Below are 72089 nucleotides of genomic sequence, written 5' to 3' on the forward strand. Positions count from 1 at the left end.
ATATTTTGCCGTGAAATTAGAAATATTCCTATAAGTGTGACTTTTAACATTTGCATAAACTATCATATGGGTATATCATGTAATGAACCTACCTGAAAGATTGGCTTTTTTGTTCTTTTCTTTTCCAGGTAAAATCTCTTTAAAAACATGTATGTCAGCCTAACCATTTGAGGGCAGGCAAAACTACCTCAGAGAAATTTCTAGCTTGAAGAGTTTGGCTATCCTCCCCACAGGTGATATGTAGACACGATGGACCCTGAGTTTCACATTCCCAGAGTGGCTTCCGTTAATTTGATGCTTTCTGCCTCTGAGGATGGGAGGATGTCTCATCTCAGCTTCGTTTCCGCATCTTGATTTGCACGACTTGGCTCTCTGACTGCACCAGAAGCCCTCTGCTTTTCTTCTCAGTCTGCTGAGGAGCAAAGGGAAGGCCTTGGACTTTTCCAGCATGGTGAGTAAAGCCCCTGAAGGGGGTTCACATTTACCAAAGAGAGAGATTCTTTGAGATTTTACAATGGCAACATGAAATCAATTTCTACAAGACTAACAAATTAGGAAAGCATGAGGAAGGATGTTCAGAGAAATGACCTCAGGTCATTGCCAGGTCCTTAAAGTGCCTTCTGAATCATCAAAGAAAGATTGCATTACCGCCAAGATGGTTATAATGTCAGGTTCAATTTATTATGTCTGGATGCCTTTAAAATTAATCATTTAAATATAAGAATTTTATTATTTATTTATGATCTGTACCCTTTTTACTTCAAACATGAATCAGAAATAGCATGATATATATATATATATATAATTTATTTATTTATGTTTTTTGTATTTTTGTTAAAGTAAAGTGTATATTGTTTGGGCAGTAATGGCAACAATCTCCTGCTCTACCACATTCAACTTCTGAATTTTTGCTCTTTAAAGACAACCAGTTTCAGCACTTTAAGGTGGTTTTTATTTTTTATTAATAAATCTTTATTAAGATCTATTTCATTTTCTGTGTACTTATATTAGTATTTTTAAATTTATTATTGCTGGGCATTATCCATTTTGACTGCTGGTGCACCTCTGGTTGATTACCATGTGTTACTGATTCTTGGAGGAGGAAATGGCTTTCCACTCCAGTATCCTTGCCTGGATAATCCCACAGACAGAGGAGCCTGGCAGGCTATAGTCCATGAGATGGCAAAGAGTTGGACACAACTGAACACGTACACATGCACTGATTCTAGATGGAGCATAAGATATTACACAAGCAGAAGTCAAGAAAAAAATATCCTTAACCTTCAGGTTGCATAACTTTACTCTAGTCACCTTACTTTACTTTTGTCACCTTGAGGATTTTAATCCTCTGTAACTACATCCTTCACGTCTTCTCTCTTATCCTCCCAATTTAATTACTTCACAATTTGTAGTTAAATCAATGGTTAGTGTTTACATTTTTACTGTGAAAACATTGTTCACTTACAAGACAAGTACTGTATTAAGAAAACTTTCCTTTTATAATATAATATTTTGGTTTCTTCTAGAGTTCATAATTCTTTACGTAGGACTTTGTACATATTCTTAACTTTTTTAATCTTTACGTTATATCAAGAGTTTTTTTGTTTGTTTTTTGCAAGGGCTTACATCATCAGTTGCATTTTCCCACCTGTAGAGCTCCTTCCCATGGTACTCTGTCTTCTGCTTCAGTCTGGATTGCTTTTTAAGTCTGATACACAGAGTGATCCTGGGACATAGTCGACTATGTGTTAAAATGTATTCACTATCCTTTCCTGGATGAGGATTCTATTTCTGACTCTCGTTGATATCAGGCTTGGTCTTGTAACTTGTTTTGGCCGATGAAAAGTGAGTAGAAGTGGCATGTGTATGTATCACTTCTGAGAAGAAATTTTAGAGCCAGAGTATGGTTTGCCATGATTTCTTTTGTCCTCTGCCATGATGGCTGTCAACATTTAAGATAAAAGATGTTCTATTGAGTTTAATCTGGAGTAAGGACAACATGGAACAGAGCCATAGCCAACCCACAGTAGATGTGTAGTAAGAAATAAACCCTTGTAAGTCCCAGCATGTAACCTAGCCTGTTTTGTCTGAGACATGTGACTTATCAGTACTGCCTTTCTCTGCTATTAAAAAGTCTAAAAACAATAAATGCTGGAGAGGGTATGGAGAAAAGGGAACCCTCTTACACTGTTGGTGGGAATGCAAACCAGTACAGCCACTATGGAGGACAGTGTGGAGATTTCTTAAAAAACTGGAAATAGAACTCCCATACGACCCAGCAATCCCACTGCTGAGCACACACACCAAGGAAACCAGAATTGAAAGAGACACGTGTACCCCAATGTTCATCGCAGCACTGTTTACAATAGCCAGGACATGGATGCAACCTAGATGTCCATCGCCAGATGAATGGATAAGAAAGCTGTGGTATTTATACACAATGCAATATTACTCAGCTATTGAAAAGAATGCATTTGAATCAGTTCTAATGAGGTGGATGAAATTGGAGCCTATTATACAGAGTGAAGTAAGTCAGAAACAAAAATACCATTACAGTATATTAATGCATATTTATGGAATTTAGAAAGATGGTAACGATGACCCTATATGTGAGACAGCAAAAGAGACACAGATGTAAAGAACTGACTTTTGGACTCTGTGGGATAAGGCGAGGGTGGGATGATTTGAGAGAATAGCATTGAAACATGTATATTACCATATATGAAATAGATTACCAGTCCAGGCTTGATGCATGAGACAGGGTGCTCAGGGCTAGTGCACTGGGATGACCTTGAGGGATGGAATGGGGAGGGAGGTGGGAGGGGGGTTCAGGATGGGGAACACATGTATACCCATGGGTGATTCATGTGAATGTATAGCAAAACCACTACAGTATTGTAAAGTAATTAGTCTCCAATTAAAATTAATTAATTAATTTAAAAAATACTGCCTTTCTGTTGTTCTTAATTTGCTTATTCCTTTGATCTATCTATTCATCTACCCACCCACTTTATATATCTATCTATCTACCTATCTCTAATCATTTAATCTCTCATTTTGATGGCAGATAATGCATGCTAGCTTCTTAAGAAATGGTGTATGAGGTGTCAGCTTTTTGAGTTCTTGCATAATTTTTTATTCTTTATTATATTTCTACATCATTTAGCTAGTTTGGCTGGGTATAAAGATTTATATGAACAGTCACCTTCTTCCTGAAATTGAAAGTACTGTCTCTTTGTTTTCTAATATTCTGTGTTACAATTGAAAAGTCTGATGACATTCCTTTGGATAGAATTTAAATTTTCTCCCCTGGAAGCTTTTAAATCTTTACTTGTCTCAGCATTTTGGAACTTTACCCTGATGGAACTTACTATGGATTTTTTTTTTTTCATTCTTTTTGTTTCTTTTTTAAATCCTGGAGCTCATGTCCTTTCCTCCTAGGATTTTTCTTTTTTTCTTTTTTTAGGAAATATTTCAAAAATCCCTTTAATAATTTTCTTCCCTCTCTTTTCTCTTTCTGAAAATAATGTTAGTTAGATGTTAAATATTCTGGATTGACCCTGATATTTCACCTTTTCTATTCAATTTTCCAACTATTTCCTATTAAAGAAAATTTAGAAGATTATTTGCATTTTCTAATCTTTTTATTGAATTTTCTATTTTTGCTAATTTAAAATTATTCAAAGGAATATTTTATGGGAGAATATAGAGAAGATGAATTTGGGGATCTAAATCTACAATATTTTTTCCTTCTATTTACAATGTTGTGTTAGTTTCTGATGTATAGCAAAGTGATTTATATATATATATATATATATTTCCAATTCTTTTCATTATAGCTTATTATAAGATTTGGAATATAGTTTTCTGTGCTATATAGTGGGACCTCATTTATCTGTTTTATATATAGTAGTGTGTATCTGTTAATCTCTTGCTCCTAATTTATCTTTCCCTCCAAACCCACTATACTTAGCTTTCAAATTTGTATGAATCCTGAAGTCACTGAGTTTAGTGTCTCCCATCACCAGTTCCACCTTCCATTCAACAGAGGAAGATGATGATTCCCAGAAAGGAAAAGGGCTTTTCCAAGGTAATGTAGCAGCATCACTTCTTACTTCCAGTCAGCAGCTTTTTCATCACCATATTCTGCCTCTTCCTCTGATCACAACTAAAAGCTTGTCTCAATTCTAACTCAAACTAAAGTATATTTTAAATTAGTTTCTGAATGGAAGTGAGCACTGAAGACGGGCTGGGGCAACATTAAAAACTAGGCACTTAATGTAATGGTAAGCAACCATCACTCAGGGACATGCAAGTTCCGTTTCTCTCCTGCCTCTTACTTACACTATGATTTTGGCAAGTCATTTTAATTCTCTAGACTTTGGAGTCTTCATCTGTAAACTGAAGACCTTGGGGTCATTCATTACTTTTCAAACTATATTCTTCTGGGCCCCAAGAGTTCTATAGGGTCTTGGGCCTCCGTGGCTTGGGGAGGGGGCTGAAACAGGGAAGGGGAAGCAGGATTCTGAGCCTTCCCTTTACTTTTTTATTTTTAATTTTTTGGCTGTGCTGAACAGCATGTGGGATCTTAGTTCCCTGACCAGGGATCGAACCTGTACCCTCTACATTGGAAGCATGGAGTCTTAACCTCTGGACTGCCAGGGAAATTCTTCCTCACTCTACTTCAGCCTGAGCAGTTGGACTTGGATTTGTTTTCTGCATTTGCTTTCACGTAAGCTTTTACTGCAAAAGCGAGATTCTGTGGCTAAATATTTGAGAACCACCAGGCCAAACTTCTCTGGGTTTTCTTGTGGCTTTTCTGTTTCTCTGATTAGAGACGTTCTCTCAGGGACTCCCTTAGACAGGCTCAAATTTATATGCTGTCAAGCTCACTGGAGTTCCTATAAATTAGGATACACATTGAGATAATTACCATTCTGGAATTCTAAGCACTTAAATACAAGTCAATCCTTATAACCCCCTTTTAAACCAATTGCCTCACTGCAGACATGGTCACTCAATATATATTATCGAATGCCAATAAAACAGGAAACTTGATCCTGCCATTTCCCCGATTAGATAGTACAGACGGGTTAAAGCCAGAATTGCTCAGCCGTCATTCTGTGATGGCAGGGTCTGGCTTCTCTTTGCGGAGTTGAACTCTGGTTATTGGGCTGGGAACAGAGGCGCCCAACTCCGTCCACCCCCTCGGCTCTGGAGGGTCACAGACTAGACCAGCTTTCAGTCCCTTTTGGGAAGGAAATATTTTCTGTTTTCTTCAACCATGTTCACTCATCATGAAAGGAAACAGTAGATCTAGGCCAAACACTGCTGTTAAATGGCAGAGCTGGGAGTGAACAGATCGGAGCCTGGGCTTAAGGAAGCCAAGGTCAGTGGTGGATCCCAGAGGGACAGAGAGATGGCTTCTCCAGGGCACACCTGCTCTGAAAAAGAGCCTGTTGACTTGGGGGACTGAGCCAGAGAATGGATTTAGGACTCTGGGAAATGAGAATGACCTTTCTAGAAAGCCCGTCAAGATTATGTATTGAGGGACTTCCCTGGCAGTCCAGTGGTTAAGACTTCACCTTCCAGTGCAGAGGGAGCAGGTTCAATCCCTGGTTGGGGAGCTATGGTCCCACATGCCTTGTGGCTGAAAAACCGAAACATGAAACAGAAGCAATATTGTAACAAATTCAACAAAGACTTTAAAGATGGTCCACATGGAAAAAATGTGATGGAAACTTCTCATTGGATACATGGCAAAATTAGAGCCCAGAAAAGGGGCACCCTTTATCCAGGGTCACCCACAAATCAGTACTTCATCTCTCCACGTCTGTGTGTGTGAGTCTTTGGGAATCTCTGAACGGTGATGAGGCACTTTATTCAGGTAACAGATGAGGAATGTGTTCTGGAGGGGTGACCTTGAGGAAGAATGATGAAGGGATGGGATTTTTCAAATGTGGATCGTTGCTCAATCCAGAGAGGCCAGCGTCCCAAACCCAGACTAAGGAAGCCAAACCCAGACTAAGTTCATCACTGGACCTTACCCAGGAAGGACCAGGGACTTCATAGAGTATGCAATGTATGTGGGATTTCTTCCCATCTCCCCTGGCTCTTAGCCCACCCCAGTCTATCCCTGTCATTGTTTATCTTGAGTTAAAAATACCATCACACCCCAAACACTTGGTCCTTGGGCCACCTCTGTTGTGTTTATTCCTGTTAGAGAGAGCATCCTGCCCTTTTTTGAGCCTGACTGTCTGTGGCACTTCTAATAAGGACAGGGAGCTCACATGTATCATTGTCTTCTGCAAATAGTCATTCAATTAACGATCATCCACTGAGAGAAGAAGGCTCATTTCCAGCCTCTGGCTGTAGGCTTTCAGTTTCAGGAAGATGCAGATGAAATAGAGCCATCACCAGCCCCTAGGACAGTCTCAAGAAGGGTAGCTGTCCTCTACAATTGCTGCTGGGGAGCAGTTTGCCCTGGAATCCAACATACCATTCCTAAATTGACAATTTCATTTCCCTCCCAGCCCACCTCCCTGCCCCAAAGATCTGCTGAAACCACGAGTTCCATCTGAGAAGGCAGCAGGATAATAGGTGAGTTCCATCCATCAGTCAGTGATAATAGTCACAGACACTCACGTCGCCTTTTGTCTGCTGGTTTCCCTGAGGATGCAGGCTGGGGACTTGGGGTATTTACACTGCCTTTGTGTGTGTGTGCTTTTAAATATCAGCCCTCTTGTTTACTTTCCGGCCTTCACCCGGGCTGTTTACTACCTTTGGAGGAGCACAGCAACTAAGTCAACAAGCATGAAGACCCAACATCAAAATGTCATAATAAGAATGAGCAGGATTCAGAAAGGCCAGGGACACAGGCTGCTCTTTGGGTCCTGTTTAGTCTGAGGGTAATGAAGAGCTCACAGATGACCTGATTTCATTAAACTAGGTCAGATTCCACTGAAAAGCGGCTATGATTCTCACCCAGTTATCCAGCGAGCCCTCTACCCCCACCCCCACCTCGGGGCTCGAATGCTTTCTGGGAATTAACGCTGAGTTTTGTCAATACAGTAGCTAAATCTCCATGGAATAACTGGACCTTTCCCTTTGGCTTCTGTTTGTGCCGTGGCGAGGCCGGGCCTGGGGTGGGGAGGGGTATGGAGGTCTGGGGAGCTTTAATGTTGCCTTTTGGAGGACGTTCCCTGCGGGATCCTGGACGTATGATTCAGCTGTAGCAGATTGCTCTCGAGCCAAACATTCTGAGTTCCAGCATCTTATCTGAGGGCTGTATTGACGGAAGCAGCTGAACCGACTCAAAGAGGAGTTACCATGCACACAAGGCTTTCAATGTGTGCAGTCTCCCCAGGAACAGCCTCAGAAATCTCGCGGTGGGGAGCAGGAAGGGGACTCATTCGAGGGTGGAGGCGGGTAGCAGGGATGTCTGCAGCCCCGTCCTCCTCCTCTGGACTCCGGAGGGAAACACTGGGTCAGTGGTGAGCACTCTGGGCTGGCAGAATTCAGCTCATCCACAGAGAAGAAGGCATTTCTAGGGATTAGAACGGAGCAGAGATGGACAGGCTGTCAGATGCGATCGCTTGTTAGACTCTATTAAGCATCCACTCTATTTCAGGCCTCTGTCGGGCACTTCATCTGCTGTTTCTCTGAGTTCCACAGCATCTCACTGGAAGAGGAGAGAGAAGAAAGCAGAGTGTTAGACATCGTATGAGACTTATTTGGGGAACCAAAGCGAACCCATGGCAGAATCAGGATTTGAACCCGGATCATTTTGTGCTCATGTGATTTCCACAGCCCTCACTGCCCCCGCTCCCCTCCACCATTCTCACCCCACACCCCTTGCCCCTTGAGAATTGCTGGGATCCTCCAGATGGGGTTCCTGTATGGAGGGTGAATCATGCATCCACGGAGGCTGGACTAGATGCTTCCTTCAGCAAACTTTCTCCAGGAGAATCGTGAGACTTGAAAAGTTCAGATAACTTGTTCCCAAAGAATCTGAGGGGAAGATTCTTGGAGACAGTTTCAGAGTTTCAGAGCACCCTCTTTCACCTCCTGCTTGTCGAAGTCTCATCCTTTCAGCTCCATCTCTTTCGGGCAGTTTTTCCTGCCATCTCAGGCCTGCAGAGTCTCTTGTCAGGAGCATCCACCAAACGGACCTGGCAAGTTTCTTCCTGGAGGACTGAGCTTGCTGGGACAGAGCACTCTGCTTCCTTGGCTGTGGGTCTGGTCTCCCTGAGGACTGGCCTGGATCCTGGACATCCAAGTCCTACCCAGCAACAGGTAAAGCTGTGAATGCTCAGTTGCTTTCTGAGGACAAACTAGGTATCACTTCTCACTTCCATAGAGCAGGAGGAAGAAATGTCTCCCGAACAGACCTTGGCATTTGGAGACACGGGATGGTTTAATCTCTGCTTCCGTGAACACTTGACGGTGTCACTTTCCTGGACCTCCGTATTTTCTTCTTTATGAAGGAGGTGATAACATACATCTTACAGAGTTATGGTTAGGCTCATATGAGATCACGCATGTAAACAGGCTCAGTGGACTGTAAAGTGCTGGGTAGATGTGAACAATTCCCCTAGGGCTGCAGAAACCAATTTGAGCTAACTTAAGCAAAATAGGGAAATTATTTTAAAGAGAGGGCTCAGGGATTTCTCTGGTGGTCCAGCAGTTAAAACTTCACCATCCTATGTAGGGGATGTGGTTGGGGAACTGAGATTCCACATGCCTTATGGCCAAAAAACCAAAACATGCAACAGAAGCAATACTGTGGCAAATTCAATAACAACTTTAAAAATGGTCCACATCAAACATATATTCAAAGAAAAAAAAAAGAGAGAGAGAAAGGGCAGGGGATGGGTGGTGGTCAGCCTCAGAGGTAGCACTCTTGAGCCACAGGAAGAACTGGAATCCAGGACTGCAAGACCTTGTGAAATCCAGGCAGGCTTCTGGGTCCTTTATACTTGCTCTTCCCTGTGTATCTGCTTCTTTCTCTTTCTCGGTTTGCCAGTCTCCACAGCATAGAAGCAAGCTGCCCCAAATCTGAATTTACGTGTCACAAGATCCAGTCACAGCAGGAGAGTCCATCTTTCTTTGTTTTTCTCTCTCAATTCCAAATTCCTGAGTTAGGATATGTGTGCATGCATGTGTGTGTGTGTATGTGCTCAGTCGCTCAGTCGTGTCAGACTCTTTGTGACCCTATGGACTAAACCCTCCAGGCTCCTCTGTCCATGGGATTTCCCTGGCAGGAATACTGAAGTGGGTTGCCATTTCCTTCTCCAGGGCATCTTCCCAACCCAGGGATCAATCCTGCATCTCTTGCATCTTCTGCATTGGCAACTGGATTCTTTATCACTGCCCACCTGGGAAACCCATGAGATGGGACAAGGGTTGGCCCAACCTGGTCAGGTTATCAGTCCTATTAGTATCTATGCCCCAAGGGATAGAGTTGCTTTGTATAGGGAAGATATGGGGAGGCCTTTGCCCTATGGTTATGCAGAGGGAGTTCTAGAGAAGTGGTGAGGAAGTTGGTAGTTCCTGGGCTGGATAGGCATTTCGTAAGTATCCATTGTACTTGTTCTGATTGTCTAAAGCTGCATAAAAAAATGCCCCATGACTCAGAGGTTTATAACAATCATTTATTATGCTCTCTGATTCTCCAGGTAAAGAATTCTAGCAGAGCACAGAGGGGATGACTTGTTTTTGCTCTGCTGTGTCTGGGGCCTTGGCTGCCTGACTCAAAGATTGGGGCTGAATCATCTTGAAGGCTTGTTTGGTCATGTAATGGGCAGTTGATGCTGGCTGTTGGCTGAAGGGGGGCGCTCAATTTCTCTTCATGGGGGTCCCCATGTGGACTCTCCTTCACAGCATGGTGGCTGCGTTCTATTTATTAAGTGGTTACATCCAACAACTTAATAAGTATTTATCTCCCCACAATTTAGTTGCCTTTTGAATAATCCCCATCAAGTGAAAGACAGATTCTATTTTAATTTCATTCTTAGCTAATGACAACAAAGGGGATGTGTGGGGTACTACACAACTTCTCAGGTCTTAGACTCTGATTAGACACCATCACCTTTACTTCCTGTTTCATGTTGATCTTCTCACTGTTTATTATCACTAAAGTGAAGTAGTGAAGTGAAAGTTGCTCAGTCGTGTCCGACTCTTTGAGACCCCATGGATTATACAGTCTGTGGAATTCTCTAGGTCAGAATACTGGAGTGGGTAGCCTTTCCCTTCTCCCGGGGATCTTCCCAACCCAGAGATCGAACCCAGGTCTCCTGCATTGCAGGCGGATTCTTTACCAGCTGAACCACAAGGGGTTGTTATCACTGAAACCACCCCAAACTCAGCTTTGCAAGGATCTGGTGTCTTAGAAAGGAAGGGAGAACAATATACTGCTGAATCACCGAACAACCTCAAGCTCATGTTTTGTGCTTTGACAAACAGATGTCAGGAACTGCTCCGAAAAGTAAAATGCTTTTCTGTGCTCCTAAGAATTTGTTGTGGGCCTCTGGGTACCTCGGTCCATGGTTTGGGAATCATGAGCTTCAACACTGTAGATCTAGAATTAGAACCTGATTAATATGCCAAAGGTATAGTTTCTTAGCAGATATTCAGCTTCCTGCAAGGGCATTCAGATTTAAAATTTGGGGGATACACTGATTCTGGGTAATTATGTTTTAGTTGATTTGTCCAAACTGATGAATTTTAGGGAACCACTTTGGCTTGCTTTCATACGTAACAGGTGAGAAATAGTCTCTTTCCCTTCTCTTAGGGGTGGTGAGCTATGAGTTACATATTGCTTTTAAGACATTGACAATTGCCCTGGAAAATATCATATATAGAGATTGAGGGAATGGCATAGAACAGGGGATGGGTGTATATCTATGTGACGAGACTCACCCAAGTGAGGCTGTGCTGGCGGAGAAGGCTCAGCATCACTTCATTCCAAGCTCAAAGTAGTGTTCTTTCCACCATCCTGTAGGACTGTCCAGGATAAGGTGAAATCTTACATGAACTGCAAAAAATTAAGGTGAACCCACCCCATTTCTAAACCAAAAGAGTTTCTGAGGCTCCTGAGGCCAAATGAACCTAAGACATTAACATATTTTCCAAGGCCACTTCTTATTTAGTTCAGAACTTTCTATATGACCCCAGTAAGGTCATTTTATAGCTCTCCCTTTCTCCTTAGCAATGAGGTGGTAAGAAGTCATTTTTTCTCTAAACTTACTTAATCAATTTCAAATGAAAGAGAAAATATGCATTCATTTAAAGGGTCCACCTACCTGATCTAGAAATACGGCCCAGTTTCTCCTTCTCTCTCTTGCTTTGCCTCTTGCTCTCTCTCAGCTTCTTATAATTCTCAGCCAAGACAATAGGAGTCATGTGATGTGACCGAGAAATTGGGCCAGTTAAAAATAGAAGGCGCACTCCACCAAGTTCATTAGAAACTTGAAGTTTCATTGTTGATTGCTGTTAATTTATCTCTGCCTGCCACACGGATGGGGGAGCGGGGCAACAGAAAATCGCCAATTCTGCGATCCAAAGCCACCAGCCCCATCCCCCACCCTCTGGTTCTATTTCCTCCCCTGGCTGAGGGTAATAGCTGACACCTGCTTACCTGGGCTCTGATAACCTCCCCTCCCGGTCCCCAGAAACTCTCTCCTCTGGGAGCAGTTGTAGCTGTGAAGAAGCTGGGTTGACTTCTCTGTTCCCTCAACATCAGCTTTTCTAAATGGAAAATAGGGGTCCCCTGTCTCGTAGATCTAACATTTCACTTGTACCCTGGCACCTGCTGAATTCTAAACACATCTTGGCCAGCCTTGTCAAGCAGATAAATATTACAGGTCACAGTGAGACCCACTGGTTCATTATGGAATCAAGTCCTCTCCGCACTTGGCCCTCAACAAATGCACGAGTCCCCATTGTCTATCCGGCAACGTATCTGCCCCGGCCTCCAGGGTTCACAGTGGAGGGTCCAAGGAAGGCCTGGCCAGGCCCAGTGCTCTCAGACCTAGCCCTTCCGAGGGTGGGAAATGAATTCTCCATGATACAGTTTGCAAGTTGTTTCATCAGATCTGCTATTTTCACCCTGGCTTTCTTGGATGAGCAGATTGAAGTGCTGACAGGGGAAGTTGTAAGGCTAAAGCTGGGACCATCCTTTTTTAGGTCGGATGATTGTCTGTTGTCTGTGTCCCCACTCCTGAAGTAGGAGCAGGGCGTGCATTCTAAGCCAGGGCTCTCCTCTTTGGAGAGAGTGCTAGAGTTTGGGGTGTGGGTGGGTAAATTTAGGCCTGGCCATTCTTACCAATGGGCTTCCCAGTTGGCACAGTGGTAAGGAATCCACCTATCAGTGCAGGAGATGCAGATTCGATCCCTTAGTTGGGAAGATCCCTTGGAGAAGGAAACGGCAACCCAATTCAGTATTCTTGCCTGGAAAATTCCATGGACAGAGAAGGCTGGCGGGCTACAGTCCATGGAGTCACAAAGAGTCAGACACAACTGAGTACACGTGCACACATTGTTCCCGGTGCTGAAATAGAAGCAGTGGTGTTGAGGGGTGCTGTCTGTACATCTGCGTCTCTCTGAGTTGGGGTTGATTGGGAAGCAGACACAGCGAGGACTGATGGAGTTTCAAACCCTGGCCTTCCTACCGATGAAGTCGGCCTGTGGAGCTCAGCCTGGCTGTAGCCTGGCCTCCTCACACCCCATCCCTGAGCTTATACCTCAGGACCCGGCTGACGACGAGGCGGGCCGCTGAGCTGGGACATTTTGCCCTATGTTGCGTCATCCCATCAAACCCACAGAAGAGCTGGAACTCCAGTTCTGGGTGTGGCAGGCCAGCCAGCCTGAGCGTTCAAGGTCACCTTCGGGAAGAGGGCAGATCACACCAGCTGGGCCGGCTGGCCCCGAGAAGGGCTGAAAGGAAATTGTCCTCCTTCTTCAGGGAGGTGAGGGCCCCAGAGTCTTCCCTGCTCATTCGTTCCTGTCAGGGAGGGTTCACGGCTTCCCTTTTTGGACAGCAAGGAGGGGCAGCCTCTTTAGCTTCAGCTTACCTGAAGCTGTGGGGTTGAATGTCACGTGGCTCTTGGCCCTGGCCTGGGCCAGGGGCACACGGGGTGCCCTAACGACTGTGTTGAACCCAGCAGTGGGGCTGAGGTGAGCATGTGGGCAGCCCCAACCATGAGTGACTCTGAGAAGATTCTCCTGATGGCGTTGAGGCTTCCGAAGGCTGGGCTTCAGGCCCTAAGCCAGGTGAGGTGGTTGTCAGGGGGCAGCTGGGCCCACCTGCTTTCCAGGTGAGTTTCAAGCTTCACATAACCACACGACTGAGTGTCAAGGGGACCCACCCACTTCCCCACCTCCCCCCACCAGAGTTCTTTGGGCAATTTCTCCGAGGGCAGCTGGGAAAGAGCGTTGAGAGGGAAGGCTGGGAAGTAGGTACTATCATCCCTCTCTTGCGAAATTTTGAGATACTGATGTCCACCACCACCTCCCTCATCTGCCCGGAAGTTGAGTGAGAGCCCTCACTGCTAGAGTGTCTGGGAAGGGGTGCTCTGAATTGCATGTTTTTCTTGCTGGAATTGAGAACAGAATATAGAGGGCTGTCGCTGAGGAGAGGTTCTTAGAGCTCTTCTCTGGTCTCCAGAGAGAAAAGAGACTTCTTGGACATTCTTGGTGTTTATCAACAGGTCCCAAACGAATTTGTTGAAATAGCATTTCTTCCTCTCTTTTCTTTTTAATATTTATTTGGCTGTGCCAGGTCTTAGTTGTAGCACACGAGATCTCGTTCTCCGACCAGGGATCGAACCTAGGTCCCCTGCATTGGGAGCACAGAGTCTTATCCACTGGACCACCAGGGAAGTCCCAGAAGTGGCATTAGCTATATAGTGAGAAAAGGCACTTTCTGAGCCATGTTCTCCGCATGTATAAGGTGGTACCCTCAGTGTGGTCCTAGCCAAGTTATGGTATCTGTGGCACTTACTCCATGGAGGTGGTGGGATGGTGCTTCACCTGTCAGATGGGACCTTTGCTTGTGTATGTCACAGGATCGTCCCCAGGGGTGGGTAAGCTATGTCCACTGGGCATCCTAAGTGTCACGCTCTCATTCCTACTGGGCAGCTGAGCGTGGTAGTCAGGATGTGGGTTCTGGAGCGGGATTTCCTGGGTTCCGACCCCAGCTCTGCAACTGACTAACTGTGTGACCTTGAGCAAGTTATTTCACCTCTCTGGGCCTCAGATGTCCTGTCCATAAAATGAAGAAAATAATTGTGCCATTTTATTGGGTTGATGTGAAGATAAAATGAGGCATTTAAGTGCTCAGTAAACACTGGCTGCTCTAATGAACACTGCTATTGGCAAACCATGATTGCTGCTGTTATTCCATTTTCTGGAATCTCAGGGCCCTCGGTGATGAGGAAGGCAGAGTCTACAGAAGGTTAGGGTGATTTCCATCGGCTTACCATCACTGTGGATGTCTGCAGAGATGTTGTATTTCAGGTGCTAAGTCATGTCCCACTCTCTGCAGCCCCATGGACTGGAGCATACCAGGTTCTCTGTCCTTCATTATCTCCTGGAGTTTGCTCAAACTCATGTCCATTGAGTTGGTGATGCTATCCAACCATCTCATCCTCTGTCGCCCCCTTCTCCTCCTGCCTTCAATCTTTCCCAGCATCAGGGACTTTTCCAGTGAGTCAGCTGTTCTCATCAGGTGGCCAAAGTATTGGAGCTTCAGCTTCAGTATCAGTCCTTCCAGTGAATATTCAGCGTCAATTTCCTTTAGGATCGACCGGTTTGATCTTGCTGTTCAAGGGACTCTCAGGAGTCTTCTCCAGCACTACAATTCAAAAGCATAAATTCTTTCGTGCTCAGCTTTCTTTCTCTCACGTCCTAATGTACATGACTACTGGAAAAAAAAACATAGCTTGTAGTCGATTTATATGTGTTAGTTTCTGGTGTATAGAAAAGCAATGTTGTGTTAATTTTTGGTGTATAGAAGAGTGATTTAGACACACACACACACATGCATATATATATGTATATATAGTTTTTTCCATTATGATTGATTACAGAAGTGTTTCCCCATTTTTGAAATGCAGATCGAATGTAGCAAACTTCATTTCCATCTTTGCCTCATCTTTCATAAATGTCGAGAAAAGGCCCAATATCTCCCTTACCATTACCCCCAACTAAAAAGAGATCAAGACCCCCACCTTGAAAAGATCTGGAGCCCCATAGCCTCTGCCCTACATGCATCATCGTGTCCGTTTCCACAACACAGTCAAGTCAGGTGTGGGTTTCAGTTTACCTGGGATCAGGTTGAAGGCTGAGTGCCCACCAATTATCTCTATAAAGGAAGGGCTGGGATGAGAGAATGGAAGCAGCCATCATGTCAAGCTTGTGTGATTACAGGTGAAAGGGGAGTTCAGGAGGGAGAATTGTGGGAAGGGGAGGACAAAGTGGAGCCTGAGGGATTACGTGACCTGTGAGTCCTGCCAGAGGCCCACGGATCCTGATGGCCCTGATCCAGCGACGGCAGGGGCTGTGCCTGGGGGGTAGAAAGAGCAGGGTGTTGGATGTCACTGAGACCTGGGCTGGAAGCAAGGTGGTGGCTCAGTCGGCTTTGAACATATCTCTTTTTAAGTCTCAGTTTCTTTACTGGTGAAATGAGGCTAATAGAAGGTACCTATTAGAAGGTACCTCTGAAGGTAATGCAGATTTAACAATTCAGTGAAAATAAGATGCTGGTCTAGGGTTGGCTACATAGCACACAGCAAGTGGTTAGCAGATTTTTTTCTTTTTAAATTGGAGTATAGTTGATTTACAGTGTTGTGTTACTTTCTGGAGAACAGCAAAGTGATTCAGTTATACATATTATGTATGTAATAACATAGGGTTTTACAAGATACTGAATTTAGTTCCCTGTGCTAGACAGTATGTCCTGTTGCTTATCTATTTCATATATAGTAGTTTATTTCCGTTAATCCCAAAGTCCTAATTTATTCCTCCCCTACCTTTCCCATTTGGTAACTATAAGATTTTCTTTTATGTCTGAATCTGTTTCTGTTTTGTAAATGAGTTCATTTGTATCGTTTTTTTTAAAATTCCACATATGAGTGATATAATACGATATTTGTCTGACTTACTTTGCTTAGTATGATGATCTCTAGGTCCATCCATGTTGCTGTAAATGGCATTATTTAATTCCTTTTAAAGGTTGAATAATATTCCATTCCACTCCACGGTATATATATATGCATACATATATCAGATCTTATTTATCCATTCATCTGTTGATGGACATTTAGGTTGCTTGGCTAGTGTAATAGTGCTACTATGGACATTGAGGTGTGTGTATCTTTTTGAATGATAGCTTTTGTCTTTTCTGGATATATGCCCAGGAATGGGATTGCTAGATCATATGGTAACCCTATTTTTAGTTTTTTAAGGAAATTTCATCCTACTCTCCATAGTGGCTGCATCAATTTACACTTATACTAACAGCATAGGAGAATTAGCAGATGTTAATATGCCAAACAACAGGTAGTTATTGAGCATCTGCTAAGCAACTTCCATCATGGACTGATGTGTCTGACTATCGTTTAGTCATTAGTTTACTCAACAAACATTCGAGAACAGTATATGTCATGCTCTGAGATCGTCCTGAGAATGCAAAGAACACGGCAAGTGTCCTCAGGGAGCTCATACACCATACACTCTCTGCGACTTTGTCTATAAGGTTTAAATATTGGAAAAAATGGGAAGGCCCAACAATAAGGAAGTCGTTAAGAGGATGGTGGTTTGTCCACACAAAGGAGCGTTATTAATATAGTTATACTGACACGTATTTATGAAGTCACAAAGAAGCAGATAATGAAATCATAAGTATAGCTGCTTTTCAGTATTGGCAGTTGTTAGGTTCATCAATCATAAAGTCACGGTGCACATTGAATTAGTGAACAGGAACCATAGCTCCTAAGAGAAATACATAGGTTCCTGGGAGCCTCTGGGTACAATGTTTTCATCAACTGATCAATTCATAACCTTGTTCTATTTGTGCTTCTGTTTAAAGATGTTTTATTTGTATATATTGTTGGTTCTTTAATATGGAACTCATGGCAATAGCGCTAGAGCCCATGCCCAAAGAGAGCTTTTCTAACACATACTTTTTCTGTAAAGGATGTCACAGCCTTTTCACATGGAGGAACACTAGGCAGTGCTACAGCTGGGGACCATTTTAAACAGTGAAATCATCAACAGAGAGCACAAAAATGTGAAAACCATGCACTAAATCAACAGAGTTTGTACAGTATGACAGTTGAAACAGGAAGGCTGGGCGTCATCACGTTCACGCTGGGCTGGGGAGGTGAATGTGGGCAACATAATGTTTCCACTACTTTGTGCAAATAAAGTGCCATGAGCATTCATTTTAGGGTTTCAAATATATTTCAGTGAGGGCACCCAGTACTGCAAATAAGAAATCCGCAGATAATGTATATGTACATGTGGATAAAGACTGGAGATGATGGAGAAGAAAACAAAAACAGTGGTGGTAGGATTACAATCAGTGATTTCCCGTTTTAAAATTTTCATCCATGTCATCAAGGTTTTTTTCTTCTTCTTCATCTTATAATAATTACACCTCCAGGAAAACAATATGAGCTTGTGTGTGGTCTTCTACACACCCCTTCCTTCCTAACTTGCTCCCACGGCTTGATCAGTGGGCTCGGAGGTGGTGGGAGTGATGCTTAGGACTCATTGGTTTCCTAACCTGGGCTTCTCCATGACTACCAAGGTTTCTGGAATGGCAGTAACAGGAACCGGGAAGACTTAAAACTCTTTCTTAATGTGGAGGCAATCACATCCTGACTCGGGACCTCTCCCTAGAGCACACAGCAGCGACCAGTTTTTCTCTGGTTGTCATTGTGTTCATTCTGTGTGGGCAGTTCCCCAGACCTCAGTCCCGTCAGAAGCTCCAACATCAATTTTCCTGTGTTTTCATGACTGGGAAAAATGAATTCATTAAAATGGTGAAGCCTTTATTATTTTTTTTTTTAAGGAAAAATATCTTCCCCAAATTTGAATTCTTTGGAGGAAAGATTAAAAAAAAAAAGAAAGGTGTGTCTGTAATGGAAGTATGTAGAGTTTTTGCTTGAAATCATGTAAAAGGAACCCTTTAATTTCTCTTGAAAAAGAATTTGGCAAGAAGCCAGCTCACCCATTGGTGGAGCCTAGGATGTGACACTGGATGATTCTAGGGGGCTATTTGAAGATCCAGAAACTTCTTCATTCACTCTGGCAGAGGCTAGGACAGTATTATTCTAATTCCAGCCTATGGAGACAGGAAATTCCAAGCCACAAAGGTGGCTAACATTTTTACCTGATTTGCCTCTGGATTTGGAGTTATGTGAATGGCTTGTTTGTCTAACTCAGCTCTGCTCAAATCAATCTTTCATGGATTCCCCTCAAGTAAAGATCACCTTGGGTCGAAGGTCACAGGTCATCGTGGTTCTCAAATGCCTACCGACTTTGTGAGAGTTCCAAAGTAGACGATTACCCAGAAATTAGTGAGGAACAAATGCAAGTATTTCAAAAGACTAATTGGGAAAAAATGAGTACCACATGAGACACGATGTGTCAAAAGCTGTCTTCGTGGCTGTTCCAGTTAATTCCCAGTTTTTCTCCAACCTGACTTATGATACCGCAGAATGTGATCGGAAGCTCCCGCTGTTGACACAGAGTTCCTTTGTGTTATATCTGCTGCACAGTGTCCTGACTATTTCGATAGTCATCTCTTCTGGTCCCTGTACTGTGCTTGTACACATGACACAGTCTTAAACACATGTGAGTCCAGACACAGACATGCATGTCCTAACAAAAAGATTTCCCTCAAGCAATTAATTTGGAAAAAATCTTAGAAGGACTTTCCAAAGGTACAGTTTTGCAGCTCATTCCTGAATTCTTAGGGTGTAAAGCTATTAATTTTGGTTTCGTAAAAAGTCAAGAGTGTTCACAGAAGCAAGCCAGGAATAACTAGGGGCATTCAAATTATATGGAGAGGAAGAAGCTGAAAGGTGAACTAGGAATTGTTGGAATGATAGATTAAAGCAGTGTGGGCAGTGTGAAAGGATTGGGCTGGTTAAATGCATGCATTTTTAAAGGATAAGTGGTCATGCATACAACAACGCACAGCCTTGGCCTTCTGGAGAGCCAGGGGATCACTTCTAGATGGAAAGAAATTATTATTATTATTTTTTTACATGGGCAATGAGAGGACCACTGCTTCTTCCAAGTGTGACCTCCGAACATTAACATCAAGATGCCTTACATTCAGCTTCAAGCCATGCTTTAAAATCAATTTTTGGCAAATTTTAACATTTCTATTGTGAATTTTGGGGGAAAAGATTAAAAGAAGTCTATCTGTTGATATTTATTTTCTTGTCCTTTGTTAACCAAAGATTCTATGGAATGTGTATTCGTACTCAGTCACTCAGTCATGTCTGACTCTTTTGTAACCGTATGAATTGTTGCCTGCCAGCTCCTCTCTCCATGGAATTTTCCAGGCAAGAATACTGGAGCAGGTTACCATTTCCTACTCCAGGGGCTCTTCCTGACACAGGGATCGAACCCACGTCACCTGCATCTCCTGCATTGACAGGTGGATTTTTTACCACTATGCCACCCAGGAAGCCCTCTATGGAACGTTCCAATTTAAACGAACAACTTCTATAAATCTTGGTGCAACTTCTGCATTTCGGTCCCTTCTTCTAGAGGAAAGGACATTTTAGAAGGGGCAAAACTTGGAAATCCCTGCTCAGTGACCTGTCCCTTCTCAAGTCAGCAGAGTGAGATGCCGAACAGTATAGGCTTGGCTCCAAGATCTTAAATAGATTCACTCTAACTGGCTATTTATCCCCTTTGTGTTGAAAATGAGAGGAGTAGCTTCTGGAGCAGCTACTCTATGCTAGACACTGAGCTGGATGCCTTGGATGCCTTGTCAATTTTCTATCTTTATAATCATGTTGCGAAGTGGACAGTATAAACTTCCCTGTTTAAATGAGGCTGCATAGAGAGGTTAAGTAACTTACCTGAAATCACCCAGCTAAATGGCTGAGCTGCGATTCAAGCCAGATGTGTCTGTCTTTGTGGCTTCTACGTGGTCACACTTCCCAGAAGCTCTGAAATCACCCTCTAGGAGAGATGGCATCCCTGCAGCCCACCAGAGGGGGTGGGGGATTTCGGCTCATTTGGCCAGGATGGGGAGGAGGTGGGATGGAGGAGCCAGCCAGATGCCACAGCCATCTCAGGTCAGATGAAGCCTGATCCTTTCTCAGCTTGATTTGACCTAGAACTGGGAAACAGATGGGTCCACGCTGCCCGAGGGTCTGAGGGAGACTTAACAGACAAATGGGGCCAGGCTGTGATCGCTCCTGTTCTGAAGGCCTGAGGCTGGGGGCTGTGTTGGGAACACCAAAGCTCTAGTGTGGACCTTTTGACTTATAAAACCTTAGAAAAGAATTCAACTCTTGGGGCTAGAGGGCTCATCCTTTTGGAGGTCAGCAGATCCAGGGAGACCAGGGGCAAATCCAGGGAGATAAGACAGATGTCAACAGATGCATTGTAAACAATGTGGCTTCTTGCTGGGATAGCCGGGAAGATAAACAAGGGCCAAGGAAAGGTGCCTAATGGACTTAAAGCTCATTCAGCAGCAAAGATTCATCCCTTTGCAGTGCTGAGCATGGGGTTGTTTGGAAGAGATGCTGGATGCTTGCTAGATGTTTGCTAGAAATGCCCTGCAAAGGGATGAGCATGGGGCCAGGCTCACAGAGTCTTAGAATACATGTGTTGAATAAATGAATGGTGACTTGGGCATTTATTCATTCATTACTACACTAACAAGGGGACAAGTAGTCCTGGTTGGCCCAGGACTGGGCTGTTTCCTGGGATGTGGGATTTCTGGGGGCTGTCTTGGGTACATCAGGGCTAGCTGGCCCCCTACTTCCTGAGAACCATGATGGACCAGGCCTTGGGACCCCACTCCGCATAACAGGTGAAGTCAGACTCAGGCCCTGCTCTCAAGGAGTTGACATATGGTTGGGATAGATACTACAATGTTATGGTAAATGTCACTACGATAGGGCCACGGACAAGAGCAAGGCCATGGAGTCTGAAGTATCATGATGGCACTTAGGAGGAGGAACAAACACTGGAGGTGAGTCTGAAGGGAAGGAGCTTTCCAAATCTGTATAGGAAGCTGGGGCAAGGCCTTGGGACTGGAGGGACCAAGGCCTGGAGGCTCTTACAGTGTGTTTTGGTTCAGGAAACAGTAGTGGCCTGTGTGTGTGTGGGTGGGTGGGTGGGTGGATGGGTGTGTTGGTGGGGGCATGTGGAGGGGAAAAGAGGGAACTGTGAGATTAGAGAGGTATTTGAGGGGCCAGGTGACATGCAGGCAATGATAAAAAAAAATGAAATTTCTACTAGAGGCAATGGGGAGCTATTGAAGGTTTTTTAAGCAGAGAGAGAGAATCCAATAGTAAAAAGCATTTCATTCATTCCACAACTGGTCTCTAAGCACCTACTATGTGTCAGGCATGGTTGCTAGTGGAATGAACGAATGAATGCATGATTTGCTCTCCGCCCCCAAGTGTCTTTCATTTTCCAACAGCAGCGAGGGGCCTTGGAATCCAGGGACCAGCTGACATGACGTTGAGGCCGGTGGCCTGTGTCAGAAAAGTCGTCCCACAGTGAACAAATCTAACGAGCAGGCTGCCAGCGCTGACTCCAACCTCCGCCCCCCTTATCTGTTTTTCTTTTTCCAAAGGACCTTGAGGACTACAGGCGATTCCACTACAAAATGGTTACACAATTTCCACCGCCCCCCCACCCTAGAGTTTCCACCTTAGGGACATGAATAAGCCTTTTCTTTTCTGGAGAGCTGACCAATGGAGGCCCAGGCTGGGTACTGCAGGAGGGGCGGTGAGGGGAGCCGCTGGGGCGGTCTGATTTGGGGGTGATTGTTTGTTTTCTCATTAAACAAAGCCTGCAGGGCAGGGGCTGTGTCCGCAGGGGCTGTGTCCACAGGAGCCTCCAGAAAGCCCATTTGCAGGTAACAGGAGTCAGCCCGCAGCAGCGGCTGGCCAGCTAAGGACCCTCTGATTCCACCGCTGCCCAAGGCGTACATTTTTTCTGGGGCTGCGTGTCCTCTAAATGGTGCCTTTGAGGAGGCTGCCCTGGTGACAACAGGACCCTCCCTGCAGCACCCACTCGGCTGCTGGATTCTGAAAGCTGATTGTCCCTTCTCAAGTCCTGCCCTCCTGCGACATTCCTCACGCTGACCATTGTCTGCAGAAAGAGGCTATTGTCTGAGGCTGACATATTTGCTGACGGAGGCACAGGAGACAAGCCGAGCTTTGGGGAGAAAGAAATCCATCGCAAACAACAGCAAACCGGAGCCTCGCCGGAGGGCAGGGCTTAGCCTGGGCTTGTTGAATTGCCCGACGGGCTGGTGTTCTTCCCAAGAGGAAATGCCCCCCATTATGGGAGGATCAGAGTTTTATCTCTGGGCTGGAATGACACCATTTGTGCCTTTGTGTCAACAGCACTGAGAGGCCTTGTCTAGGGTTATGTGGCCAGCGCTGGGAAGGGCTTGTTTGAAGAGAAGAAAAAAAAAAGAAAAAACGCAGAACAATGTTTACCCAGAAGGCAGCTCCTGCCAAGACAGCGGCCGCCACCCTCCGCGCTGGGCTGTCAGCTGGCTCGCCAGGCCCCTTCGGCTGCCCCTTGCCCTTGAGTGCAGCCGGGTGGACAGGCAGCTGGCGGGGACAGGTATGCTGTGCCAGCTCTTAAAAACGTGGGTAAATAGTGAAGTTTCCCTCCTTCCCCCCACCCCCACCCCTGGCCTTGCCTGCCCAGCCCTGCCCCCAGCATTCTCTCAATCCAGAGGTTAGCGCCTGAGAGAGCAGAGTCATCGCCCTTGGATGTAGGTGTGATGCTGAGACTTATTGAATTGATCTGGGCATTCAGCCTCAGAGACGCTTGCTACTCAAAGTGTGGTCCCCGGACCAATAGACTGGAATCACCAGGAACTCATTAGAAATGCAGAATCTAAGTTCCTGCCCCAGACCTGCTGCATCTGAAGCTGCATTTCAACAGGATCTCTTGGATGGATTGACACGTGAAGTTTGTGAAGCATTGTTTTAAATCAGAGGTTCTCAAACATAGCTGCACGTTGGCATCACCTGGGGAGGATTTAAAGATTCCAATGACTAGACAGCACTTCAGGCCAAGGACATCAGGATCTCTGGAGGGTGGGACAGAAGCTTCAGTGTTTTTCAAGACCTCCCAGGGGATTCCAACTGGTTTACAGGTTTGAGGCAGAGGAGCAAGAATGATGCCTTTTCCCCCCGCCCTAGAGAACTAACTCTGTATCTTATATGATGCGATTGTTTCTGAGCATCTTCTCCGTCCAGACATCACCACTGTCCCTGAGACTTCATCAGTGAGGATGGAATGTGTTCACAACTGCCATGCTTTTCTGCCCCAAAGAATTGCTATTCATCCTTCAAAGCCCAAATTAAAACACTTGTCCTCTGTGATGCATTCTGGGATCTCCTGAAGCAGGGAAGGATGTTTCTCCTCTAAACTTTCTCTGCCTTCTGCATTTTTCCATCATCACAGTTGGAGCCCTGAGGACAGGGACCGGGTCTTATTTATCACTATATGCCTGAAGACTAAGATACAGCCTTAGCATAAAGTAGGTGCTCAGTAAATGTTGTTGACTGAATAATACATGGGTGAATGCCTGAATAACTACAAGGATAAGTGAAGATACATTGTGCTATGCTATGCTAGGTCACTTCAGTCATGTCCAACTCTTTGTGACCCTATGGACCGTATTCTGCCAGGCTCCTCTGTCCATGTGGGATTCTCCAGGCAAGAATACTGGAATGAGTTACCATGCCTTCCTCCAGAGTATCTTCCCGACCCAGGGATCAAACCATGTCTCTTACATCTCCTGCATTGGCAGGTGGGTGCTTTACCACTAGCACCACCTGGGAAGCAAGGATACATTCCCTAATACTCACTCCTCTGCTTGACTGTCCGGCCCCAGAACTCAAGCCTGGAGAGGAGAAGAAGGAGTCTAAGGAGCCTCGGGACTTCTGGGCAGGTGGTACTGTCATATTGGCTGCCGTGGGTCTGTGGCAGCTTGGGCTGTGGGCTGGCTGGTCATGGCTAAGGTCAGGGCCTCGGTTAGCTGAAGGTCTTCCTGGTCAGAGGCAGAACAGGCTGCCCAGTCTGCATAGACTGAAGATTTATGAAGTCAAGAGTCTTGGAGGGTGGGCAGAGGCCAGTTGATCAGCTAAATGGGTACAAAAGAGGCCCAGGCAGGTGGTGGGAGCTGGTGTGCAGAGGCCAAGATCAGAGGACCCAGAGTCTGAATCCAGGGGCAGCAGGCAGAAATATGCAATATGGAGTGGGGGGTTCTGAGATGACACCCAGGAGAGGGGCCTAACTCTTGTGGCTGATTACTAAGCTCTCTTAAAAATCATGGCTGCATCATAAGGAAGAGGAGGGCTCAGAGACGGGAGTCTTCTCACAAACGGCACTGTGTGGTCCATTTGCTGGGCAGAAGGGAGGAGAGGCAAAATTGCTGACTGGCAGTTTGGCTGGACTCTCCCCAGGACCATCGTCGGGAGTTCTCTCTGGGAACCCAGTGAAGGTGCAATTCTAGGACCTCATCGGCAAACACTTTGGGATCCTGGGACATTTGGGAGAGAAGTTTCCATCTTCCAGTCTTTTCTCATGTTCTCGTGAAGGCTTGAGGTTCATTATCTGTGTCAAGGAAATCAGTTCTCGTCTTTATCAGTGTACCTCTCTATTCCCTGGGCACCACGCACAGACACCTCCCGTGTTGGGAAGTCAAGGAGATTTGCTCAAGTGAAAATCACCCAGAAGTCATCGGTTCTCACAAGCACAATCCCCAAAGGTTCCTTTGAGACGATAGCCACAAGAACTGAGAAAAACAAAACAAAACACGTTGGGCAAAGGGGACATCAACTTCCGGGAGAGGAAGGAAGACCAAGGGGGCCTGGGGGCACGTCCTGGTCTTCAGTCCTGTCCTTTCCAATCTCTCCATGGCTGGGTCCAGCTCCCAGGCCAGGGAGGGAAGAGTCAGTGAATTCCAGTGGGGGCCCTGCATGGTCCTGAGAGTCAGATTCGAGGGGCCTGGTTCAGAGAGGTCCAAGGGCTGGAAAAGGAACAGAGCTGTTGTGGAGAAATTCTGTATAGACCTGGTCGAGCTGAGAAAGGGACTCAAGGCTAAATCAGAAACAGGGCTGGGGAGAAGGCCTCCATCAATAGGTGGAGGAGGCTCAAGACACCTTCTTATTGGCTCCCAGGTGGGAGGTGTGGGAATGTGGGGCTCAGCTCAGGAACATGGCAGATGCACACTCTACTCCAAGGAGGCTCCCTGATAACCCAGAAGGAAATGACCACCTTGAGGATTTACTCTACGTATTTCCTTCCCTATGTTACAGACAAGTCTCCATGCTCCCCCACCCTCAGGCATAGCACATTCTGCAGCTCTGGACCACTCTTGTCTTCTGGGTACCCAGTTCAGGACTTGGCCTGGCCTCATGTAGGGTTGGTGTTTCCTGAATGGAGTGTCTGGCCTCTTGGCAAGGATGCACTGTGCCAAGGTTTGGGGTGAAAGACAGGAGAGAAGCCCAGAATGCTGTCCAGAGTAGTGGGTTTCTTCCATTTCCTACCTCAGCATGGGCAGAAGAATCCCCTACAGGGCACTACAAGGAGCCATGAGAACCTGGATGTCAACTGTGAAATTCCAACACCAGTATGAGGGAGAGAGAGTGTAGAGTAATGGTCAGGGCCTCAGCTTCGTCACCAGCCTTCCAGGAAGCGAGTCTGGCTCTGCTGCTCAGAGATGGATGACCCCGGGCTGAGAACTTGATTTCTCTGGGCCTCACATTGTTTACCAACTGAGCTATCAGGGAAGCCTAAAGTGAAAGTGGAAGTCGCTCAGTCATGTCTGACTCTGTACAGTCCATGGAAATCTCCAGGCCAGAATACTGGAGTGGGCAGCCTTTCCCTTCTCCAGGGGATCTTCCCAATTCAGGGATTGAACCCAGGTCTCCCACATTGCAGGTGGGTTCTTTACCAGCTGAGCCACAAGAGAAGCCCAAGAATACTGGAGTGGGTAGCCTATCCCTTCTCCAGTGGATCTTCTTCACCCAGGAATCGAACCAGGGTCTCCTGCCTCCCAAGTGGATGCTTTACCAACTGAGCTATATTTGTGGCTCAGCTGGTAAAGAATCCGCCTGCAATGCAGGAAACCTGGGTTCAATCCCTGGGTTGGGAAGATCCCCTGGAGAAGGGAAACACTACCCACTCCAGTATTCTGGCCTGGAGAATTCCATGGGGTCACAGTCCATGGGGTCACAAAGAGTTGGACACGATTGAGCCATTTCCACTTTTCACTCACATTCTACATCCATAAAATGGGCTGTTGTGAGGATCCCACAGATGAATTTACATAAAGCCCCTGGAACAGTGCCTAGAGAGGTATCCAACTTTTTGAGACTGGATGGACTGTAGCTTGCCAGACTACTCTGTCCATGGGATTTTTCAGGCAAGAATACTGCATCTGTGCTCAAAAGTTCTGGGTTGCGGGGGGTGATTTTCCTGATTTCAAATTTCCCACATTACAGTAAGACTGACTTCTGTATATAGTCTTGGTTACCTGGGGAACAAAGATGGGAATGGGGCTACACAGCCTCCAGAAGGAAATTGAGTTTGCCCGGATCTGGCTACTAGTTGATCTGAGGACCCAGTCGTCCCCTAAGCCTTGATCATTACTAACTGTCTATCAAAGTAAGCTTAGTCTCACTGCAAGAATCATCACAGCTAGCTTTAGTGCACACTCCCCAGAGCAGAGAGTGCCAGAAGGTAACTCAAAGGGGATGGAGATTCTATCATTAAAAAAAAAAAAAGTAAAGTAACCCTTCAGTCGTGTCCGACTCTTTGAGACCCTATGGATCTATAGCCTGCAAGGCTCCTCTGTCTATGGGATTCTCCAGGCAAGAATACTGGAGTGGGTTGCCGTGCCCTTCTCCAGGGGATCTTTCTGACCCAGGAATCAAACATGGGTCCCCCTCATTGCAGACAGATTCTTTACCATGTGAGCCACCAGAGAAGCCTAGAAATCTATAATAGGAGTCCTGTTATTTTTCTTAAATTTATGGAGCATCTGTTACTGTGTCCCAGGTACTTGATAAACTGCTTTTAATTTTCACAGCAATCCTGCAAGAGAGACCCTATGAACCCCATGTTATAGATAAAAGCCATCTAGGGATGCTGAGTCATTGTCTGGAGCACCTGGAGATGGGCGGTGACGCTGAATTCAAGCTTGGGTTAGTGGTATCAAACCAAAGCCTGTCTCATCCTACTGGCCCTGGCTGAGTGTCATTCATTCATTCATTCATTCATTCATCCACTCATCAAATCTGCCTTGGTGCCAGGGTATATTCTAGGTGTGGGGGAATCTAGAATAAGACATTTTCTTTTTTTAAAGAAACAATTTTATTTATTCATTTATTTTTGTCTGTGCTGGGTCTTCCCTGCTACAGGGGCTTTTCTCTAGTTTTGCCGAGTGGGGTCTACTCTTTAGTTGTGGTGGGTGGGCTCTTCATTGTGGTGCCTCCTCTTATTGCAGAACACAGACTCTAGGTGTGCTGGCTTCAGTAGTTGTGGTTCCCAGGCTCTAGAGCACAGGCTCAATAATTGTGGCACATGGGCTTGTTTGCCCAGTGGCATGTGGGAACTTCCTGAACCAGGGATTGAACCGCTGTCTCCTTCATTGGCAGAGAGATTCTTTACCACTGAGCCACCAGGGAAACCCTTAAGACATTTTCTTTTTTTTTTTCAAGAAACTCAGAGACTCAGAGGAATAATGGATGGTACAACAGTCCTGGGCAAGATAAACCCAGAAGTGTAAGAAATTGCTCTCCCTGGAATAGGTATATGGGATGGGTGATTAAAGCAGGAAAGTGCGTGTCAGAGCTTCTGGCCCTGTGCAATGAAGAGACGCTGAGCAGGTGGAGCGGGGGTCCTAGAGGGTACAAGGATGTTGCAGGGGAAGGAAAAGCACTTGCAAAGTCTAGCCGGTCACTGGGGGGTGGGTAGGTTGGGGGTACAGAGCATGTGTCTATGGCTGAGAAGGTCTCTGGGAGCAGGAAAAGTCTAGGAGGATGAGGAAGGAAATGCAGGTAAGAGCTTGGAAGTTGAGGCTGAGTGACTTGGACCCAGACTTCATCCCAGGGATCACCCAGGGCATTTGTTCGGACAGGATGAGGGTGAGGAGAGTGAGGTGTTCACCTTGGATGCAAAGTTTAAAGGAAAGCTGAAAAACTCAGTCACCACAATCCTTTACCAGTTGTTGTTCAGTTACTCCGTCAAGTTCGACTCTTGGCAACCCCATGGAGCGTGGCATACCAGGCTTCCCTGTCCTTCACTGTCTCCCGGAGTTTGCTCAAACTCATGTCCATGGATGTGATGATGCATGCCATCCAACCATCTCATCCTCTGTCATCCCCTTCTCCTCTCCGCCTTCAACTTTTCCCAGCATCAGGGTCTTTTCCGATGAGTCAGCTCTTCGCATCAGGTGGCTAAGCACTGGAGCTTCAGCTTCAACATCAGTCCTTCCAATAAATATTCAGGACTGATTGTCTTTGGGATCATACCAGAGATCATGGCAAAAATATCCGTGCTGAGCAACACAGCCAATGTGAGATGAAGATGATGCATCTCATTCACTTCATCCTAATTTCAGCCTTGCTTTTGTTAAAAACCCAGATTTCTAGTGTCCACCCTCCAGATCTACTGACTCAGTCTTTCCAGAGAAGGAGCTCTGTTATTTCTCAGTGTCCTGGGTGATTTTTATGGTTGTGCTTCTTTTCAGACTTGTCTATGATAATGAAGGCACCTGGTAAAAATCTAGATTCTCACAGCCCTTCCAGACCTTCTGCATCTGAAATGGACAGGAGAGGGGCCTGTCCAACCTCCAACAGACAGGTTGGAGGCTGATCAAGGACCTTGGGAGCTTCAGACCATTGAAGAAACAGCAAACAGCAATGAATGGCAGGGTGAGTTTCATTTTAGTTTAAATTTTTTTTTAATGTAAAATTTTTTAATAGCACATTTTGTTTTCTTTATTTAAAAAAACTGAAGCTTAACTTAACAACAAAGTAACCTGATGGATCCAGTAGCTCATTATTTCAATTAGGTTTATTTATTTGTTTTTTTCTTTTCCCCAAGGAAACAGAATATTTTGTTCTTCAAAAAAGACAGTTCACAGCTAATTGTTGCCATTTCACCCCTAATTTTATTTGACATTGTCAGAGAGATTATTTAAAAGTATTGGAATTCCAGAGGCAGGGTGTATTGTCTGCCCATGGATTTCGGATTTGGGGAAACAATCCCAACAATCCCAGGCCACAGGCCCTGTTTGGGCTGGGATTTTCTCTTCTACTGTTCTGTCTCCAAATGGGAAACTGTCCCAGTTGTTAAAAGCCACACACATATTACATCCTTAGGAGACTCCGGAAGAAAGCCTGAACTCCTACCCAGACATCAAAGCCCTACACGACTGCCCCCTTGCACTCTCTCCAAGCTCTTCCCCCATTCAGGGCTCCTGCTCTGCTAGTATCCGTGGACCAGCCTTGCCACTGTCTCTGAGCAGACTAAACACCCTGAGCTTCTCCAGCAGGTCCTTCTGCTGAAACACCTTTCCTGTCTCCTGCTACCTGTCTCTTCTTGCTGCTCCATCCTTAAAACTCCGATGAGGCCTTTCCTCTCCAAGGAAGCCCCCATGCCACTGAAATGCTGCAGCTGCTCCTCCTCCACCCTCTGAAGCCTACCATTCCCTCTGGCACTTGTGCTTTTATTTTTTCTTGGTGTTTATCAAACCTTGGAGGCCTCCTCCTTCCGTCTGCACGCTGGGAGTGTTCCTCCTAAAGCTAACAGATTGCTCCAAAAATGTGCTACAGAGTCTGAAAGCTTGGCTCCGGGTCTCAACTCCATCTCTTCTGAGCTTGGGTGACCTTGGACGAGTCTTTTGCCCTTTGATGTCTTGGGACAAAATATAGTTACCTTGGTAGGGGTTGTGAAGGGCAGAGGAGATGGTATAAATTACGGGGGCGGGGCATTGCAAGAGCAAGGTTATTATTATTCATAATACAGCACAGTGAGCGTTCGTTGAGGGCTGGTGGGCATCTCCTAAGGCTTCGTGTGGACCTCAGTCCCCAGTGAGCCCCGAGCCTGGCAGTGGACTTGCCTCCTTGTCCAGCATCCCTGCTTCTTAAGCAGTTGGCTGTGGTCGTGATCCTGGCCGTCCGCTGCTTCCAGGAGGAGGGGAAACCTAGGGTAGAAATGCTTGGAAGGGGCTCCTTTGTCACCTACTTTATTCTAATATTAGAAATTTCATAAGACCTGAAGATGAACTGGGGAAAGTTTCTTTTAAAGTCTCTTACTTTCTGTCTTTAGCATTTAAAGGAAGGGTGGGAAACATGATTTTTGCGCGTGAGGGGCTGCATTTTCTAAGCTGCTGCTTGGGGTGTACACATTTCAGGGAACCTGGTCCTCCCTCCACAGTGCTGTGTTAAGAGGGACCGACAGCTCCTACAGCCACATGGCCTTTATGGACGTGAGAGGCGCTGGGAGGCCGTGGATGGAGGATGGATGGGGGGAGCCGGACCCCCAGATACGATGTGAGAGTCTCGTGTGTGTTCTGGTGCCGGCTGCTGGCGTGAGCTGAACAGATTCGGCTCATGGTTTCATCTGGGCAAAGACAGAGTCAGGAGGGGCTTGTTTCTTTGTGTTCGGAGCCTGCTGGTGAGCACGGATGGAAAACTCAATTATCAGTGAGGTTAGGGGCAGGGCGGGAGGTCAGGGCCTCCCTGCCCGCTCTTCCTCTGGGCGCTGAGAGAGCGGCTCTCCTTTCTGCGGCTCTGGGAGGAGGATGCATTGATCAGGGTCAGAGGTCATGTGTCATCAAAGGCGGGCCAGGAATAAAGGGAGCCCTTCCCCAGGATTCTAGAGTGGCCCCCAAAACCCAAGACCATTCACTCCCTTGGTAAGCTCAGACTGCCTTATATGCAAGAGGACCAGAATTCTGATTATAAAATTGACAAGAAAACATTTCTTTATCCTGGGATGGCTTTCAAAGACTTAGGATTTGCAGGGGGAGGGGTTGGAAGCATTCTTTTTCTAGCCTCCTCAGCCAAGAATTCAGAACCCTCTGGGGGAGACACTACACATGTCTTCCTTTTTTGAGGAAAAAACAATTCATTAAAAAGTTCTTTGTATGAGTCTGGACACCTCAAAGATAGGACCTTAGCCACCCTTGTTTCACACTTATATTTTCCCATGGGAATATTTCCTTTCTAGACAGAGAGGGAGAAAGAAAAAGCAATCCACAGACAATAATTTGAAAGTTGGAAGTTAAATTTGAACAATCACATGGCCAACAGAATATGCAGAAAAACAGTAAGGGTAGAAAGAAAAAAAAGAAAGATAGTCCACCAAAGAGACAGACAGAAATGTAAAAAAATAGATGGAAAGAAATTCACAGAGAGAGTTCATGCCTGAAATCAGAGGAAGAAAAGAATTCCATATAGACAGAACAGCTCTAACGGATCACGGACAGCTGATTTAAAATATAACAAACATCCCCGAATGCAAGATTTGGGACTGGAGGGGAGAAGAGAGTTTCCCAGCAGCTATACCTATATATTTTCAGCAACAATTTCTTCTTTACAGCGAAGCGTGGAAAATGAATGAAGGGCCCAACTGTGATCTGCCTACTTTTCTAGTTGTCAAAGCAAACTGGATGCAAAGAGGACAGTTGACAATATACGAGAGCAGGTTTGCATTTCAAGAGCAGGTCTGACGCCCAAGCCGAAGCATTATTTTAAAAAAGCAGTTGAGTCCCCCTTGCATAGATGCTGTTGTATATATTGTATAGATACATTATACAAATGTGGCTCAGTGGTAAAAATTCCACCTGCCAATGCAGGAAACCCAAGTATGGTCCCTGGGTAGGGAAGATGCCCTGGAGGAGGAAATGGCAACCCACTCCAGTATTCTTGCCTGGAAAATCCCATGGACTGAGGAACCTGGCAGGCTACAGTCCACGGGGTCAAAGAGTTGGACATGACTTACGGGACTAAACAGCAACAACAATCAAGGTGTTAACAGGAATCTAGCTGGAGAGAGTTGGCCCATATTCCATAAATGAGCCCAAAATATACTTCTGAAAAACTGAGCACCAGGATAATGTGCATAAGGCACTGTGTTCCTGGGCCTCTCTCAATTTCACTTAATGTCGGTTCACTTGAGCCTGTTGCAGATGCCGCCTCCTCTAGAAAGCTGTTTCCATTTACCCTGTCCCTCCATGGCTCCTCTGCAGACGGCTCTGTCTAGGACTGCTCAGTGCCAGTCCCTCCTCGCTGGGTCTGGTCAGTTCTTGATGAGTCCCTTGCTCTTGTGTCATCACCCCATCAAGTTTGGAAGCTTCTGGCCAGAGATCACAGTGCAAATCTGGGGATTTGGGGCTTTGCTGGGTTATATCAATAGTAGGTCCTCTGTGAAGGACCTCTGTTGACTGATTAGAAGAGATGGTGGCCCCAATAATTCTGAATGGAGTCCATTTCCTATTCCGGTTTATCTTGCAAGTCGGATAAAGAAGCCATTGGAATTAAAACATTTATTCATGTAAGGGTTAACACAATCAGTGCAGCTACTCACCACCCCCCTCCCCCACCCCCACTGGCATATTAAGACTTTCTCAGTGAAGGAAGCAGGATATTGATGGATATTCACATGCAAGCTCCTTACCCTTGATAGACTGGTAACTACTTTTTTTTTTTTTTTAATGGAGTTTATTTTTTAAATATTTTATTTACTTTTACTTTTGGCTGCATTGGGTCTTCATTTGGGGCTTTCTCTAGTTGCCGCAAGCCAGGGCTATTCTCTAGTTGTGGTGTGCTGGCTTCTCATTGTGGTAGCTTCTCTTGTTGTGGAGCACGGGCTCTAGGGTGTTCAGGCTTCAGTAATTGCTGCGTGTGGCCTCTATAGTTGCGACTTGTGGGTTCCAGAGCTCAGGTTCAGAAGCTGTGGCTCACGGGCTTAGTTGCCCCAAGGCACGTGGGATCTTCCCAAATCAGTGTCCCTTGCATTGCAAGGAGGATTCTTAACCACTGGATCACCGGGGAATCCCTGGTAACTTCAATTTAAGGCACACTGACAAAGAACGTCTGGTCTTCACGTTCTTTGTTTTATAGATGTGTACTTTGAGGTTGAGGGAGAAGTAACTTGCCCAAGATTTCACAGCAAGAAATTGAGCTACAGTTGATACCTGGCCTCCAGGTCTATTATAATAAAACAAGAGCAGTGGTGTTGCCTATAACTTCCACACACATTATCACACTGCATCCTGGGCTGGCCCGGGTGGAGCAAAAGAGGCAATTGCACTGGGTCCAAACCTTGACTAGTTGCTTCCTACCTCAGGCTGCATCCTTGTCTCTGAGATGAGGTTCAGGAGAACATCCAAACTCTTATGGTCATGCAAAGACTCTGGGAGATGAGGAATAAAGCATCTGGCATCTCAGCCCTCAAGGCTCCACTCTCAATTCTAGTGTCTTCCTCTACTTTATTTTCAGTTATTATTATTATTATTTATTTTTGGTTGCACTGGGTATTTATTGCTGCACACAGGCTTTCTCTAGTTGTAGGCTTCTTATTGTGGTGGCTTCTTTTGTGGCGGAGCACGGACTCTAGATGTGCGGGCTCAGTAGTTGCCCAGACTTAGTTTCTCCATGGCATGTGGAATCTTTCCGGACCAGGGATTGAACTGGTGTCCCCTGCACTGGCAGGGTTCCTATCCACTGTACCATCAGGGAAATCCGAGTTATTATTTTTTAATTAAGATATAAACTTCCTTCCCCTTTTTAGTTCCTTTTCTACCCTTTTCCTCTCCCCTTAATTTGTTGACAGCATACTCAGAGGTCAGCACTAGTGGAGATGCTGGAATTCAGTGCTGGAATTTATGGGGTTCCAGTCCTCAGGGCTCACACCAGGTGGGGCATGAAGACAAGAGAATTAACGATGACAGGTGTGTGACTGGCTCAGAGGAGGAAAGTGTATCTCTGGTGGTTTGCGCCTTCCCTCCCCATCTTCAGCTTCACATCTTCCCTTCACATCTTCAGCTTCTCCAGCATCAGGCCTCCCTACTGCTTTACTTAGACCATTGTTCTTCTTGCAAAAGAGCATCCTTCAGTCCTTCAGCTGTTTGAGGGAGAGATGTAAACACAGAGAAGAGAGAGGCACTCTGTCCCCTGACCTCCCCGGGACTCGTGGTCTCCGAGGAGAACCAGAACAGGACGCAAACAACAGCCCCCGGTCTGCTCCTGGACAAGGATGCACTGAGAGTGAGAACACGGTGGCTCCAGAGAGAAGGACGAGGGGTGATGGTGCGCAGCTCCCTGCAGGGAGGAGAGGCAGACAGAAGGGTTGCTACTCCGTGTGAGTCACTTCACTGTCAAGTTGTCAGAAGGCAAGAGGATTCAACTGAGTTTGTCTGGAGGAAGAAGATTCCAATAGGCTAGGGCTGTCTGAAGCCTCAAGTTCCCCAGGGGTCCTCAGAAGGCTGTTTGGTATTGGGCAGGCAGGGGTCCTCAATGGTGGGATAGTGGCTAAGAATCGGAGACCCTCTGTCCACCCAACTTGTGGAAACTTTGAGGGCTTGAGTGTGAGCCTGGCAACCCACCCCCCCACCCCACCCCACAGTAGATATAACTTATCAAGTGTCCCCAGCCCCCCACCTCTCCCGTGAGCACAAAAGCCTGTTGTTTGGGAGCTCAGAGAGTGGACACAGACCATCCTGTCTTCTCCGTGTCATTAACGTAATCTATTTGATCTTGAGGGTGGTTTTGTTTCAGTCTCTCAAGGCGTGTGTGGGAAGGGAGGGGGTATTTCTTCTGACTTTTGAAGAGTAGAGTGAAAGGGTTAAATGTGAAAATTAAGCCCAGGAGGAAATCCATCTTGGGTCCTCTTCTCCTTGTTGGAAAAGAGCTGATGCTTACTTTGTAACTATGGGAGTTCACCTATTCTTTGGCATGAAAGTGTTTTGTTATCATCATTGTTGACAATATCATACTCGTTTACTTTTATATATGGGGCTTCCCAGGTGACTCAGTGAAAAACAATCAACCTTCCAATGCAGGAGCCACTGGAGACTTGGGTTCTGTCCTTGGGTCGGGAAGATCCCCTGGAGGAGGAAACTGCAACCCATTCCAGTATTTGTGCCTGGGAAGTCCCATGGACAGAAGAGCCTGGTGGGCTGTGGTCCACAGGGTTGCAAAGAGTCAGACAGGACTGAGCACACAGGCATGCACACATGCTTTTATATCTATACACCTTGCCTCATATTCAGAAGGATTTTGGCACACCAGTAAAACAGGCTTGCAACGAATAAACGAATCAATGGCTACGACTAAGTAAAGATAGAAGGAATAAGATGGTAACAGAGAAAAGGTTAGAAGACAGAATTTGCCCTTGGAGAGCCTGAGCAGTAGCTGGATGTGGGCCAGGACTCAATTCTGAGCTTCCTAGTAGCCATAGTGATAAGGGAAAGACTCACAAACATGGTTCCCTGCATCAGCAAGAAACAAAGCTGCCTTGGGAGTTCCTTTGATCCAGAGGCTAAGATTCCGTATTCCCAATGCAGGGAGCCTAGGTTCGATCCCTAGTCAGAGAACTAGATACCACATGCCAGAAAAATAAGAACCTGCATGCTGCGATGATGACTGAAGATCCTGAGGGCTGCAAATAAGACCTGGTACAGCCAAATAAATAAATAAATAAATACAAAAAAAAAAATAGAGAGAGAGGAAGAAACAAAGCTGCCATTGAAAAAGAAGGCTTTGTATGATGCATTGAAAAATACCTATGAAATCTTCCCGAAGAGTGAGATATATATTGATATCTGGCCCTTTTGGGACTCAAATTCATAAATACTTTTAGGGGAGCATTGGGCAATGTGTTCTATGAAACGCTGATGGTGGGAGGCATTAAGACATCAATAGGTGTTCCTCAAAAACCGTCACAGTGGCTGGAGAAGCATGGTTAATATTCACACTCATTCCAGTCTTCAAAATTTGCAATGCACCCACCCTCCTGAGAGCTCAGAGGAGTGTGCAGAAAAGAAACCTGGCCAATTTGGCATAGACAATCATTTCCCAAGGGCTCTGCTCGGTGAGACCACCCGGAGGTTCTGACCATGGTTCCAGTTTTCCCCCGGGAGAGACCGTACTGGGCCTTCGGAGCTTACTTAGTATTTGAGAGAGACAAATCTCTGTGGCCAGCACAGACTGCTCTTTCAGGGTAACATCTGTGCCAGCAAACCTCAGTCTTTGTTTTACCAAAGACTACCCTGTGCACCTGGGTGAGTGGACGTGGATGGAAGTGGGGAGCAGCGGAAACGCCGTTGACCACCTGGGTCCTAGCACTCACAATACAGTGTGACGGATACATGATGTGTGTCTGTGGGGTCTCTGCAGGGACACAAGGCTGGCAGTTCTGGGTAGGCTTCTTGGAGGAAGTGACACTTCAACAGAGATATAAAGAATTGGCTGAAGTTACATGAACGGAAAGGTCTGAGGTCCCATTTGGGGCCTGGCTGGCTGGAGCAAATGGTCCGAATTGGTTTTGGATGGAACAAATGGCGGAGAGAGAGGCAGCTGGTGAGGAAGAAGCAGGAGATAGCTGGCCCGGCTGGCCAGTTTGGTTTTTTTTTTTTTTTTTGGTCTAGGGACCCTCAGGGGGATGGCAGGACTTTCCAGATAGAAAGAGCTTCCAATGATGATGTCTTGTGACATGGTGGTGGCGGTGGGGGACACATATGGGCTGGAGACTAGAGCCAGGATTCTGAGCAACTCACTCAAGGCAGTCCCTGCAAGAAAAGGGCAGAGCACTGGCTCTTGACCCTCAGTTCCAGTGAAGACTGGGGGGACATGACAGGCTCTCCCGGCTCCCCGGAGGACTGGTGCTCCCCCGGGCTGGATGTCAGAACAAATTAAGGGCACTGGTCTCACAAGCCCCACCTGGCCAGCAGCACGGTCAAGCCAGGCTGGCAGGAGGAACGTGTCCCCAGCAGCACACTGGACCTTGGCCACTGGCCTTGGAGCAAGAAAGGATCTCTTGGCCTGGCTTTTCGTGAGCGGTACACAAGAGTACAAGAGACTACAGCAAACAAAGATCCAGGTCAGGGTCATGGTTCGAGGTTTTCTGTGCTCACCAACATGGAAAAGAGAAGCTTCATGCCCAATCAGAATCACGGCTGTTTTACAGAAACAGCCAGAGGCAGTGGGGATGGGGATAGCCCACCACGTCTTGCGTTGTTATTTTGCTAAGTGTGCTCACAAGGATGATCTCGTTTGCTTTCTTAGCCCGTTTCAGCTGCTATAATAAAAAGAGATGTGGAGAAATTGAACAGCAGACATTCATTTTTCTCAGATCTGGAGAAAAGGATGCAAGGATGGCAGATTTGGTGTCTGGAGAGAGCTCGGTTCCTTGTTCATAGACGGCTAGGCCAGTTGTCTTTTTGCTGTCTCCCTACATGGCAGGAAAAAGGAAGGGAGCTCTCTGGGGTGTCTTTTGCAAGGGCACTAATTCTATTCATGAGGGCTCCACCCTCATGACTTAATCACCCCAAAGGCACTATACCATCACACTGGGGGTGTTAGAATTTCAACATAAGGTTATTGGGAGGACAAAAATATTTGATCTATGTCAAACCTCACAATACCATGTGACACTGGGATTGCTTATTGTCCCATTATTATATGCCATTATCTGGTCTGACTCTTTGCAACCCCATGGCCTGTAGCCCACCAAGCTCCTCAGTTCATGGAATTCTCCAGGCAAGAATAGTGGAGTGGGTAGCCATTCCCTTCTCCAAGGGATCTTACTGACCCAGGGATCAAACCCAGGTCTCCTGCATGCATTGCAGGTGGATTCTTTACCATTTGAGCCACCAGGGAATCCCTATTATCTGAGCAACCTTCCTGAATCTCCATATCTGGGCCAGGTGTGCCCTCTGTTTTTGTTTCCAGGGCATCCCCTCTCACAGCACTTATGCCACATTCAGATCATTTGCTTCATTTGTATTTTTCACTGAAGACAAAACCCTTGCATCGGCTCACACATGGATGTCTAGCACCCAGACCTGTGCTGGGCACACCACACTGCTGCTACTGCTAAGTCGCTTCAGTCGTGTCCGACTCTGTGCGACCCCATAGACGGCAGCCCACCAGGCTCCACCGTCCCTGGGATTCTCCAGGCAAGAACGCTGGAGTGTGTTGCCATTTCCTTCTCCAATGTATGAAAGGGAAAAGTGAAAGTGAAGTCGCTCAGTCGTGTCCGACTCTTCGTGACCCCATGGACTGTAGCCTACCAGGCTCTTCTGTCCATGGGATTTTCCAGGCAAGAGTACTGGAGTGGGGTGCCATTGCCTTCTCCAGGCACACCACACAGCAGGGCTTAATCAATATTTGATGAATGCATGAGGAAAAAGTTTTACTTTCCCATAGTAAAACAAACAACAACAGCAACAACAACAAACAGACACTCTGGCCTCAGGAAACCTTGCTCCACCTCTGAGGCAGCTGGGCTGGTGGATCTAACTGTGGTAAACACACACATTGGATCTACTCATCTAGACTGACATGCATGGGGGTTTCTGGCATCCGGCCACCAGTCTAAACTTGTTGGGATCTTGGAGCAAGCAGTTATTATGTTGAATTATGCAAAGAGCCAGTGGCTGGAATTCAGTGCAGATATTAGCCACAGCCTAATGATGCTTTGAGAAGGGGGGAGGGGCATGAGTGGAATTTTTAAAAAACTAACTTATTTTGAAAAAAATGGTATATGTTTGCTACTGAAATATTGGAAACTCATTGGAAAAGACTTTGATGCTGGGAAGGATTGAGGACAGGAGGAGAAGGGAGCGACAGAGGATGAGATGGTTGGATGGCATCACTGAGTCACTGGACGTGTCTTGGAGCATACTCCAGGAGATAGTGAAGGACAAGGGAAGCCTGGCGTGCTGCAGTCCATGGGGTCGAATTGGACATGACTTAGTGGTAGAACAGCAACAATAGAAATGTTATAAACACAGATAAGCAAAAAGGATAAAATACATGAGTCAAATGATTTTTCTATCACTTGGAGGTATTAAGCACCAGTGGCTGGGGCTCATTGGGTATCTTCTCTGTCTCCTCCCAGCACTGTGACTTCAGGGCAGGCTGGCTGCTTACAAGGCAGCTCAGGATTCTCAAGTTCCAAGTCCCAAGAGACAGTCAGGTGGAAACTCTGTTATCTCTTGTGAGCTTGCCCTGAAATTCACTTGGCCTCAGTTCCACCAGATTCCACTGCTAGGGGCAGTTGCAAAACTCCACGTGGGTTTGAGTGGGGATAACATGGATTCCACCACTCCATGGAGGGAGGTTATCATCCCAGGGTAGAAGGAGTACATGGGATGCAGATGCACTCACGTGACCATCTTTAAAAAATATCACTGTTCAGAATGATCTCAGTATCTATTGTTAAATGAGGTGACAGTTATTTCCATTGGAAGTCCTTATTGTCACACTAAAGTAAAAAAAAAAAATTCTTGACCAAATATTCTATGGTTATGTGATACATAACCATATCACATCATACAACGTGTCTCAGGTTTCTGAAATCTGAGCAGGAACCCATTTCACTGGTTGCTCACAATATCCTCTTGGAGGTCATCACTCTCATGGAAACTGAAGTCTAGAAGGGAATAAAAACAGCATTTCTGCAGTGTCAGCTCCTGATGGATCTGGAATATCTAGATGGACCTAAATATCCTTCTTCCATCCTGGAGGTCTGGCCTCTTCTCCAGGTAACACCACTTGTAATCAAAGTCCTCTCCCAGAAAATTGTAACACTGACCCAGGAGGTAAGACTTCCTTTTTAATGTTTTAACTTTAGTGTGGCCTTCAGTCTTTAGAACGGTTTATACTGAGTAAATATTAACCCAGTGCTGGATGACCAGGGTTTTATTAGCTGGAGGAATGTTTGGCAGAAGGGGCTAGAGGAAAGGGTGAGTTGTTCAGTCCAGCATTTGAAGATGGCACCCAATTTTTGACTGAGCAAATATGTGATAGCTCTTGAAACTTGCTGGGCAGTCTCGGGGGTGAAGGGGGTGGTGCCTACCTCTTGGTGAAAATATCGGAACCAATCAGTCAATGATGTAGACTCTTGAAAGACCACTGAAGGCCCTTATACCCTTATATTTGGAGACTCTGCCCAATATGTTACATCTACATTTCATGTCACAGGGTTTTTGTTTAGTCTTCTGCTATAAAAATTCATATGAACTCCTACAATTTTGCCTTTGAAATTATTTAACTATGGGTAGCATCGTTAATTTACAGTAAGTTCAATTCTTTCTTAGCCTGTGTGAAAATTCTTGCAAAGCCAGAGGCTATAAACTACCAATTGTTTTCTAACGTAATGAAAATTTCATGAGTGATAAATTTAATGATTAAAGAAGTGGCAGATGACATAATGTTACATTTTTTAAGATATTTAATTAAACATCCACTTTGATTTTGCAGTTTTTGACTTGTCTTTGAGAGCATCAATTTTTTTTTTAAATGCTTTCAGATATTTGGTAGGACCCTGAAAAGCTTAGAAGCCAGATCCTGCAGCTATGGGCCCTGACAGAGGAGATGATTCTGGTTGTGATGAGGCTAGTTCTTTCCCAATGAAAAGAACCCCCAGAGTCCCTATGGTTGTGTATTTCACGTTGAAGCTAGCAAGAGAAATCATTCCTCACCACGAGTTCTCCTTGGGATCAAATGTGTGCACTCATGCTGCTCTAGTGGATCAAGCTGGGCCAGGAAGATATACAAAGAATTCTGGAGAATCTGAATTCTCCATTGTCAGTTCAGGTGGATCAGTTCTGATGATCAGTTCACATGGATCTGGAATGACAGTGGGAAAGAGAATCTGATGGTAGAAAAACTCTTAGAGCAAGAAAATGGACCATTGGAGGGATTTGCCTAAGTTCTATCATGGAATGGAGTGAAGGTAAAGAACGAAACTTATTTTGCTAAAAAGCCAAGCCGCAGTGTGGTAAAATCTCTGTTTCATTTCATGTGGTCCTCCAACATCTTTTCAAGATATTCTTCCCATTTTACTGATTGGACCAATGGGGCTCCGAAAGGCCAATATTTGCTCAAAATGATGCAGGGACAGGAGCCTGGGGTCTGCCTAAATCCCAGGCTCTTCTTTGTCTTCCTGCCATAGTGATGGATAGAAGTGTTTGCAATTTTTGGAGGAAATGAGCCGCATGTTTTGAGGTTTGTGCTTGGAATACTGGCAGGATTAAGGGAACTGTAGGAGCAGTAGCTTTTTGGATTTTTCCATTTGCAGAAACCACAATCCTCTAACAAACACTCAGCATGAAAGACCTGGAAAGAAGTAAATCAAGGGCTTACAAAGAGGCAATCCAGCCTTTGTCTAGAGCCATGGAGGCAAGAACCCAGTTGGTCAAGTCAACAGTACTCATGGAGTATCAACTCCATACAGGAGGTCCCTGTTTGTCCCTAATGTGTTGGTCTTGGGTTCTCTGTCACAGGTAGATACAGAAGGGGTGGGAAAGAGCTCTGGCCTGGGAATCAGAAGAATAGAATCTGCAAACTCCTCTTCCGTTCTCTAGCTGCGAGGCCTTAGACAAATGAGTGCACCTCTCTGAGCCTCTGTTTTGTAAGGTGATGGTTCTTGCTCAGCCCATCTCCCAGGCCTGTGATGTTTCCGAAGATCCTTGTGTGGGGACTCATCCCTATGACTTCTCCTAGAGTGGACCCCGGTTGAGGGCAAGAGTGGGTCTTATTTCTCCATCTTCAGCATAAGGCCTGACACAGAGCAGGCAGGCACTTTGTGAGTGTGTGATGAATAAGGCCATAGATTTCTTAAATTCTAGCTGAAACACAATCCTTCTTTAAAAAATTTTTTTTTTATTTTTATTTTTGACTGTGCTGGGTTTTTGTTGCTGCGTGGGCTTTTCTCTAGTTGTGGCAAGCGGCAGCTACTTTCTAGTTGCTGTGCGCAGGCCTCTCCTTGTGGTGGCTTCTCTTGTTGCTTAGCACGGGCTCTAGGGTGCGTGGGCTTCAGTAGTTGCAACTCCCAGGCTCTAGAGCACAGGTTCAGTAATTGTGGCACTTGGGCCCAGTTGCTCCTTGGCTTTTGGGATCTTCCCACATCAGCGACTGAACCCGTGTCTCCTGTGGGTCCTACACTGGCAGACGAGTGTTTTTTAAAATTTATTTACTTTTGATTGAAGAATGATTGCCTTACACTGTTGTGTTGGTGTCTGCCATACATCAATATGATGTATGGTATACACATGTCCCTTCCCTTTTGAACCTCCTTCCCACCTCCCACCCCATCCTGCTCCTCTAGGTCGTCACAGAGCACCGGGCTGAGCTATGGCAGGTGGATTCTTTACCCCTGAGCCACCAGGGAAGCCCTACACCATCCTTCTTAATGCTTGTGGACCGTCACTGGGATCTTCCCGCTTGTTGCCACTTTCAAGGATAAAGGCGGTTTCTTTTCAAAGATTCAAACTCTTCTACACTGACCGGGAGTCCCTTCTTTGAGGTACAGGATGCTTCATTAAGATCAACTTGGTTTGCAAAACAACTTGATAACTCTGTCTGTGAAAGCTTAATGGATCCTGCTGCCAGCTTCCTGAAAAGAAAGTTTCTCTTTTTTCATTAGAGCTGAGTTTTCACAAATAAATATTCTCTTTTAATCCATACCACCAACTAGGCCAGGATCCTTTGTAGTTCCCAGAACCACAGTGCCCTAGGCTGTCAGCTCTAGAAGGGCCCTTGGGGGTTATAAATTCTTACTTTCCACTTCTAGACAAGAGTTTGCTGCCTAGTAAGAAGGAACTTGCTCGAGGGCATAAAACAGAGCCAGTTTTGGAGTTCTGTCTAGTTCCTTCAACTCAGCGGAAATGACTTTTCTTCCAGCATATCTCCAGAGAAAGCCCGCTGTCCTTTCTGAATCCACTGGGCCTCCACGCTGGGCCCTGAAGGAGCATCCTTGTCTGATGGTTCCTAGTTCTGCCAGAATTAAGGGCGTTTCCTGGTTCACACTTGCCCAGGCCCTCTAGGAGGGACGCACACATGGATGTATTCACAGTCCAGCTGCTGGTGAGGGCAGCCAGTGTCTGGCCTGGCCCTGGTGCTCCACAATGTGCTGGGAGGGACTTCCCTCCCTCCCCCAACCATATCCTCTCCAGGCTGCAGGAGAGGATGGGTGCCCCGGAGGTCGCGCCTGAGAACAGTGGCTGATTGATGGCCATGGGGGCGGTCCTGACTGGCCTGAGCAGGACCTTGATCTGGAACACGCGGGGGTTATTGGCTGCAATCACAGATTAGTCAAATTCCCAGCTGGCGTCTCTGAGCGGGGAGTTACCCGCGAAAAGGCCTGCGACTTCCTTCCTGCTTCGCTAAAACAGGCCTGGAGGATGAGGCCCTTGTACTGTAATTACACGGAGGCAGGAAGCAAATAACTAAGACCTGTCTTTGAGTGAGGAAGGAAGGAAAACATCCAGGGCTCTGGGGACCCTTCATCTTCTGTTCTGGAGGCCCTGGAATAATAAGACATGCCGTCTACTCCAGGACCTTTAAGCCCAGTGCGTAGGTGTTATCAGCCTTAGTCTACAGATAAAGGGATGGCGTGGTATCCATGGCCAAGGCAATATCAGTAAGCTGGGTCACCAGAGTGGGACTGATGGATGCCTCCGCCTGTCTGCAGCCTCCCTGGGCCTCTCTACTTCTCTCGTTAATTCAAGGTGCCCAAGAGGAAGGCAATGGCAGCCCACTCCAGTACCCTTGCCTGGAAAATCCCACGGACAGAGTAGCCTGGTAGGCTGCAGTACATGGGGTCACTAGGAGTCGGACACGACTGAGCGACTTCACTTTCACTTTTCACTTTCATGCATTGGAGAAGGAAATGGCAACCCACTCCAGTGTTCTTGCCTGGAGAATCCCAGGGATGGCGGAGCCTGGTGGGCTGCCGTCCATGGGGTCGAACAGAGTTGGACACGACTGAAGCGACTTGGCAGCAGCAGCAGTAAGGATGCCCAAGCAAGGAGGCTGCAGTCCAGCGTGCTTTCCTCAACAGTCTGTGAACCCGGGGAGGGTGGGGGGGGGTGCGGAGAACTTCCCCCTCTGCCCAGAGGGAGGGGCTCCCTCTTCTTTGCACAAAGGCAAGGATGCTGAGGTTCCGAAGACTGCATCTGCCCCTGCAGGGAAGCCGTCTCTACTTCCCCAGATAGACCAGCAGTGACCTAACATTAGCTGTTACCGCCGTCACATTTCTGGGCCTTAATTTGTATATTGAGAAGCGGGACTCCCACTGTCACCATCCCTGGAAGCTCCCTGAGACCAGGGTGGTCTCCATGGGGCTGTGTGCAGAGGCAGGGTTGACCACCAGATGCTTGGGTCCTGGAAGGGGGCGAGGTGACTCTCACCCTAGACCCTTCCCTATCTGGGTCCCTGGTGCTTCCTCCTGGTCATTCCAGAACCGAGGCTGGTGTCAGTGAGGGCAGGTTGCCCGGCCTGGACCGCGTAGGGGAGGGCACGGGGGACCGGATCTTCCCCACTTGGCTTCCGGAAAGAGCTCTGTGCGCAGAGTCTCTGGTTTCAGCACAGGCCAGGAGGCAGCGATGCAGCAGCCCATGGCCCCTTTCCCCCTCAGAGTATGAAGTTATCAAGAGAGGGTCTGCCCTGGCCCTGCCTTTGGCCTCCCCTCTCACCTGCATGACTGGCAGCCCCTGGAGAGTCTTCCCTCTTACAACTGTCTTCACTCCCTTTCTCAGCCCTGTGTGTGTGTCATTGTTCAGTCATGTCCAACTCTTTGTGACCCTATGGACTGCAGCCCACGAGGCTCCTCTGTCCATGAGATTTTCCTGGCAAGAACACTGGAGTGGGTTGCCATTTTTTTTTCTCCTCCAGAGGATCTCCCTGACTCAGGGATCAAACCTGCATCTCCCATGTCTCCTGCATTGCAGACAGATTCTTTACCACTGAGCTACCAAGGAAGCCCTTTCTTAGCCCTGCAGACTCCTATTCGTTCTTCAGGACTTACCTGCCTTGCTCCAGTGCACGCACCTAGACCTCCGAGGGTGAGCAATACTCCACTGAGCTGAGCCCACAGCACCCAGCACAGGCCTGCGCACAGAGGTTCTCTGCTTCTGTGTTTTGAACAAACGGGTAAATGCCTGCCTGAGGGGTTCTCACAGGTTCTTTATGACCTTGGCCTGCTCCCCTTTCCTGTGGGGCTGCAGCTTGCAGGGCCTGGCCCGGGGAAGCCCTCCTTCCCTTCCCCATGGGCGCAGGCCCATTAAGCCGCCATCTTCTCTCACCTCATTATCACCTTGGCCTGGTGTACTGAGGGAGGCCTGAGCCCCTGGGGGTCCAGGGCTGTCCCCTCTGCCTTCCCACTAGAAGTGTTGCCCCGGGAAGGTCAGATAGAGAAAATCCCAGCGCCTAGGGGGGAGTGTCTTCCCTGTCGATTTGAAAAAGGCCATCTCTCCTCAAACTCATTATACTCATCCCAGGCAGCAGCGGGAGCCCTGGGTCAAGGCACCTTCAGGTGGGCGGCTTCCCAGAGCCCCTGTGGCCTTTATCTCTGAGGCTGGGAGATAAGATCCCAGGGCTTGGCTCTCACGCTGAGCGATGGATGGGGGAGCAGGAGCCATAAAGTGGGGTGGGACTGACAGTTTAGGACGGGATCCTGGGAAGCCTAAGCTTTGAACTCTCCCCTCGGAGGGGAGGGGGCCTTTATGACCAGGCTACTCTGGGGCTGGTGAGAGAGGAGGGCTCTTAGGGTGGGAATGAGGCCCCGGTCTGCAGGGTGAGACCCCAGAGCCCAGGGAGGTGGGACCAGTGGCGGAAACGGCTCCATCCCGATTTATGGACTTGTAAACGACACCATTAAGAGGAAGCCCTCACCTTGGCTGGAAACAGCTGTGTAAGCCCGCAGTAAAGCTGGCAGTCCGCCAACTAACGCCTGGCGTCCCCGGGTGGGGGTAGGCGGTGGGGGTGGGGTACAAGGCCGTACCAGAGACCCCATCACTCGGCTGTACTGCGGGACTTGGATTGTGACCATTCGTGAGACGGGGGCTGATTATGGAAATACTGACTACATATTCTCTCCCAACTCCCCAAAAGGAGAAAAAAAATTGCAGAAATCTTTGAGTCATCACGTGCAAAGTCAGCCCCGAGAAATGGACACCAAGAAGAAGCTCAGGTCCACAAAAAAAAGTGGTGGTGAGGGGTGCTTAGAGTTGGCTGCTTATGGGGCCAAGAGATGAGCCCTTGAGCCACTTGGGTGTCAGATCTGCTTTTATATAAAAGTAGACATAGTGATGCCCTTCTAAGGGTGGCCGCAATGATTCAGCAAGAGAAAGGAGAATGACTTGACTTTTGATGTACTCAAGAAGTGAGAGATCTTGGGCTTCCCCAGTGGTCCAGTGGCTAAGACTCTGCGCTCCCAGTGCAGGGGGCCCGAGTTCAATCCTTGGTCAGGGATCTAGATCTCGCATGCTGCAACTGAAAGAGCCTGTGTGCTGCAACAAAGATCGAAGACCCCACATGCCTCAGTGAAGACCCAGTGCAGCCAAATAAATAAATAAAAATATTAAAAACAAAAAAAAGAAGAAGTGAGCAATTGTTTTCTCTTCAAATGACAGCAAAACAAAATGGAAATGTGGGACCTGGGCACTTTTTGTGTGTATGTTCCCATGGAATTAGCTAACATGGCAAAACCAAGACAAGACTCCCAGCTGCCTGAGAGCAGGGACAGCCCTGTCTGGCTCAGTTTTATTTGCTCAGTTGCTAATAAAAAATCTGGTCTGGAACATGGAGAATGCTTTCAGTAAAGGTTTGGTGAATGAGTAAAATAGGAAGCAAAGGGACCAAGGAAAGGTGGGAGGGAAATAAAGTTATTTTTCCTCTGGACTCAGGCTAGGAGTGGGAACCTAGAGGAAAGAAGGGACATTTGCTGGTCCCCATTTTGATCCAATACATCATAAAGCTGGCTTCTCGCAAGAACCAACAGGGCCCTAGGATAACTGCCCAAGTGCTGTCTTGTTAGAGAACAGGTAGATTCACACGTTTCGTGGGCATGTTATTTACTTTGCTGCAAATAACTTCTGTGTCCCCTGTTTTCTCCTCTCAAATGATGAGACTTAAATGAGATAATGTGAGTAAAGCTGTGAACACAGTTATTGGGAAACAGTGAGTGTTCAATACATGTTGAATATTATTAGACTTCAGGATGGAGGAGCTGGCTCAGCGTCATTAAATAACTTGGCCAATTCACAAAGCTACCAAGTGTCACAGCCTGGATTCCCACTTGGCTGTGAAAGCTCCTGCCCTGGATTCTGCCAGGTTCAGGAGCTGATGAGACGCCAGAAGGGGTGATGCATGGACTACCTCCTCCACCTCAACTAGGTGGTCTAGGAATTTATCATCAGATATAACTACCAAAGAATTCTTTTGCCATATAATTTACATGCTGAGGTCCTAAAAACACTGGGGCGGTGAGAATCCTTATCTTGTCAGGAGGAATACCTTCATTCATTATGCAGCCACCAAGCAGGTAAATAAACAAACACAAACCAAAAGGAGACAAGATATCAGGCAAACATTTCCAGAGCCCTTGCTGGGCGGGCCTGAGCCAGGAGATGCGGGGACCCCCAAGCTCCCCGACTTCACCACACGGCCCTTCACCTCCCACCTCCCCGGGGTCAGTGTTTGCTATTCACTGACTGTGGGAAGTGGACGGTCCTCAGTGTTGTATGTTGCACGAACATTAGTTTCATAAGATGCATGACTCTGAGGGACTTTGAGTTCAGACAAATTTGGGACAAATTGTGTTACACACACGATGACTTCGTTCCTGCAGGATTTTCCCTGAGCTTTTATAGGCTCTCTGAACTGGAGACTCCTTTGGGGCTGAGCTGGCCTCTGCGGTGCCCCAAGTGCAGATGACTATGAATGCCTTCTATTTTTTCAGGAACCACCTATTAATATGCATTAACCCTGAGCAGACGTTGGGGGGAGGCTCCTTAGCAGGAAAAAGATGGGGACACAGGCTTCCTAGGAGGCCCTCCCGGCCCTCCCGCAGGCAGTGGCCCCAGCATCCCTTTGGCATTGCCTGGAAGACAGCAGATCTCTTTCCCAAAACTCTTGGGGCTGCCTGGGATGCCATACTACCTTCCACCTCTGGGCATCAGTTTCTCGTCTGTGTAACAGGGAAACAGGAGGACACGCGACATTGCCCATCATCTGTAATTCTTTAATGATCCCCAGTGAAAGGGATTCCTCAACCCAGGAATTACCAGGGTGCCTCCGCGTCTGAGAGTCTAGTCTGATTTTTGCTGTGGCTTCAGTATTTTAAAATGCTTTGGGGGTTTATCACATGCCTATATAGCTCTTACCACGTGTCGTGTTTACAAATGTTGACTCATTTGATCCTCACCTCAATGCCAGTATAGGAAGTCACCTATATATATTCATCCCCTTTTTACAGATGAGGAACTGAAGCCCAGAAAGAATTGGAATCTGAGCAGCCTGTCTCCAGCATCGGTCCATGCTTTGGTGTCTCCTCTGAAAAACTGACCCAAGTGAAACGGGTTTCAAGCTCCCAAATGGCTTTTCATCTTCCCAGGAGGGATGGAATAAAGGAGGTAGAGAGGAAAGAAGGCTAATGTGTAGAAAAAGGAGAAACGTTGGAGGGAAATAGGGCAGGAGGATTTTGGGATCCTGGCTCTCTTTCTATTTGGGCAAAAAAAAAAAGAGAGAGTCTTTGGGCACTTTTGCTAGAATTGGCCCAGCCCCTGATTCACCTGGGATTCTGGTTTCTCTCTGCCTGGGGCACCGCCACTGCTCGTGACTTCCTGGCGATACATCTAACAATTCCACACACTTTTCATTCCATCTTGGGAAGTACCTGGCAGATGCTCACACCCTGGACCTGCTGTTCAGGGTCCCAGATCAGCAGAGAAAACTCCGGAGAGACAGCTCACCTGTGCTTTGGCCATACCTGCCACATTCCATTCTTCAGGTCTTAAAAGCCTCCTATTCTTTTACAAATCACTGGTTCAGGCCTAAATTATCCAGATAATGGAGCCACCTGGCCCGTCATTTTGTTGGCATGGACACCGTTTCTGTGTAATCTGAGAATATTCTATCTGCCGCGGAGTTTCTTCCAAAGGCATTATTTCTAACCTTCTTTAAGAAACAAATTTCCTGTTGCCATGGAGATCATGTTTTCGGCTAATTTGCTCAGGCTCAGAAGCCAGGGCTGGAAGACGGTCTCTCCTGTTCCCTGATCGTCTACCCTGGAGAATCCTGGGTTTTCTTCTTCCCAGAGGCTCCCAGACCCTAGCAACCTCTGAATGAGACAATTCAGGTGATGGTCACATTTGGTTTCAAATTTTAAAATCTTTGACATCAAGTATATAGACACTGTTGTTTTGTCTTAATGCAGAAACAAATGAAATAAATATCCAGGGTGGCTAAGTTTTGTAAATACATGCCTTCTGGAATCTGTTTATGAAGGATTAAATGAGAGATTTCAGAACTAGAAAAGACTAGAACATTCAGACAGCAGAAAAGGTGCTTCTTGGGCATAAACCTGGCCCCCGCTGAGGTGGACCAAGGGAGGCAGAAGAACAGAACACACACTTTGCCTCCAGGGAGGTTGCAATCTGGTGAGAATTAAATTGCTTCAGAGCTCAGAGGGATCTCAGCAAGCATCTCCTGTAATACTCTAATTTTACAAAGTGGGAAATTAATCTAAATTCTCAAAGCCAGTCCTCGGGAGATTTTTTAAATCTGAAGTCTTAACTCGCAGTCACTTGGGACAAAGCCTTCTTAGAGCTGGACCCCACATTGCCCCCCTCCACCTGTCCCACTGACACACTCTGCTCTCTGCAGATGCTATGTCCAGTTTCTCCCCTCTGTGTCCTTGCATGCTGAGGTCTCACTCCCTGCATGCACTTTCACCCCACTGGACGTTTTTTGCTATCCTTCAAGACTCTCCACAAGTGACGCTTTTTCTGGAATTCTCTAGGCTGGGTCAGGCGTCTTCTAGAGCCTGTCACACTGCTGCAATTACTTGTGTGTTTGACTTTCTTGTCTGGTGGATGGTGAGCCCCTTGGGGATGGTGTTCAATTCCCCTCTGTGTTAGAGTGCCCCTGGAAACACCCGGGGCAGAAAAAATGCTAATGAGTGACTGAAGACATCAAGGATCCCAACAGCGACATGTGAGAGCTTCCCACGCACCAGGCACAATGTCCATGTATTCAGTTCAGTTCAGCTGAGTCGCTCAGTCATGTCTGACTCTTTGTGATCCCATGAACTGTAGCACGCCAGGCCTCCCTGTCCATTACCAACTCCTGGAGTCCACCCAAACTCATGTCCATTGAGTCGGTGATGCCATCCAGCCATCTCATCCTCTGTCATCCCCTTCTCCTCCCGCCCTCAATCTTTCCTAGCTTCAGGGTCTTTTCAAATGAATCAGCTCTTCGCATCAGGTGCCCAAAGTATTGGAGTTTCAGCTTCAACACCAGTCCCTCCAATGAACACCCAGGACTGATCTCCTTTAGGATGGACTGGTTGGATCTCCTTGCAGTCCAAGGGACTCTCAAGAGTCTTCTCCAACACCACAGTTCAAAAGCATCAATTCTTTGGCGCTCAGCTTTCTTTATAGTCCAACTCTCACATCCATACATGACCACTGGAAAAACCATAGCCTTGACTAGATGACCCTTTGTTGGCAAAGTAATGCCTCTGCTTTTTAATATGCTGTCTAGGTTGGTCATAACTTTCCTTCCAAGGAGTAAGTGTCTTTTAATTTCATGGCTGCAGTCACTATCTGCAGTCCATATATTAGCTGTGTCTTAGTCCATCCTGGTGGCTATCATAACTAGCACAGACTGGGTGGCTTATAAACAGCAGAAATGAATCGCTCACAGTTCTGGAGATTGAAAGTTGGAAATCAGGGTTCCAGCACAGTCAGGTGAGGTCTCTTTTCCAGGTTGCAGACAGTTGATTTCTGACTGTGTCCTACAGAGACGGGGGAGCCTGGTGGGCTGCCGTCTATGGGGTCACACAGAGTCGGACACGACTGAAGCGACTTAGCAGCAGCAGCAGCCTTACATGGTAAAAGCGGTAAGGAGCTCTGGGGAAGGGGTCAGGCATCTCTTTTAAAAGGGCACAGATGCCCTTCATGAAGGCTCCATCTACCCTCATTGGCTTAAGCACCTCCAAAAGGCCCCAACTACAAATACCATTGACTTTGGGGGTTAGCATTTCAACATGTGAATGTTGGGGGGACATAGACATTCAGACCCTGGCAGATTCACTTACCTCTCTCCCTGATCCTAGGAGGTGGTACGATTATTACTCTGTTTTCTGTGAAGGAGACTGAAACGCTGTGAAATGACTTGCTTAAGCCTCCCAGCTGGAGAGAGCCGAAGTGGAGAGATCCAAATCCTGGTAATATGCCTTCAGATCTTCCACTTTTAGCAGCTACTCTGGATGCCTTTCTGATCAACACACAGCCCTCTGCTCTAGGTATAAATCTCATTTTGGGGTTGAGGAAATGGGCACTTAATGATTGATAAAAGGACTAGTCCAAGGTCACACAAGCTGGGATGTCTGGCTTGGAAGCAGATGGTCTTGTTGCTTCATTATACTACATCTAAATTAATGTGTGAAACAACATGGCAGTGACTATAAGTGTTTTAGGGACAAATTTAGAAAATTTTCTTATTTTCCTTTACAATCTCTGCTGTAAGTAAATACTTCAGTTCAGAGCTAGTTCCTACTCTATAGTGCAGAAACCCCCAAGGCTTTTCTATTCTTTGTGTATCTGAGACATCGAACTTGAGTGAGTTGGGGTGGCGGGGGTGAGGGAGGTCAGCCCTCTCCATCAGATGGGACCATCCCTGAGATCAAGAACACATGGGTTTTATCTTGATTCTGTTCAGTCAGTTCAGTTCAGTCACTCAGTCGTGTCTGACTCTTTGCAACCCCACAGACTGCAGCACGTCACGCTTCCCTGTCCATCGCTATCTCCCAGAGTTTGCTCAAACTCATGTCCATTGAGTCGGTGATGCCATCCAACCATCTCATTCTTTGTCATTTCTGTCTCCTCCTGCCTTCAATCTTTCCCAGCATCAGGATCTTTTCCAATGAGTCAGTTCTTCGAATCATGTGGCCAAAGTATTGGAGTTTCAGCTTCAGCATCAGTCCTACCAATGAATATTCAAGACTGGTTTCCTTTAGGATGGACTGGTTGGATCTCCTTGCAGTCCAAGGGACTCTCAAGAGTCTTCTCCAACACCACAGTTCAAAAGCATCAATTCTTTAGCGATCAGCTTTCTTTATACTCCAACTCTCACATCCATACACAACTCCTGGAAAAACCATAGCTTTGACTAGACGGACATTTGTTGGCAAAATAATGTCTCTGCTTTTTAATATGATGCTAGGTTGGTCATAGCTTTTCTTCCAAGGAACAAGCATCTTTTAATTTCATGGCTGCAGTCACCATCTGCAGTGCTTTTGGAGCCCAAGAATATACTGTTTCTGTTGGTTCTGTTACTACTATTCAAATTAATACCTGAATGAGGTTCTATCACTTGGACTTTTCAATCAATAGAATAAATAGAAAGGAATTAATCCTCTCCACTTGAGAGATGAAGATGCTGGCACCTGTCTATATAAGGGTCCCTAGGAAGACCCAGGTGGCGCTAGTGGTAAAGAATCTACTTGCCAATGCAGTAAACGCAAGAGATTTGGATTCGTTCCCTTGGTCAGGAAGATTCCCCGGAGTAGGAAATGGCAACCCACTCCAGTATTCTTGTCTGGAGACTCCCATGGACAGAAGAGCCTGGTGGGCTATAGTCCACGGGGCTCACAAGGAATTGGACACAACTGAGCTTCGATAGCATAGCATCCATAGGGAGACCCAGCTAACTGCAATGTGTCCCTGGTATGTGATGTCCATTTTAATTGCTAGGGGATTGGGAAATCTTTCTAGTTTAGAAGAGGGGTGCTGGCCGGAGGAACTGTTAGGGTGATTTTGCTATAGGTGCTACCTTCTCCTGGGGGCTCATTTGTCCAGGTCAGGCTGGTCAACCAGGTGTTGCAATAATGGGTTCAGAAGAGAGCTGGCCTGAAGCAGGCACCTCCTTCACTTTGTGTATGTACAGTGGAAACACGAGGGAAATATCAACATACTGATAACCTTGGCACTACACTGACCAGCCAGTCTTCCTAGGTAGACCTTGTTTTGCCCTAACGGTGATGTTTGGTCCTGTTTGTTTCAGCCTTCAGCTTTCAATGCCCTCCTCACTGGGCTCCTGGAGACCCATCACCGTATGACTTCGAATCATCATGTAACCGCTGGCACTGCCTGCAGTAGGCTACAGATGGACTCTAGTTAATACCCACAAGTATTACTGGCAAAGTGGTGCCAGTCCATGCTGTGGCATCATACCCAGCAGATGGGTTTAACCACTGGTGCTGCTCTAGGCCCAGCCAAATCAGGAGACCCCCAATGGTCAGGATGATAGGTTATCAGAGCATTGCCGCAGACCACACAGACAGCTGCCCAGAATCTCGCTGCTGTCCGCCTTGCTACCTAATCAGTCACCGTGACCTCCCCCAGCTGTTCTGACATTCCGTTCTCAAGGTCTAAGGGATGCTCCGTGGTCAGACTAGATGTTACATTGTCTGTCCAGCAGGTTCCTAGTAAGGGAAATGGAAACACACGTGGTGTGGTAGCCTCCACTTCAAGGATAAGCAGAGTGGAGTCACATTTGCAGTGAGACTTGGTGTTTGCAAAGGAGGCAGGGAGGGGGCCGTGTGAGAGGAGGGTGTTGTTCATTGTTTAGTCACCAAATCGTGTCCAACTCTTTGTGATCTCATGGACTGCAGTACACCAGGCTTCCCTGTCCTTCATCATCTCCCAATGTTTGTTCAAACTCATGTCCATTGAGTTGCTGATGCCATCCAACCATCTCATCTTCTGTGGGCCCCTTCTCCTCTTGCCTTCAATCTTTCCCAGTGTCAGGGTCTTTCCCAATGAGTCATCTCTTCATATTGGGTGGCCAAAGTATTGGAGCTTTGGTTTCAGCATCAGTCCTTCAGGGTTGATTTAGGATGCAGCATCACAAAGCCAAAGAACCAAGAAAACCACTATCTAGAAGTAGCTGCTTGGGATCAAGAACTTTGGAAGAGAGCCTTCTTTCATCCCTTCGGGTAGGCATCCTCATTCCCAGTTAACAGATGAAGAAACTGAGGTCCAGGGAGATTGCCACCTTGTGATGAGTGACAGAATGAGCTAAGTCTGATTCCCAAGCCAGGCTTTTTTCCACTCTACAGTCTCACCAGAATCAGCCCCTAAACAAGGTTCATGTTCCGCGTCGTTCATTATACATGGAAAGAGCTTCTGAGGCCTGTTGAGGTTGATTTGCATAATTCATTTTTAGAACATTAATTAGCCGGGATGTGTAATAGTTCTTGTGCCAATTTGTGTTTCAATTTCAAATGCAAATACAAATTAACAAATGTTATTCCTGTGGCACCTTAAGGATGAAACATTTGCTGCTCATCGTGAGTATTAATCTTTACATTTCTGAAACTATGGCTGATAGAAGCAATAATAGCTTCTAATTTGCAGGATTGAGAAAAAAATCTAGTCTGGCAGGGGGATGGGTGGTAAGAAGTAATTCTTTTTCGGTAAAAGAAAACTACAGTTAGGCAGCCATCCACCCATCCATGTATCCACCCATGCGTTTAATAGTATTGAGTACCAACTAAGTGTCAGACTTTGTGGAAGGAGACAGAGATTATACAAGGGTGCACACACCTGGTGGGAGAGAGAGTAAGGTAAATAAACAAGTACACTATATTGTGACAGGGTTTAGAATGTGTGCAGGCATACAAGCTCAGTCGTGTCTGACTCTTTGCAACCCCATGGACTCTAGCCTGCCATCCTCCTCCATCCATGGAATTATCCAGGCAAGAACACTGAAGTGGGTTGCCATTTCCTTCTCCAGGGGTTTAGATTAGACATAAGCTTTTCAGAACAAAAAAACCTAGAAGGTGCCAGAAGTGCTTCTGAGGAATTGGGACACTGAGCAAGCTGAGTCTTGATGTGGAAGTTGGAGAAAGCCAGGTATAGGTGGATTGGTGGTGGCCAGAGTGAGGGTAGCAGTGAGAATACGGTGAGAGGAGAACTTTATGAGCAACCTGGTGGATTCAGGGAATGCCAAGCCATTTGGCCCAGCTGGAACTCAGGGGTACTTGGGGTGTGGTATCAGGAGTAAAATGAGCAGACTTGTCTGTAGGCTACATTGCTTGGAATTCACCCTGCAGAACTTTGAGAGCCACTGTCTGAAGGAGCTAGTCAGACTGACACTTGGGAAACCTTACTCTGGAGCCTGCCTGGAGGATGTTTGTGGGAAGAAGGCTTTAGACTTGGAGTTAAGAGACTGCACGAATAACCCTTCAGGAGGGAAGTGATGCTGATTGGAGTGGTGGAGGAATTAGAGAGGGGGAGACATCAAAAAGAGGTATTTTAGGAATCTAGTTATTGGAGAGTTACTAATTCTTCCTTCTGGGCTGTTCCACTCTGAAAAAAGAAAGGGTTGATGAGATTAATTTCATTCCATTACTAATTTACTCAGCATACATTTATTTCATACTTACTTTTGGTCAGTTCCTATGCCATGTGCTGGAATCTAAAGATGTTAAAGGACATAATCCCTGCTTCTAGGAAGTGTACAGTAGAATGGAAGGGTCAGAGGCCACTCTTGTTATCTATCGTGTGTGAGGAACTACCCCCCAATTCAGCATTTTCCCAGGGGGCACTAGTGGTAAAGAACCTGGGATGGGACGATCCCCCAGAGGAGGGCATGGAAACTCACTCCAGTACTCTTGCCTGGAGAATCCCATGGGCAAAGGAGTCTGGCGGGTTATAGTCCACGGCGTCGCAAAGAGTCAGACGCGACTAAGGATGCACATAATCTCTTCTGACGCTATGGGCAGCTCTATATGCAATTGGGTCGGTCTTTTGGTGAATTTGGGTCTCTCAGGACTTCCCTGGTGGCTCAGATGATGAAGCGTCTGCCTACAATGTGGGAGACCTGGGTTCGATCCCTGGGTCGGGAAGATCCTCTGGGGAAGGAAATGGCAACCCACTCCAGTACTCTTGCCTGGAAAATCCCGTGGATGAGGAGCCTGGTGGGCTACAGTCCATGGGGTCACAAAGAGTCGGACATGACTGAGCAACTAAACTTTCATTTTCACTTTGGGTCTCTCATGAGATTGTAACCACTCCAATCAGCATCGCTTCCCTCCTGAAGGGTTATTTGTGCAGTCTCTTAACTCCAAGTCTAAAGCCTTCTTCCCACAAACATCCTCCAGGCAGGCTCCAGAGTGAGTTTTCCCAAGTGTCAGTCTGACTAGCTCCTTCAGACAGTGGCTCTCAAAGTTCTGCAGGGTGAATTCCAAGCAATGTAGCCTACAGACAAGTCTGCTCATTTTACTCCTGATACCTCACCCCAAGTACCCCTGAGTTCCAGCTGGGCCAAATGGCTTGGCATTCCCTGAATCCACCAAGTTGCACATAAAGTTCTCCTCTCACCGTATTCTCACTGCTACCCTCACTCCAGATCCAGCAGTAGGATCTGCTGGGAACTTTACTAGAATGAAGTATCCAAGACGGCTTCTTTCTCCTGCACACCTTAGTGGTCTATCCTCACGTGGCCTCTCTCTCCGTGTAGCATCTCATCCTCAAGGACCTCTCAACATGGCCGTTTTCTTCAGGAGAGCAATTAGGCTTCTTAAACAATGGCTGACTTCTAAGAGTATAAAAGCAGAATCTTTCAGGGTCATTTTGGAATATTTTGTATTATTAGGGCCCATTTTTGGAGACAAGCTGTGACAGACATACATTGATAGTCTGTGCAAAATAAAATAATACTTTTTAAAAAAAGTTTTTATTGGAGTAGCGTTGCTCTATAATGTGTTATTTTCTGCTCTACAGCAAAGTGAATCAGCCATAGTTTACACACATGCCCTCTTGTTTGGGTTTCCTTCTCATTTATGTTGTCACAGCGCATTGAGTAGAGCTCCCTGTGCTATACGGTAACTTCTCACTAGTTGCCTATTTCACATACAGGAGTGTATATATGTCACTTCTGACCATTTGTGTAGTTGCTGATGCGGCAGCCTTCTAGTAGGTTCTTATCTACACTATTTCTTCTTCACAACAGCCCTTCAGGCAGACATTACCCTCCTTCCAAGGAAACTGAGATTCTGTAAGTAGATTGTGGCCACAGGGTTAACAAATGGTCTAAACCAGATCTGAATATCAATCCTTTGACCATAAAGCTCATACTTTCTTTACTCAGAAGGTTAATTTCACGATGATGCTGTAAAAGACTCTTAGAAGCCCAAGGGATAGTACCTAGCCCTGTTCAGTGGCAAGCGAGTGTATTTCGTGGCTGTAATGATACTTCATTTCTAAGCTTCCTCCCAGACCTAACACAGAGTTAATACTTCAAGTAAGTCACTGACCGCCTAGGGTAAATGAAACTCCATTGGGTGTTAACTTTCCGAAGGATAAGGCAAAAATACCTTGGTACTCTGGGACTCAGGCTAGAACAACGGGCTTTTAAGACTGACCCCAAATTGTCTTCATACTTAAATAGTGTGAATCTGGAAACTGTTACACAACACATCACACATGGAATGTGGCTCTACGACCCTCCACGCTTCTGATAGGGAGGTATGAAACGCCAGCAGCCTCTTGGTACAGAAAGATTGTTAGTTAAGTGAGTGGTGTCAAGTTCAGCACTGGCTAAGATTACTACTTTGTATTGCCATGGAAAATATCCGGAGTCTGAGAAAATAAAAACAAAAAGTGAACGTTTAGCATCATGTGGAGGATGGCATGCCAGGGAGATAGTTGAGAAAATATATGCTTTTACCCAGATAACAGTTCCTGAAGCATCTGCATGGTCAAGGCCAACCTTCCCTGTGAAAGTTTAATTTGAGTGATGTAATTCTCCACAGAGAGTGATTGTCCACCCTCTAAGGGCATATATCAGAATTTATCTTTCTTTTTTTGCCATGCCATTTGGCTTGTAGGATCTTAGTTCCCTAACCAGAGTTAGAACCATTTCCCGCCCCTCCCCGCCCCCCCGCGCTCCACAGTGGAAGCATGGAGTCCTAACTACTGGACCGCTAGGGAATTCTCTATATCAGAATTTGTAACCTTTGAATAATCTTTAGAAAGCCAAACAGGAATATATGTTAATAGATTGTAGCAGTTACAATCTACAGCTTGACTTTTGACAAGTTAAGGTCATAGTCCTAAGGAATATTTGTTAGGAGGGAACTCTACCAAATGAACATCAGAGAACCTTTCTTGAGGGGACCCAGTAAACTTCAACTTGAACCTGCAAATACTCAGCTTCTCTTCATTTGGAGAATATGATGGGAAGGGGTCACAATTCTAATCATAGCTTCTCTGGGACTCAGTTTACATAACTGTAACTAAGGAGGTTAGATTGTTCAGTGGCTCAGTCACGTCCGAATCTTTGCAACCCCATGGACTGCATCATGCCAGGCTTCTCTATCCTTCACCATCTCCCAGAATTTGCTCAAACTCATGTCCACTGAGTTGATGAAGTCATCCAACCATCTCATCCGCTGTCGTCCCCTTCTCCTCCTGCCTTCAATCTTTCCCAGCATCAGGGTCTTTTCTAATGAGTCAGTTCTTCACATCAGGTGGCCAAAGTATGGGAGCTTAAGCAGATTCAATGTCTTATTTATGGCTCAGTCTGCCCTTTACAAAATTTCTTTGAGTCTTTTCTTGTGAAGATCTGAATCTATCACTTTATAATTATTTTGTGTATTATCTTTTGATAGTCATTTTATATTATAAGGTTTGCTCACAGATGGAAGGACAGAGTGCTTACACCAAAAAAAAAAAAAAAAAAAATTCCCTAGAGTATTCACTGAATATAGATTCTCACATTTATCTAAAGCCATCTAAATTTACTTGTTCTAACATTCAGAATTTCACTCTTTCCCAATCAATGTCATATACCTGGCAAGGCTTTGAATTCCATTTATATTGTAATTCTGCAAATTGTAGGATTAAATTTTGGGTCTGATTTTCATTTGTGTCTTATATCCTTACCCCAAGTATGTAAGAAATTGGAGATTCTTTTAGGACTGACATAGAAGCTTTTTGGTTTTCAGGTTGTGTCTTGAGCTAAGTATTCAAGTATGATCTTGTCATTATCATATAAACTCTTGAATAGAGTCAGATACAGCATCTTCCCACCCATTCAACTTTTCTAACCTTTCTTTTCCTCCTTCCTGCCTCCCATCCTTCCCTTCCCCTCTCTCCTTCCCTTTCTTCCACTAACTTCGCTACTTTTTAATTAAAAATTATTTTTTCAGTTTTATTGTAATATAACTGATACACAGCACTAAGTTTATCATGACTTGATGTACATATGTTGCAAAATGTCATAATCGTTATTTCCAGTGCCACCAACAGCTTCATCTCTGAGCACTTCATCACAGACAACTGAGGTAACAATTTAAATAACTGTTTTGTCCCCACACAGCTATTCATCATGTTCTACTCAACCCTGATAACCAAACTTGGGCTGCTGATTTTGAGAGCTAGCTGCCCAGAGCCCATGACAGTTCCCGATGAGCTACTGGAGTGACCGCTGACCCTAATGCAGAAGCCAGGAGCCTACTGCCATTGGAACTTGGAGACCACCATCACCTGCTTCTGTTCTGAGTCAGAACAGAACTGACTCTTCCAGGGTCAGAACCCTCAGGTGCCACACTGCCGAGACCACTGTCTTGCTGCCAGCCCACACCCCACCACCTGTAATGACCAATCTGTTGTGCATTTTCTCAGCTGTATCTGGCTCTTTGAGACCCCATGAACTGCAGCACACCAGGCTTCCCTGTCCTTCACTGTCTCTCGGAGCTTGCTCAAACTCATGTAGAGTCGGTGATGCCTTCCAACCATCTTGTCCTCTGTCCTCCCCTTCTCCTCCCTTCATGGAGCTGTGTTATCTGACCAGAAACCCTGTGCCCCATCAGCTATCTGATGACTCTCTTGCTGCCACTAGAAGCAAAAGTAAGAAAACCATAATGGTTTCTCTCTTCATCCTGCCTTTCAAAATCTCCTGGCAGTGCCTCCCATTGGCAGGACTAAATCTGTAGCCATCTGGCAAGGGAATCTGGGCTTGCATAGAGTTTCCAGGCTTCCAACCTCCTGTGATTCAGAACAGAGCAAAGAAAAAAAAAACAAAACAAAACAAAAAAGGGGTTGGAACTGTTAGCAATAAGTAAAATGGTTGATGCCCATGTTATTCATGAGATAAGTCACTAGGCATAATATAAAATTGAAAAGAAAAATGAAATCTCTATGGTAACAATGGCCCCAATGGTTTCCTCCCTACATCCAAGTAATGTAACTTCCCAGCTCTTCTCATTAAGAAGTGGGGCCTATTTCCCCACCTCTTGAATCTAGGCCTGCCTTGTGATTTGCTTTAGCCAATAAAATATAGCAGAAGTGGTAGTATGTCAGTTCTGAGCCCAGACCTCAAAAGAGCCTGTGTATTTCCATGTGCTATCTCTGAATATTGCTTCCTCCATGAGCAAATGCCCAGGTTAACCTGTTGGAGATTAAGAGGTGACATGGAGGAGAGACAAGGTATAACAACTCAGGCCCCCCTAGATCAGTTAATTAACCTGGTGCTAAGTGTGGATGCATGAATGAACTCAGCCAAGAACAACTAACTTAGCATCCCAAGAAATTCTTTGTGATTTTGAGTCACCAAGTTTTAGAGTGGTTTATTATGCAGCTATAGCTAACTGATGTAGCTATCTGTTCCCAAGAGTACAAAATCTAGCATAGGGAGGAAGCATGCATGCAGACACACAGAATGGAGACACAAATGACAGGGCCTCATTGAATTGTATGGAAGGTCACATCCAAAATGTCTGCAAGGAGGATGGAGATTCTGTGGACCGAGTTCTCATGGCATCTTCCAGTAAGAGGTGAAACTTGAACTGGGCCTTGAAAAATAAGCAATATTTTGGTTGATCCTGATTCTGCAACATTTAGAAAAATGGTGATGCCAATCAATGATTTAATACAAAGAAGTCTGGTATATTGAGTGCAAACTTAAAAGAATAACAACTGGCTTCTCTTCTACCTACATAAATATTCTTTATTTGGCTTCTAACACAGTGCTGTCAGAATATTTAAACATATTAACATACATGTATATATTTTAAGTGAGGCTTCCCAGGTGGTGCAGTGGTAAAGAATCCACCTGCCAATGCAGGAGACACAGAGACACAGGTTGAGAAGATCCCCTGGAGAAGGCAATGACAGCCCACTCCACAATGCTTGCCTGGAAAATTCTATGGACAGAGGAGCCTGGTGAGCTACAGTCCATGGAGCCGCAAAGAATCAGACATGTTTGAGTGACTGAGCACATGTATTTTAAAACAAATTAAATGGCTATATTTTGCTAACTGGAACAATAATCTATAATTATTAATAAAAATTTGGAAATTATAGAATAGAAAAAAGTTCATCTAATGTACAATCCAACCCACAGACACAGTCACTGCTACTGTTTATTTCTTTCCAGTCTTTTAAAAATCCATATTTACATAATTAATATTAAATGGGATATACAATTTTGTGTTGTTCTTTCTACTTTCTCTTTTAACATAAATATTTCCTCACTTATAAACTGTCTCGGACTTCCTTGGTGGAACGATGGATAAGAATCCACCTGCCAATGAGTATCATCATATTTTTGCTATTTCGATAAATACAAGTTAATAACCCATTGCTACTTTAAATCACATTTCCTTGAGTTTGAGATAGAGTGAACATTTTCCATGCACTTATTGGTTCTTTGTTTCCCTTTTGGTGAACGTGGATTCAGTCCCTGATCTGGGAAGATTCCATTTGCTGGGGAGCAATGAAGCCCAGGTGCCGCAACTACTGAGCCCATGTGCTGCAACTACTGAAGACCTCATGCGCCCTAGAGCCTGTGTAGTGAAACAAGAAAAGCCATGACAATGAGATGCCAATGCACTGCAGTGAAAAGTAGACCCTGCTCACTAGACGCCACAAAGAGAAAGCCCTTGCACAGCAATGAAGACCCAGCACAACCAAAAGTAATAATAAAAATTTTAAAACTACTCTTAAAAAAAGACTGTCTCAAAATGTAATTTTTAATGGCTTTATATTTCATCTTCTGAAGGTACCATTATTTATTTATTGCTTCCCATGTTGTTGGATATTTATGTTGTTTCCTATTTTGTTCTCTTTTAAGTTACTCTACGAGTACCACCTTTCTATATTATTTCTTTAAGATAGCTGTGAGAGGTGAGATGAAGCTTTACATTTTTGAAGAGTTTGGGTATATGTTGTCAAATTGCTTCTTTTGCCAGAATGAGTGTTCTATGTTTCTCTTTCTCATAAATGAATGATACAACTCATTCCATTGCATCATTATGCAGTGAGTATCATCATACTTTATTGCTATTTCAATAAATACAAATTAATAACCCATTGCTACTTTAAATCACATTTCCTTGAGTTTGAGATAGATTAAATATTTTCCGTGCACTTATTGGCTCTTTGTTTCCCTTTTGGTGAAATGACTGTTCAAGGTCTAGAGAATTGATATTGACATCAAAGTCCTCTTCTGGTTGACCAGCTGCTCCTCGCCTCCCATGGGATACAGGCTGTGTGGTAGGAAAGCTGTCATCTCCTATAAGAATGCCTATAGGACGGGCTGCCGCACACGACCATGGCTGCAGCTGTCACCTGGGTGGCATTGCCAGGGCTCTGCTATACGCGGTCCTTCCCTAAACAATGACATGGAATCTCAAACCCGAGGCTCCATCTTATAGTCACCTCTAGGGTCCTGTCCTCTTGTGCCCTGGGGGTTGTTTGCTCTAAATAATAGAAGCATTTTCAGAGCTTTCAATTTCTTAGTAGTACCAGAACCTGCTGTGACCAAGAGGGAAGAGAGCACCATAAGGTTGTGTTGCTTGGGTGGTTTGCATGGCCACCATAGGCCGCTTGGCTTGAACTCTCCCCTTTCATCTCTGGCTCCATGGTGTGAAATGCTGAAGACTCTGATGGAGAGCTTTCAAGCCTCATTACCCATCCGGAGTACCATACGATTCCTCAGTGAGCCACCTGTTATTGTCAAAAGAAAACCCGGATTTGTGTGTATTTACTGGAGGCAAGACATCTATTTTGGGTGGATAGAGAGCTTGGTAAGGTGAGTGATGAAGATAACTCGGAGATCAGCTTGTTGCTGTTTTCTACCCTGTGGCATTTGGGACACCGTTTATTACAGCATTTATCACCCAACAGGATAATTGCCCATTGACTCAAATGCTCTGCCACCAGAGTTGAAGCTCTGCATGAACGGGGGGAGTAACTAAATAATTCCTGTATTTCCAGCCTTCACCCCGCCTCCAAGGGGCTGTCACAGAGTAGTTTCTCAGTAAATATTTATTGAATTGAAAGAATGTCATCAATTGAATTCTGAGGACAAGAAAAACCTTATAAAACTTTGCATGAGTAAGATATGCGCCAACAGAGTTCTTAGAAGCAGCTTATGATGAGATAGTTTTGATCCTGTGGTTGCTCTAGACTCTGCCCGCTGTTCTTTCATTCTCTGCACCCCTTAGCCGGAAGGCTGCGCTACAAACAGGGTACTGTGGCCCCTGGCAGTGCAAAAAGGAGACTTGGGTTAACTGATTCTTGCACAACCCTTAAAATCAACATTCTTCCACCTGTTATGGTGTTATGGTTTAAATTATTTTGCTCAGAAAGATACAGTGAAGCCCAAACATCCACTCCTTTTGAGTAGTGGCTGAATTTGGAAGCAAAGTCCTTGCTAATGTCATTAGCTGAGTCAAGGTCACTCAGGAGTAGGTGGGTGCTAAGGTGCTTAGTTGCTCCAATGTGTCCAACTCCTCTGGAACCCCATGGGCTATAGTCCACCACATTCTTCTGTCCATGGAATTCTCCAGGCAAGAATATTGGAGTGGGTAGCCATTCCCTTCTCCAGGGGATCTTCCTGACCAAGGGACTGAAGCTGGGTCTCCTGCATCACAGGCAGATTCTTTACCGTCTGAGCCACCAGGGAATATGACCCTCATCCATATGTGATGCCCTTATCAGAAAAGGGAGATTTAAACACTGAGACACAGGGAAGATGGCCACAGGAAGAGGAGAGGGAGATTGGAGTTTTGCTGCCATAAATGGAGGAACGCCCTGGGGGCTACCAGAAGCTGGGGCCAGGAAAAGATCTTCCAAAATCTTCCGAGTGAGTGATTTCCAACTTCCTGTCTTCAGAACTGTGAGATTAGAAACTCGTGTCTTTTTCAGGCCCTGAGTTTGTGGTCCTTGGCTAAACAGCCCTAGAAACGAACACATAAACTTTGGGATAGCTGAGCCTCCGGAGGCAGTGGACAGGGGAGCCCACGTAAGTGCACACCCCACCATTCTTCTCCAGCACTGACCTAGTTTCTGAGAAATGATTGATGAACCTGGGGTGTGTCTCCGCACCCTGCGTTCACCTGCATCCACCGTGGAGTTGCATTTAATTTCCCTTGTGTGGGTCAGACAGCTTGCTTTTCAGCCGGAGCATTATTTTTATCATCCAACTAAGGACTGCCCCTGCTGCACTGGTTTTGCGTGGCACACTGGGAGGAGGTGATATTCTTAGGCTCCTTGGAGACACAGAGGTCCTAGCCGTTGCCCCTTTGGGCAGAAACACAACCGGCTGTCTTTCCACATTGGGTGTTTTAGACAGCAGACTGGAGGTCACATCTAGGGTCTGACATCAGAGGCAGCATCCAAAAAAGAAAGCGAACTTGAATTTGAAGTCCTGGCTGCTGGATTCCCTTCTCTTTCTTTCCATGAGATCCTGGGCAGGTCCTCCGTTTCTCTGGAGCTCAGTCTCTCCATGGACACAATTGGTCATAACTTGTGCATTCTTGGGCTTTCTTGGTGGCTCAGATGGTAAAGAATATCCCTGTAATGCAGGAGATCTGAGTTCAATCCCTGGGTTAGGAAGATCCCCTGGTGAAGGGAATGGCAACTGACTCCAGTAGGCTGGCCTGGAGAATTCCAAGAACAGAGGAGCCTCTTGGGCTACAGTTCATGGGGTCCCAGAGAGTCGGACACAACTGAAGCGGCTTAGCACACACACATGTTCACTCTTAGTGTTTTAACGACTGGGTCCCAAAGGACTGCAGCCCCTCCAGTGGGCCCAGAAAGGGTAGGAGTTCCTGGGCCCAGATATAGACAGCTGCAAGAAGGTAGAAATGAAGGATCTGGTCTCACCAGGAGCCAACCTGAGGATAATAATAATAATTGAAAAAGAGGAAACAGGCTCTTGATTTCTTAGTGAAATCCTTCTGCATAAAGGATCTACTCAACGACCAGAAGACCAGGGTTGAATGTAATTATGTAGTGAGGCCTTGTAATGAGTCCCTCACCCTCTCTGAGCCTCATTTTCCTCACCAGGAAAATGCAGGTCACTATGAACTGCCTGCAGGGGCTGCGGTGAACTCAGATGAGAAGCGAGTTTGATCGCGCCTGGCAATGGCGGCTCCTTCGTGTTTTCTCCACTCCTGTGTCCCCGTCCCCCATGAGCGGGGCCTCTAATGGCTTTGGCATCTCCGCGGTCCATTTCCTGGAGCGTGTAAATTATTTAGTGGATGAACACATCTGCCAGCAGGAGGAGGGCCGGCCTCGGAGTTTGCCCACTGGGGAGGCTGCGAGGTGGCCTGGACCCGGGCAGCTGCCCACTCCCCACTCCCCGGAGGCTGTCCTCAGCCTGTGGGGTCCTCGATGATGGGGACTTCGTCTGGGGTTCTGTCCCCAGGCTTCCTCTCCGGGTCTGGCTGTCGCGCTCCCTCCCTTGGAAGGAAGTTGGACCTCTAAATGGCCATGAATAATCGATGAGCTCTTAGAGGAGGGTTCTGGTGAGAAAGACTCGGCCCCATTAGTGACCTTGCTCTAACCCTCAGACACTCCCTCTGCCCCCCACCCCTGCCCTGCACACAGCCTCTGCCTGAGCCAGGCTTGGCGAGCAGGCTTCACTGAGTGTTGACGGGAGGGGTAGAAGAACCTGAGAGCAGGGCAGTTAGCAGCTCCCCCTACAAAGGAGAGGCTGGAGTGGCCTGTCCACTTACCTGGGGACAGTGAGGGACAGTTACCCAGCCTTGGATGTTTACAAATATCCGAGGGAATTATTCTTGACCTTGGGGGTGCAGGCAGGTGCATGGTGCATTCAACGAGTCCTTTCAAGCATCTGGGGGACTTCACACATGCATTGCACGGAGAACTACCAGCCATTTTGGTTGGCCCCGGGGGTCCCCTGGACTCCCCACTAGTGGCCCCTGGTACTGGGTAAGCCCAGGTTCTGAATGCAGCTGGTTGCCCATCCGGTGGAAGCACCTCCCTCCTTTGTAGTCCTCTCCCCACCTCCACCCTCATCCTTCATATTCAGCAAATGCCTTCAAATATCCTGAGATGAGCTCAGGTCAAGGTGCTCCTAGACCTTGCTTTCCCTGACATTTGTCACGCTGGTTCTTGTGACGTCATTTCCAGTCTTCTTGAGGACAGCAATCACCGTATTCTCCTCCACGGCATCCCGCGTGCTCAGCTGGTGCAGTGTGGATCTCAGCAAATCTTTATCTTGGGTGACTCACTCAACTTTTCACACCACTATCCATCCTCACGGAAGGACGAACCAGTTTCTACTTCCTAAAATACAGCTGGGTTATACACGAGCAGAGGATTTCCTTTTATCCAGTAATTACTGAGGGTTTTAGGTGTCCTGATATTTTTTCTAGCCTCCTACTCCTGAGGGCTTATGGACCAGCGATGACTTGTGTGGTCTTACCTCTGAGGTGGAGATAGTACAAAGGTCCTTGTCAAGTCCCTTACCAGCTGGGTGTTTCTGGCATTTTTAGAGGAGCAGGAGAACACAGGTTCTAGGCATAGCTTTTACCAGTTGGGGCAGGACTATATCCTGGCTAAAGGAAATTGAAGAAGTTTGTCAGATTGACATAGTTTATCAAGAATTTGGGGGAGCAATTTAAGGATTTAAAGAATCTTGAGGGCAGAGTAGGGGATAGGACTGAGATGGGAGAGAGAAAGAAGTCAGAGCTTAATAAACACCTACCATGCTCCAGAGATGGTCTGAGCCCTTGGTTTATTGATTTATTTGTTTCTTATGTGGCCCCAAGTATTGAGTACCTCTAATGTCCATTTAAGCGAATATGAAACAGAGGCTCAGAATGATCCCATCCCTTGCCCAAGTTCACATGGTTCGTAAGTAAGGCTGGGGTAGGGGTTATGTTGTAGCAGGTGATGCGTGCTAAGGACGTGTGATCTCCTGAAAGGTCACGGCCACAACCTCTCTGGTGGACAGAGCAGACATCGTGGGCCCCTTCACAGAGATGGGGAGAGGGATACTCAAAGAGATGAAGTGACTTATTCACGATCACTGTCTGGGGAACGGGGAGAGACATGGAATGCCTGGATGGCTACGAAGGGAGGGGCGATGTGGGGCCAGGACTGCTGGAATCGCTCCTCTCCCTTGATGTGCCAGGCCTGAGGGCAGCTTAGTGGGGGATGGGGGAACCTTTACTAAAAGCTAATGCTCCAAAGAACCAATTGTCATCAAGGTAATGTCTCTTATGGGAGGAACATTTTCTAATTTCCAAAGCACTTTTGCATCTACTATTTCCTTTAATCTTCCAAACAGCCCTCAAGTAAGTACTACTATGCCCATTTTGCAGACAAAGAGACTGAGGCTCTGCCATTTAGTGCAACCTACTCAAGATTATGCCATTAAGAGACTGAGGAGCTAAGATTCCCATCCACCCAGGTTCTGGTCATTTACATTCAAGGCCAGCCCTTGGTCTTCCAAGTCAGGGACCTCCATTGCCCTTTGATAACCAGCTGGTATTGTGCATACTTTCCTGGGTAGAGGGGCTGCCCTATTATTTTGTAAGCCTGGTTGACAAAAGAGAGCTCTTTCCTGACAAACGCAGAGGCTCACTTGGGGTCCTACAAAGGACACGTTGAGTCCCTGGGTGGTCACCAGGAGCTCGTGGGACTTGGCTGGCTGCCCTTTGTCTGGATAAGGGCTATCTGGAAATGTCTAGCTAGCTTCCTGCATCATGCCAGGGCAGCCAGCTACAGTGACAAAAACACATTCAAGCCACAGTCCCTCACACAGTCCGTAAGCCTCTTCAACCCAGAGTAGATTTGTTTCTAACATGTCTTTTTCAATTTCCTTTCTGCTACAAGATCTAATAGGAGTAAATTCTGAACATAAGTGACTAATAGATTCTTTCATTCTTTTTGAGATTTGCTAGTGAGAATCTGCATTTGGTACGCGGCAGAAGGCGTGTCATCGAGGATTGGAAACACGAAGGCAGAACCCATGAACACATTTAGCTGTAGATTTCTGGGCAAAGATATTCCCTTCCTAGTTTTTCCCATTTGTGAAAAGAGGGAAAGGTACTTGCAGACTTGGGCACTGTTCTGAGTGAAATACAAAATTTCATGTATTTATTGATCGTTCCTTTTTTAAAAGCTGAAGTATAGTTGCTTTACAATGTTGTGTTAGTTTCTGCTTGTACAGCAAAGTGAGTCAGCTATAGGTATCTTCTTTTTTTGGATTTCCTTCCCATTCGGGTCACCACGGAGCATGAAGCAGAGTTCCCTGCACTATACAATAGGTTCTCATTGGGTATCTCTTTTATATTTAATAGTGTGTATATGTCAATAAAAAATGCCGTTTAACCCTCACAACAACTGACAACACTTGAGCTCAGAGCTTTTGCCCAAAGTCCCGTGAGTAGTGATGGAGGCAAGCTGGGGAGGAAGCATTGGGGTCCGTCCCATTTTGCAGTCTTGTTCTCATGGGGGCCTCCACCACATTCTCTCTGATTGAGGCTGGGTTTGAGCACCATGCGTGCCTGTATCTTGCTTCTCTGATGCCTCTCCCCTGCCCTGCGTTAGGACTTTGTCAGCTGCCACTTGCAAATGGTTTTCGTGTGTCCCCAGCCCACCCACCACCTGGCCTCCAGAAGGTGCCTCCCAAGCCACAGTGTGACCCTCCCAGCCTCCTGCAGGAGCCCTGCTCTGCTTTTAATTGACCAGGAACACGCTTCTGAGTGGAGGGTGCTTGAAGCCTCTCTTGTGGCCCCTGCTGGCCTTTCCATTTTATAGCTTATAATCAACAATTATAGGAAAGAGAGAGAGCAGCTGTTATTTTCTAACTACCTATGAAATGTTCTGCATACACTTTTGCATCTAATTCTCAAGACAAAGCAGAATATAGGGTACCCTTTCTATAGATGATAGGCATTTGAGGCTCAGTGAAGTTTAGTAATCGCTCAAAGGGTTGGTGGTAAAGAATCCGCCTGCCAAGCAGTAGCCGTGAGTTCAATCCCTGGGTTGAGAAGATCCCCTGAAGAAGAATACTTCAGTAATCTCGCTTGGGGAATCCCATGGGGTTTTCTGTAATCCTGTAAGCCTGGCGGGTTACAGTCCCAGGGGGTCGCAAAGAGTCGGACACAATTTAGCGACTCAACAACAACAATACAGCTAATACTCAGCTAAATAGATGCAAGAGATTGGATTAAATCTTCACATTCCCTTGAGAAGAAGACCCAACGCATGCCTTCTTCTGAGAGAGGGGGTCTAATTTATAAGGTGAGGGGAGACAGAGGGATGAGAAAGAATCTGGGGAGCCCTGGAGTCTGGGAGAGAGAGAGTACTGTTTGCAGGGACAGCTCAAATCTGTGAGGCAAAGGCTCTGGTGAGAGACTACATCCCCACCCTCACTCCACAGGCTTTCCTGGTGGCTCAGCTGGTAAAGAATCCACCTGCAGTTTGGGAGACTTGGGTTCGATCCCTGGGTTGGGAAGATCCCTTGCAGAAGGGAAAGGCTATCCACTCCTGTCTTTTGGCCTGGAGAATTCCATGGACTGTACGGTCCATGGGGTCGCAAAGAGTCAGACACAACTGAGGGACTTTCACTTACACTCCCCTGCCCCAACCCCCACCACACACACACACACACACTTCAGTGTTACCTAGATCTGGTCTCATCCTTCCAGGGCTAAATGTGAGGAGTCTCGTCTCTAAAAGACGTGGGCAGGAGTAGGTGGACTGTTTTCAGAGTGTTTTCTGCATCCTCACAGTTTTTTGAGGCCTCATGAGGGAGCGGGGGTGCTTTGCATCCCTGCATATGAGGACCACTATCTGACCTGGAAGGAGGTTGTTTGCACAAGAAGAGTGGGCCTCGGAGATGGGGAAGGGCTGGAGCGTGGGGCCTGGGGACCTGAGCAGCCAGGAGTCCTTAACTGGCTTAGCCTCAGTTTCTATATCTGCAAAATGGGGCCAACAACTCCTGGCCCCGTGGCCCTCATGCTTCTGCTGCGAGGCTCTAATAGCATGAGATGGTGAGTGTGCCTGGGAAGGGGGAGGGCCAGGCACTCAGAGGCAGGCACACTGGCAGGAAGGGTGCAGGGTACCTGCGAGGAAGCAGCTGGAGAAGCGTGCCCTGGTGGAGGGGGCTCAGAGGAGCTGAGGCCCATAGTGTCACGTGACAGCATCCTGTGGATCTGTTCTCCTATCTGTAAAATGGAATTATGATGACCTCCCTGCCTACCTCATGGGCTTGTATAGGTTTAAAGAGAAAACCAGATATGGACACTGGGTACACACATGCTGGACTGATGGTAGCCACGCAGTATCAGAGGGACCTCGGATCTATTCTTGGTTCCACCGTTCACCGACAGGGTAACTCAGGACCTTATTGACCTCAGCTATAAAATGGAGATGATAAAGGTAATAGCCACCACTTATAAGTGTTATGGCTACACATTCTATCTATATGCAGCAACTGCATGTATGTGTGGGTATATATTCATTTAATCCTCCCAGCAACTCAGTGAATTCAGAGCTATCACATTTCCATCTTAGAAGTAAGGAAACCAAGGCATGAAAAGATTGCTTACTTCACACACACTAGACAGGGGTGGATATGGGATTCAGACTGGGCAGTCTGGCTGCCCATAGCACTGTGTCACCTAGCTCTTAGGACGTGGGGGTTGAAAGGTGCTAAAGGGTGCAAGACCCCAAGTGCAGCTGGAGAACATAGATTTGATTGCTTTTATGCCACTGCTGCTGAATTTTTCTGTGAAGATAAAGCACATTTTAGAAAAGCGTGGACTCCCCGCTGCAAGGCACGGGTAGGGGCCTGAGTTTCAAAATCATGTTCTGTCTTCTCTTAAACCATATTTCATGCTGAAGTGTTTCTTTACCACTTTAGGGAAACTGTACTGCTTTTGAAATGGATACATCACCAAGTTTAATGTCTATGGCAACCTGGCCTGTCCCAAGTGCCGTTTAAAACCCAAAGAAAAGGAGAGAATGTGACCAGACACGGTAGTGCCCACGCTGCTTCAGGATGCTGTGTGCATGTGGAGGTCTGTCATCAACTCACGTGTTTGCGGGTGTGACTCAGTGGACAGGACACTGTCTATGAGACTCTGGTCTTGGTGTGTCTAGATTGGCCAATAGTTCTTCCTGGTGATGTTATACTTGCATTCATTCTCAGACCTAGCAGGATATCATGGTGATGATCTAGTTGCTAAGTCATCCGACTCTTGAGACCCCATGGACTGTAGCCTGCCAGGCTCCTCTGTCCATGGGATTCTCTAGGCAAGAATACTGGAGT

General features: G+C 46.3%; 2 long non-coding RNA genes across 2 annotated transcripts; both read left to right on the top strand.

The window, feature by feature from the left end:
* The first annotated feature begins 7261 nt into the window (after positions 1-7261).
* Positions 7262-42943, top strand: LOC145544901 (uncharacterized). Its single transcript, XR_014081694.1, has 3 exons — positions 7262-8295; positions 28991-29174; positions 42586-42943. It is a non-coding gene; the product is annotated as an uncharacterized LOC145544901 (long non-coding RNA).
* An 11269-nt stretch (positions 42944-54212) lies between these two features.
* LOC145544902 (uncharacterized) lies at positions 54213-60828 on the top strand. Its single transcript, XR_014081695.1, has 2 exons — positions 54213-54480; positions 59871-60828. It is a non-coding gene; the product is annotated as an uncharacterized LOC145544902 (long non-coding RNA).
* The last annotated feature ends 11261 nt before the right edge of the window (positions 60829-72089 follow it).

Source organism: Giraffa tippelskirchi, chromosome 4 (assembly GCF_054371585.1).
Source record: "Giraffa tippelskirchi isolate mGirTip1 chromosome 4, T2T-mGirTip1v1.2.pri, whole genome shotgun sequence".
NCBI classification, from domain to species: domain Eukaryota; kingdom Metazoa; phylum Chordata; class Mammalia; order Artiodactyla; family Giraffidae; genus Giraffa; species Giraffa tippelskirchi.